This window comes from Saccostrea cucullata, unplaced genomic scaffold, assembly GCF_032062105.1.
Source record: "Saccostrea cucullata isolate Sc308-1 unplaced genomic scaffold, CSIRO_AGI_Scuc_v1 ctg3431, whole genome shotgun sequence".
Lineage (NCBI taxonomy): Eukaryota > Metazoa > Mollusca > Bivalvia > Ostreida > Ostreidae > Saccostrea > Saccostrea cuccullata.
The window spans coordinates 8,502-80,590 of NW_026938849.1; the positions used below are offsets into that span (position 1 = coordinate 8,502).

General features: G+C 33.6%; 5 protein-coding genes and 1 long non-coding RNA gene across 6 annotated transcripts; 4 read left to right on the top strand and 2 right to left on the bottom strand.

Moving 5' to 3' along the window:
• The first annotated feature begins 9,613 nt into the window (after positions 1–9,613).
• On the top strand, positions 9,614–16,570 carry LOC134251532 (uncharacterized). The gene is made up of 3 exons (XM_062733942.1): positions 9,614–9,704; positions 14,809–15,044; positions 15,904–16,570. Exons 2-3 carry the CDS (start codon positions 14,810–14,812, stop codon positions 16,098–16,100), a joined length of 432 nt encoding a protein of 143 aa, XP_062589926.1. The 5' UTR covers positions 9,614–9,704; position 14,809; the 3' UTR covers positions 16,101–16,570.
• Positions 9,794–10,916, bottom strand: LOC134251529 (uncharacterized). The gene is made up of 3 exons (XR_009988766.1): positions 10,856–10,916; positions 10,406–10,735; positions 9,794–10,212 (listed from the first exon to the last, which is right to left on the bottom strand). It is a non-coding gene; the product is annotated as an uncharacterized LOC134251529 (long non-coding RNA).
• A 1,270-nt stretch (positions 16,571–17,840) lies between the features above and the next one.
• On the bottom strand, positions 17,841–29,520 carry LOC134251530 (WD repeat domain phosphoinositide-interacting protein 3-like). The gene is made up of 7 exons (XM_062733941.1): positions 29,272–29,520; positions 25,360–25,454; positions 25,069–25,259; positions 23,310–23,395; positions 20,679–20,780; positions 20,056–20,177; positions 17,841–19,644 (listed from the first exon to the last, which is right to left on the bottom strand). The coding sequence occupies exons 1-7, from the start codon at positions 29,400–29,402 to the stop codon at positions 19,538–19,540; spliced, it is 834 nt and encodes a 277-aa protein (XP_062589925.1). The 5' UTR covers positions 29,403–29,520; the 3' UTR covers positions 17,841–19,537.
• Positions 29,521–29,753: 233 nt separating this feature from the next.
• LOC134251533 (enoyl-CoA hydratase, mitochondrial-like) lies at positions 29,754–36,816 on the top strand. Its single transcript, XM_062733943.1, is given in 9 exon segments — positions 29,754–29,862; positions 32,844–32,908; positions 32,910–33,045; positions 33,223–33,350; positions 33,728–33,827; positions 35,089–35,193; positions 35,514–35,633; positions 36,154–36,221; positions 36,314–36,816. Coding segments are annotated over 9 exon segments (897 nt in total). The 3' UTR covers positions 36,380–36,816.
• Positions 36,817–46,131: 9,315 nt separating this feature from the next.
• LOC134251527 (uncharacterized) lies at positions 46,132–47,417 on the top strand. The gene is made up of 2 exons (XM_062733939.1): positions 46,132–46,248; positions 46,551–47,417. The coding sequence occupies exons 1-2, from the start codon at positions 46,132–46,134 to the stop codon at positions 47,415–47,417; spliced, it is 984 nt and encodes a 327-aa protein (XP_062589923.1).
• A 21,917-nt stretch (positions 47,418–69,334) lies between these two features.
• On the top strand, positions 69,335–69,889 carry LOC134251528 (uncharacterized). The gene has a single exon (XM_062733940.1). It carries the CDS (start codon positions 69,335–69,337, stop codon positions 69,887–69,889), a length of 555 nt encoding a protein of 184 aa, XP_062589924.1.
• The last annotated feature ends 2,200 nt before the right edge of the window (positions 69,890–72,089 follow it).

A 72,089-nucleotide genomic window follows, 5' to 3' on the forward strand; every position in this document is an offset into this window, starting at 1 on the left:
ACTAATCCAGAAAATGTAGATCAGATTAAGCATCCTAAGCAAGTCTAGTAGTAGGCATTCTAAGATGTATCATCCATGCAAGTTTAGTCATTATAGGGTTCATAGTAATGTGGAAATGAAACCTGCACCACAAAATTTAACATGTTCACTCATCAAAAAAATGTAGGTCAGAGTCACCATCCGAAGCAAGTCTGGTTATATTTATCCTAAGATGTATCTTCCTTGCAAGTTTGGTCATTATAGGGTTCATTAAGTAACTTGGAAATGAAAACTGCACCAAAAGTTTTAACCTGTTCACTCATCCAGAAAATGTAGGTCAGATTCAGCATCCGAAGCATGTCTGGTAGTATGCATCCTTAAGTGTATAATCCATGCTAGTTTGGTCATTATAGTTCTCATGGTGACTTGGAAATGAGACCTGCACCAAAGACATTAACCTGTTCACTCATGCAGAAAATGTAGGACAGATTCAGCATCCAAAGCAAGCCTGGTAGTGTGCATCCTTGGATGTATAATCCATTCAAGTTTTGTCAACATAGGGCTTATAGTTACTTGGAAATGAGCTAGACCTATATATACACCAAAAACTACACAAAAAATGTTAACCTGCTCCTAAAAACATTAACATGGTCATTCCTTTGCTGAAATTGCAGCATATCTGAAACCTCATCTGGTACAATGAAACACACTAGAAGCATGTTCCATGCATGTATGATCAATATAGGGCATAGAACTATACTTACAAAGAAAAAAGTTCCAAAAATCTTAACCATTTGTTTTACCGGCTCTGCTTAATTACCCTTCCTCAATAAAACTCAGTTTGTGGCCGTTAAATCATCATTAATGGTGGCAAATACCAAATTAGAAGATGTTTATTCCCTAAATTATCCCACACTCCCATTTCCAACTATCTGATGCATTGATGTCCCTTAGACAGGCATACCCAACAAACTAGACAGTGACCTGATGTTTATACACGTATGTACTAGTATTTCATTGTGAAATAAAATTGTATACCTGGTATTTTGATTTTTAAAATATTGTCTTATAGATTTAAATTACTACATGTTAGGATGAAGTGATCACAAATTAACTGGATACATTTTACCATGGTTTCAAGTTGATTGAGAATTGAACTGTTTCCATCTTCGCTAGCCAAGGGTTTCTGATACGCTTCTCTCCTCATAAACCCTTGGCCTACGGTGACCTATTCTTCGAACTATGATCAAAAGACGGGATTGTTTTCCGTCACGTGATCTCGAGTCTATCAGGTACGCACATATTAAAATCAAAAGACGGGATTCATCGCCAGAAATAAAGACACGTGTTAAAAAAAATTAAATCAAAGTTTTTCAAGAATAATTAAGAAGCAATAATTGAGTTATGTTTATTCATTATTTATAGAACAAATCTAAAGCTTCAACATAGATTCTTAATCACATATTTAGAAGATACTGGATGACACCATGGCTATTCATAGAATTGAATGTTATCTTACGGATAGTTGTTTTCTTGCGTTTTTCATTTCCGAGATTAATGAGTAAAGATGTTTCCCGAACGCAAATATCGTCATTTACAAAAAACAATTGCTGATTGGTCGACCTGGGTGTACTGAAATCCAATCAGAACTCTGGTAAAAAATCCCGATTTCTACGAACACCATAGGCCAAGGGTTTAGGAGGAGAGTAGCGTATCAGAAACCCTTGGCTAGTGAAGATGAACTGTTTCAGAAACTTAAAATTCTTGTTGAACATTCAAAATAGTGTTATAATCAAATCATCCATCCAGTCTCTGAAGCAAGTCTATGAGTAATGAATGTCCATCCTTACATGTAGATGCATTAACTAGAGGCAAGTTTAGTCACCATATTAAAGCTATAATAGTTATTTGGGAATGGACTTTCTTTAAAGATTTTAACTTAATCACATAGGTCAATCAGGTTCCCTATCTGGAGCAAGCCTGATTGTGTACATCCCTATTAGCATCACTCAAGCATGCTTTTTTAAACAAGAGGCCCATGGGCCACATCGCTCACCTGAGCACTGTAGCTAGGAAAAAGCAGAATTGGTTTATACTTGAAAAGCTTAAATCCAAAAGTAGTCCCATGACCAATCCTGGCTTTGCTATTCTTGAGAAGATTTTTAAAGAATTTTCCTATACATTTCTATGTAAAACTTTGGTCGGCCGTTTTGGCCCCTCCCTACCCCTGGGGGTCATAATTTGAACAAACTTGAATCTACACTACCTGAGGATGCTTCCATATAAATTTGATCAATTATGGCTTTGTTGTTCTTGAGGAGAAAATTTTTAAAGAAATTTCCTATATATTTCTATCTAAAACTTTGGTCGGCCGTTTTGGCCCCTCCCTACCCCTGGGGGTCATGATTTGAACAAACTTGAATCTACACTACTTGAGGATGCTTCCATATAAATTTGATCAATTATGGCTTTGTTGTTCTTGAAGAGAAAATTTTTAAAGAAATTTCCTATATATTTCTATCTAAAACTTTGGTCGGCCATTTTGGCCCCACCCTACCCCTGGGGGTCATGATTTGAACAAACTTGAATCTACACTACCTGAAAATGCTTCCATATAAATATGATCAATTATGGCCTTGCTATTCTTGAGAAGAAGATTTTTAAAGAATTTTCCTATACATTTCTATGTAAAACTTTGGTCGGCCATTTTAGCCCCACCCTACCCACGGGGGTCATGATTTGAACAAACTTGAATCTACACTACCTGAGGATGCTTCCATATAAATATGATCAATTATGGCTTTGTTTTTCTTGAGGAGAAGATTTTTAAAGAAATTTCCTATAGGTATTTTTATGTAAAACTTTGGTCGGCCATTTTGGCCCCACCCTACCCCTGGGGGTCATGATTTGAACAAATTTGAATCTACACTACCTGAGGATGCTTCCATATAAATATGATCAATTATGGCCTTGCTATTCTTGAGAAGAAGATTTTTAAAGAAATTTCCTATAGGTATTTTTATGTAAAACTTTGGTCAGCCATTTTGGCCCCACCCTACCCCTGGGGGTCATGATTTGAACAAAGTTGAATCTACACTACCTGAGGATGCTTCCATATAAATATGATCAATTATGGCCTTGCTATTCTTGAGAAGAAGATTTTTAAAGAATTTTCCTATATATTTCTATGTAAAACTTTGGTCGGCCATTTTGGCCCCTCCCTACCCCCAGGGGTCATGATTTGAACAAACTTGAATCTACACTACCTGAGGATGCTTCCATATAAATATGATCAATTATGGCTTTGTTGTTCTTGAGGAGAAGATTTTTAAAGAAATTTCCTATATATTTTTATGTAAAACTTTGGTCGGCCATTTTGGCCCCACCCTACCCCTGGGGGTCATGATTTAAACAAACTTGAATCTACACTACCTGAGGATGCTTCCATATAAATATGATCAATTATGGCTTTGTTGTTCTAGAGAAGAAGATTTTTAAAGAATTTTCCTATATATTTCTATGTAAAACTTAGGTCGGCCATTTTGGCCCCGCCCTACCCCCGGGGGTCATGATTTGAACAAACTTGAATCTACACTACCTGAGGATGTTTCCCCATAAGTTTCATCTTTCCTGGCACTGTGGTTCTTGAGAAGAAGATTTTTAAAAGATGCTACCAAATTTTCATTAATTCCCAATTACCTCCCCTTGAATGAGGGCGTGGCCCTTCATTTGAACAAACTTGAATCCCCTTCACCCAAGGATACTTTGTGGCAAGTTTGGTTGAAATTGGCTCAGCGGTTCTTGAGAAGAAGTCGAAAATGTGAAAAGTTTACAGACAGACAGACGGACGGACAGACGGACGCCGGACAAAATGTGATCAGAAAAGCTCACTTGAGCCTTAGGCTCAGGTGAGCTAAAAACTGCATGGGCCGGCCTGTTTTTCTTTACAAGATAAAAATATAAAAAATTTATGACCACGACAGACAATGGACAAATTTTGATCAGAAAAGCTCACTTGAAGGCTCAGGTGAGCTAAAAAGTGAATCCATATAACTTAATTGGGAATTTTAGCAAATTATTGCCTTAATTACTAGTATTCAGTTCTGTTATGTCTCTTGAGAATTATATTTTTTCTTTTATGGTATCATATGTAAAACTTTTATCCCCTATTATGGTCCTACCCAACCTCTAGATCTATGATTTGAAGAATTTAAAATTTATAATACCCCTTGAAGCTTTCAAAATTTGCTGTTTTCAGTTAGGTTGGTTCTTAACGTTTTAAAAGTTTTCCCAAAATGTTTCATTAATCTTCACATTTAAGCATTAGTAAGTCTTAATTAAAGAATCCTAATTTTGTTTTAAAAGAATTTGATAATAATAATTTAATGTATTGCTTTACTGCACACATAATAAACTATTACTCAGTAAGAAAATGTTATTGCTTAAAAGTGTTCAAAGATGAGCAAAGGAGCAAATGTTTTTTTTTATATTCAGCTTAAGGTTGACTTTTTGAAATCCCTGACTAAAAATATTAATTAGTAGTATATACTTGCAATTTCATTCCAATATTAAAACCATGTTTGTGGAAAAAAAACTCAATTAATAGCTAAATTAATCTATTTTGGATAAATCAGAGAAAGAAATTATGACCATAGTGTACTCTTTGTTATCTTCATATGGCTGTAAGAAAGCCCCCCTATTAATTTTGCTGATATATATTATATTATATTATACTTCATGTAAAATTGGTTGAATCTGATTGGTCGAGAAACATTTGTATAAAAACACTACTACCGCTGAATAATGAAGCCACACCCTCCAGCGTAGCAACAGTCAGCATTGCTTGACGACGGGTGGTATTCCAAAAAATAGCGACTGCGTAGAATTTATGCGCGCACGGTTCACTGTTATATGTATTTGTATAAAACATTCAGTATAATATAATAAATATTACATGTAGTTGAGTGTAACATTGAAAATTTTCACCCCTCGAAAACCATTGTCAACCTCGGCTGCGCCTCGGTTGACAATGGTTTTCTTGGGGTGAAAATTTTCAATGTTACACTCAACTACATGCAATATTTATATAATATTATATTATAGACACATACTATTAATAGTTCTGAAACATGTAGCAATAGTAATACATTATATTTTGCTACTATATGTTTTACTCCCTCAGTTAAAACGCTTGATGACCTTTTCTGTATTTTTAGTTGGTTGATATTGCCCCCGCCACGGTTAAATGATTTCATATGGGTCTGACCTTCATATTCCAAGTAACTGCCAAGAACAATTAAAACAGTGACGATTTTGTTCACTTTGTAACTGCCATGTAATCTTACCTGCTGAGGACTGCAGAGAAACATTTCTCCTGGGATCGCTGCTCGAATGAAGAGAGCATTTCCCATTTCACCTCATCGTCCAGGACATCTGATGAATAAGGAAAAATCATTTAAACATTGGCAAACTCTCTTGTGTTCACAGTATACTGATAAACTCAGTCTCACAAGTTTAGAACCAAAAAAGCTATCAAACTTGCACTTTTACTTTAGAACAATACAAAATGCATTTATTTCAAGACAACTCACCTGGAGTAAAATTTAAAAAAAATCCATGTCACAAAGGATTCGAAAGAAACTTCTCACACGCACATTCAGCGGGGCTACATTCAAACGACAGAACAACAAAAAATTCCCACCAAAATGAACACGTGACCGAAGATCAAACGATGAAAGTGCACCCAATGAAAAGCAAGGTACGTCAATTGATATATTCTATTTATAGCATCAAGGTGACCAGACCTAATTGTGAGTAATGCTCTCTTTCACACTCGAAAGAGGGTCCACCTTACTTAAATTTCTTTATTTAGTTTGAATCACATTTTATTTTTAGCACATCTGATACGATTTTTTTAAGTAATAGCAGGGACCTATTTACTATAATTTAGTATATAGGTCCCTGGTAATAGTATTATTTTATTTATTCAATTTACATTGACATTCTTACAAATTATCTTAATCCCTTTCTGCAAATATATACATTATTTATTGAAAATTGAATTGGGGTGTTTTTGTTGGTTTATAGTCCCCCCCCCCCCCCCACTTTCAATTTGCTAACGACGCCTTAATACACGGTGTAGTACCTAAACGGTTGCTATCAGAAAAATTGCGCCTTCGTTACTGCTATCTGAAAATTGAGCGGTTGCTAGTGGAAAAAAAATGGACGAAATTGTAAGTATTTTTCTTCGCTGGCTCAACAAAATGGTCAATAATTCAATTATTAAAATTTAGCCGCTTGGTATTTCACCCTTACGGAACGTTACATACATTTTGAAACTAACATGTATATTTAGAATTTTAATGAATTGAAGGATTGCTGATATATAAGACGAAAACTGTCGAAAGTGTTGGACACATTTACATGCACGTAAGAAATATATTAAAATTGCGTCAAAACTTTTAGATATTTGATAAAAATGAATCGACAGTTCGTTGTGTATTTGTAAATATTATTGGTTATTTTATATCATTGTCCACTTTCATGGGTTTCTTACAAGCTAGAGCGTTTTTATCAGGAGAATCTTGTGTTACGGCTACTATTAGACAAGGGCACCAGTTACTATTTGAATAGGTTTAAGTTTTCAAATTTCATGAAATCATATCTTCAATTTACATATGTTATGCAATTATAGTTCCTTAAGAGAACTATATATATACCGTATATTCTTTCTTAATGATTGACTTGTCGTGTATGTTACTTTCGATCATATAATGACAAATTAATCGTATATTTATATGTACAATGTATGTATGTTGTAGTGGAGTTTGTATGTACCGGTATACATATGTACCCTGTACACATGGGCTTTGGAACAGGGAGAGGCTAAGCCTTCCCATTTTTTTTTTTGCAAAGATACAGACATAATATAGGCACTGAAAACTTGGGCTAATCTTTTTTTCATTGGACCTGGTTTAGCCCCCCCCCCCCCCCCCATCTTTCAATTTGCTTCCGACGTCTATGGCACATGCACACACACACAACTGTTTTGTGTTAGCCATTAAATCATGTGACCATTCAATTTATTATATTCCAGCTATGTTATTATGCCAGATTGATTAAATTTACGATTTGGAATTTAAAAAAATCATAATTATCGATTCACAAACCACGAGAGATTATTTGTCTCAAATATTTACGCAACCCACCTCTACAAATCCAAACATAAACCTACAAATTAGCAATCTCTATATCTGATTTTTAAAAAAAATATGAATTGAAAAATGAATAAAGCTCACATAAAGTTATAAAGTTTTGCTGTCCAACGTCGATAATTACTCAAGTACAAATTTTAATGAGAATATATTAAGTCAATTTACAAGAAATTCGACAGTAAAAAGAAGTGGAAAACATTAATGTAAAAACCACGCTTTCTTTCCTGGCGGGGGGGAGAGGCTTGTCTTTTCTTACCTATATAATTTAAAGAACTCTTAAAAGCCTAATGGGGCGAGGGGGGTGGGGGTGGGGGTGATGTTTTGAATATTGCATGTTAGTCGTTCAATGAACCAATGCATCACCGTACTTCGAAAAAGAAATATGGAATTAGAAATATTTGACAAAGCTTATACTTTAACTTTACTAGATATTATACATGTTTAAGTATACATGTAGGCTACAAAAATCCCCAAAAACTCTACTTAAGAAAGGTTTTAAAGAAATGATTGTGATTGATTGTAAATATATATCATATGCTATTTCAAATTGATTTACGGGTCATTTCGTGAAGCTTTCTTTTTATTTGTTTAGCAATTTTTTTTCGAAAATCAGCTCTACTTTGCAAAAAATTAAATTCGATGACGCGCTCCCTCCACATTTTGTTCCAAGCATAACCTTTACTTTCTAAAATGTTCATTGAAAGGCCTGTTGATTTTCTGCCAAGCATAACTTTTACTATATTGAAAATTTTCATTGAAGTCCCCCTTTTTTATTGCAGTATAGTCAAAGAAGGGTAGGCGGTAGCGCGTGAGAAAAAATGATACTGAAAGAAGTTTGACAATTTTCCTTTTTTTCCATGTCAGCCTTTTTAAAACTAGATTTGAATTTTTCTGCCCCCTCCCCTTTTCAAAATCGAAGTTACACCCCTGAGTTAAGATGGTAAAAGTCAACTACATATATAGACATCTTATTTCACATGCAAATTGTGATATTTAAAATGTATATTTTAGACATTTGCTGCCATAAGTTTGTTTCATATCTCTGTTAATAAGGAAAATTTTCAAATAGCAGCCGATGCGATGTTTTCAGTTATTATTCCGGTGCAATATATGCTAAGACCCTGATAGCAACCGTAACTTTAAAAAATCGTGTTTTATCCAAAAATTTCTTTTAAAATACACTATTCAATTTTTTAAAATTATTTCCAGTATTATTATAGATTGACGCATCTTCAAATACCAATTAAAATACCCACAATCTGAATAATAGATGATATAAAAAAGCATGAAAACTGGGTATTTATTGACTTAAGATTTGGTACAGGCTTCGGAAATTTTACTAATTCTAAATTATTAGAGGGCTATTCTGCAAATTACACATGACAACATCTATAGAAATACCTTACTTGTTCCGTGCACCCGGACTTTTCAGAGACTATCTTGATTTGGGGTCATAATTTCACTGTTTTACAACTTGTTCTAAGAGTTTTCAACAAATTTATTTCTGCTAGCAGCCGTACAATTTTCGAATAGCAACATTGAACGCGGTTTTGTTCCGATAGCAGCCGTTAAGGTACTACACCGTGTAATATGTTAATTATTTTGATTCTTATTATACCCCCCGCTTGAAAAGTGGGAGGGTATATAGTAATCGGTATTTCCGTCCGTCCGTCTGTCCGTCCGTCTGTTACGCTTTGGGGTACCCATCTCTTATCCGCAACTCCTCGTATACCACTGAGTGAAATTTAATGAAACTTTCACAGAATCTTTATTACATATTGCCATTGTGCACGTCCTATTTTACTTTTTGATCCGACACATATTTTGGGTTTCCTGGCCACAACAAAACATGGACTTTTCCATTATAATCATATGGGAGGCGGGGGGTATCATTTAGTGAGCTCATTGCTCACAGTACCTCTAGTTTAATTTTGAAATCCTGTTTCAATATGTCTATAGATTACGATATTCCAGATTAATATATTTTAGGTCTATTTTCACTCTTTATTTTTAATTGCTTTTGGTCAATACGATGATTTAGCCACCCTTGAAGACGATGGAGTACAACAAAATTCCGTGTTCGATTAAATTAAAATACTTCAAGGGTAGTTAATTCATCGCATCGTATGACAAAACATGATTTGGAAAGGTCTTATACACTAATGCAAATGTCAAATTTGAATATCATACTTTAATTTAATTCATTCACCAAAATTATATTTTTTGAAAAGTTGGTCAAACTTCTGTTCAGGGTCAAGTCGTATCTTTTATGACCAAGATTACTGTATGTTTTCGTGACAGGCAGAATGACAAACGAATGATATTAAACGTTCCCACGTTTCCGCAAAAAGCGGGGAGCAAATATGTCTACATGTACATAGAAAAAAATTCCGATATGGATCGGGTTCGATATCATTGTTATTTGGACAAAATTTTACTTTCGTTTTCAAAAGTTCCAGTAAGTTAGACTAACTGGAGGCCTCCTGACTGGCGTGAGAATAAGGCAGACAGGTAACTTATTGCAGAAACTTAACTTAAAAGAAATAGATTCAGAGGAGACGAAGAACTTTATTTATTAATTTAACGATTTCATACCTGTCAACATGGCCAAAATTTTTCGGGGGAGAAAACGCGCGACGACCTTTGGCAAATACAAAAAGTCGCGCATTTCACCGATTTATAGAACAAAAATAAACAACTTACTACAAGATAAAACTATATTAGTAATATTAACATTATCATTAAATCATAATTTTTTTGTTTATTCATACATTGTTTAGAAACTTGTACAATGTGATTTAATTTTGAAATTATAATAATTTATATTCACTGTCTATTCTGTCTGTCTATAAGAGCATCATTTATATACTATTCATGGCAAATGGTGTAGTTTAACTTGGCAATTAGAAAAATTAATAAGGTTCTGCAGACAGTCTGAGTTTCCAGCTTGCAATAGGTGTATGAATGGATTGTTCTCACTAAGTCTAAGAAATATGAGTTGTATCCTGGATTTAAAGATCTGAAAATGAAATAATTGTCAAAACTTCATGCTTATATTATTAAAATAATGTGTAATCTAGTATGAATGAAATACATGAACCCTGTATTTTTTCTTTTAATCTCATAACATATATCAGAATTTTTAAATATAATACTTTATTTTAGTAATGTTTTAATGTGCTAATTTTATATTCTTATTTAAAAATTATTACCCTGTTTAGCTTTGTAAATTTAAAGAAGTCATCTAAAGACACTGTCTTGTTGCTCTGTAGTTTCAGGGGCTGTTATATGCTGGTGTTGATGCAGGATTTATTAAGACATTGAATCTCAAAATCTATGGGGGAAATCTCCAGACTCTTCATTTATTAGCTTTCATGAAACTGTTTCCCTCTCCTTGTTAAAATAATAAACGAGTACTGTAGCTACATCTTTCCTGATCACTGTATTGTTTGTGGAGATATCGTTTTGTCTTAGGTATGTACTTGTTAACTTATTTGCAGCAAAGTATTAAGTACTTCCATATCGTTATTTACCGTCATGTTCTGTAAAAAAAAATTCACATCTGGCATATCTGTCTTTGAAAATATACACTTTTATTGAGAATAAGGAGCAATTACAACTGCAATTACATCTGCTAGCACAGTTGACACCTTGTTGATTACCTGTTATCAGTGGCAATAAACAGATTAGCTACCGATAAACACTGCATGGACTCCATTTTTGTGTTGACTAGTCGGTATTTTACGAACCCAAGTAGGTAAAAAATCCGGATTTTTTCAAAATCGGTAGAAACAACAGTTAAAGAAAAATTCGGTAGACAGTCGGTAGGGATGGTTAAAAATCGGTAGACTCCCGATAAATTCGGGAGAGTTGACAGGTATGCGATTTTCAAATATTGGCTTCCTAAGCCAAGTTACTAGCAGTTTCTATAGTGTATATATAGCACAGCTCATGCACTTTTTGCTCGCATGAATTTTTCAACCCATAGTACAGAATAATAACACAAGGTATTTAACTCCGAATTACACTCAGTATACCCTTCCTGATAAATGCGGCTATATCCTGTTATTTGCAACGCGTTGCATATAAGTTTTTACCACAGAAAATAATTGAAATAACGTATACCGATCCTTATCAAATTAAATTCATTCAAGTATATTTGAGGTTCATTGAGAAAATAAAGCAAATGATAAGGAAATGTTTTTAAGGCGTCTAAGAATAATTAAAATTACAAGTATGGAGCAGATTTATCATATTAATTCTCTGATTCTGGAAAACGTTGCACGCATCACTCCATAGTAAAAGTATCGATTTCTCCATAGAGCGTTGCAAATAACAGGAGTATATATAGGGCGACGAATTTTATTTTCCTGATATTGAAACTATATAAGAGTACATAAAGGGGAAGTTCCCCCGGGAAGAGGGTTTTCTTGGGGGGTTTATATCAGAAAAATGGGGCTTGGCTTTTTGGGGGGGGAATCAAGATAAAAATATAGACATTTTACGGAATAAAGCGCTATTTTATTTTGCATACGTTGCACGCAGCGCTCCATAGTAAAATGTTCGATTTCTCCATAGAGCGTTGCAAATAACAGGAGTATATATAGGGCGACGGATTTTATTTACCTGCTATTAAAACTAATTAAGAGTACATAAAGGGGAAGTTTCCCCGGGAAGAGGGATTTCTTGGGGGTTAATATCAGAAAAATGGGGCTTGGCTTTTTTGGGGGGAATCAGATAAAAATATAGACATTTTACGGAATAAAGCGCTATTTTATTTTGCATGCGTTGCACGCAACGCTCCATAGTAAAATGATCGATTTCTCCATAGAGCGTTGCAAATAACAGGAGTATATAGGGCGACGAATTTTATTTACCTGATATTGAAACTATATTATGTACATAAATGGGAAGTTTCCCCGGGAAGAGGGATTTCTTGGGGGGTTTATATCAGAAAAAATGGGGCTTGGCTTTTTTGGGGGGAATCAAGATAAAAATATAGACATTTTACGGAATAAAACGCTATTTTATTTTGCATGCGTTGCACGCAACGCTCCATAGTAAAATGACCGATTTCTCCATAGAGCGTTGCAAATAACAGGAGTATATATAGGGTGACGAATTTTTTTTCCTGCTATTGAAACTATATTAGTGTACATAAAGGGGAAGTTTCCCCGGGAAGAGGGTTTTCTTGGGGGGTTAATATCAGAAAAAATGGGGCTAGGTTATTTTGGGGGGATCAAGCTAAAATGAAAACATTTTACGGAATAAAGCGCTATATTTTATTTTGCATGCGTTGCACGCATCACTCCATAGTAAAATGATCGATTTCTCCATAGAGCGTTGCAAATAACAGGAGTATAAGGTGACGAATTTCATTGTTATGTTGTTTAAACTTCTGTTATAAAAGAACTATTTTCCTGGAAGATGGTTTTGATAGTCGAATATTTAAAAAAAAATGTTTTATTCAATTCACGTGTTCATTATTTCAACTGAATAATTCAGTTGAAATAATGAACAAAAAAAAGTATTTTCTTGCAAGAAATTTGGTTAAATCGTAAAAAGGATAATAAAGGATATTTATTGAAATAAAATGTGATAGCTATCGCAACGAATGCAGTCATATTTGTTTTTTTTTTTTTTTTTTTTTTTACATATAGATGAAAGTAAAGAGAACAATTTCTATGAATGTTAACAAAATAGTCAAGGGAAATTACATGCGATATAGAAATAGTTATTTATCAAGTATATCATATGTCCTTCATGTGGCTTTTTCTGTAGAACCAAAAAAGATTATTTAATACAAAATATAAAAATTAATATCGAAATAAACAACAATTTCCATATTGTGTTAAAAAAAATTAAAGTGATGAAAAAATATTTATACGTGTTTCATCATGAATATTAACAAAATACTTAATTTTATTCAGTCGGGGTAATTCCTCTAGGAGTTTATCAACATTGATACCATACGATTTTCTCTGCTAACTTTCGTTTTGGTGTGAGTGTGTTATTTTGTGTTTTCCTGGTACTTTTTCTTTGCAAACTACATTTTAAGGTTTTGTTTTATTGAATTCAAGTTTGTTTGTGTTTGTTTTTTTTAAGGATGGTTTTATAAATCATGCGGCTTATTCCGTAAAAGCGTAAAGAACGATAATTTGCGTTTTCGTGGTACTTTTTCTTTCATAAGTATAATTGCATTTAAGGGTTTTGATTTCTTTTGTGTGGGTTTGTATTTAAGGAGTTATAATATCATGCGGCTTATTCCGTAAAAGCGTAAAATACGATAATATGCGACTTCCTGGTACTTTTTATTGGCTAACTACATTTCTTTTGCATTTGTTTTTGTGAGTGAGTGTGTTTCTTATTATGATAGTTTAAAATCATGCTGCTTATTCCGTAAAAGCGTAAAGATCGAGAATTTGCCATTTTCTGATAATGTTGCACTACCATTCATCTTTTCAAATACAGTTGAAGTACCCCAAAACTTATAAGCAACGCGTTGCAGATAACAGGATATAGCCATAAATGCTTTATTTACACTTTCAGTGTCAAAATCTCTACTTGCATGGTAATATTTGGTTAAAAAATCTGTTTCTAAAATTACACCTGAAAAATAGACCAATCCACACTTTACAAAAGTTTTTTCCCTTTGCGGGGTCAACCAAAAGGTCAAAAGGGAAAGATACAACATTTCTCCTCTTTATGCTACCAAACATTTGGATGGGCTATGATGAATCCTGACTGTGTTTTGATTTAAATTGTTTTCTTTGGATGTGTGGGTAGCCTTAACATGGGACAATCAGTATACACTATGCAACAATTTTTCCCAGTCAAATGACAGAGTTACAAACCTGAAAACTACAAAGGCTGCTGTAAGGATTCTATGGGTTTATCCCCTAAAATGGCGGCCAAGGGATGTAACTTTTGAAAAGTGTGGATTTAACTATTATCGTAGAGGACGATGGTTATAACATGTTTGTTCGTGCATTTCCTCTGAGAGTAAATATGAGTGCGATTCTGGGGTGGGGGTACTCTGTATGTGTAATTCAGTTGGATACCTTGTGTTATTACATGTTTCAAACTTAGCACATGGGTTGAAAAAATTAATTACAGGGATTAAGTACCTGTGATTTATACCCTGAGGTTTGTCACAATTTTTTTTTTGTCTTCCTTAACTTTGACTATCTCAGTGCTTTGAAATGCATAATACAAACTTATAATTAGTATGTTTGGAGGTTTGCATGTAATATTCCAAATGGGATATAAAAAAGCAATGGTACATTTGATTGGCATTTGGCAGGAATCTTGGAGCACATGTAAAGTGGAAATTTTATCTGTCAAATGAAATTTTAGAAACCTTTTATATATTTGGTTTCTGTAAAATAGGAAAGGGAAGTTTGAGGATCAACTCTTTGTAATTCATTAATTGTTGTGGTTTTACTGCTGTTGAAACATTGAATGTACACTGTATATGCAATGTAATTAAAACCAGACTTCATAGATCCATGCCGTATACAGTGCAGATCTAAGAAGTCTCATTTTTGGGGGGACACACTCTACTGTTGGAAACTTGGAAATATGAATACATTTGTATAACCCTGTTACATTTCAGAATGGGTGGATCTGATGACACAGAATGGAGGTTTGGGACTTGTTTTCAATCATTTTGTCAAAATTATGAGCTGGATCAGAAGTGGCAGTCAGCCAAAGACTACAGCTATGAAAATCCTGGATCCACCCTCTTCATCATAGCAGTCATAGCCATGTGTAGCTTTCCTATCTTCTGCTTTATAGCATTTGTCATAGGATCACTCATCATTGGATTCACAGTTTTTCTATTTGTTGAAGGTAATATATGTGTAACAGAAAAGAATACATGTGTAACAGGAAAGGATAAAATGTATGACTGGACTAGGAGGTTGAACCTGAGACCCAAGTTTAACTAGTCACATGCTTTATTTACTGAGCTACCCAAGTCAATTTCTAAGGCCCAATCCAGGCCTGCATTGGAACTCTTGTAATTTATTTGGTTAAGAAGTTTTGTAATGTACAGTATATTTTATTTGAATCTACTTGTATTAGGAATCATTATAGATACTCATATGCAGATCTAGGTGGGGGGTTGGGGGCAGGCCCCCGCCCCCCCTGGAATTAGCAAGGTTATTAAATTTCTGTACTAAAGCGAGAAAAAAGTTACCTTGGACCCCTCTCGGAAAATGCAGACCCCCCCCCCCTTGTAAATGCGAATTTGTGTTAAATTTGTATGAAAAGTCAAAGGTTTGTTGAAGCAATAGAAGTCATCGACATAGAAATAGGTTTTTGAAGTTTGGGCGATTTTAGTTTTTTTTTTTTTTTTTTTTTTTTTGCTTTTCAAGAAATTTCTGGGTTTGGATTTTTGTGGGGACTGTGGTGGACCCCCCCCCCCTGGAAAAAATTTTCTGGATCTGTGCCTGGATACTGATTATTCAAAGGGTGTAAAAGTGACTCACTTGTTGAAGATTTAAACTTTGCAGAAAATTAAGATTACCTGTACATCTAGCCTGGGGCCATAAAACTTAGACAAGTTCACTTTTGATCTCAGTCTTACTTTTCCATTATTTATTCTTTTGGAAAAAGTGAGACTGAGATCAAGAGTCTGAGTGAGCTTGTCTAAGTTTTATGGCCCCCAGGTCAGATTTTTTACATTAAAATATTCTTTTCTCCACAGGTACAGTCCTTACAGTGGCCACCTTTCTTTTGGGAGGAGCTCTGTTTTTTGCCAGCCTCTTCTCGGTGGGCTTCAGTCTGTTTGCCGTTTTAGCCATCTATGCCTTTTCCACTGCTCAGAAAATCATGGGCAGAATTTCACCAAAGGGTTCCACATCTGCTGGGGTGGAATGTGATTCAACTCAGAAAGATAAATAGAGAATGTGTCAATCTGTACTGTGCAAAAGACTTTTTGAATGATTTTCTTTCAGAAATGAAGATAATGAAATGGATTTCTTAAAGAAACGGTGCTGTATAATTATAATATTTATTTTGTATTATGTTCTTCAAATATTGAATGCAATTGCTTGTGTGTTGTTTTTTTCATCCATTTGTACTTCGATTCCTATAATGTTTATTAGAAGTACATGTAGTAAAAAGCAATGCAACTGCAATATTGCCTGTATATATTTGACGACCTAGAATCAATTTTCATTACAATTTGAGATTGTCAATGTTTGCAGGTGTAAATATTCCAATGAAAGTTCAGATCTGTACAGATTCATGTTTTAATGATTCTTGACATTGTTATTTTTTGTTATTTAAAATATTGAGCATAATTATTAAGTTTTATGAACTGTTTTAATGTATATAGTTTTTATATAAAAATAAATTGATTTAGTATTGTACATCTTTACTTTTTCATGTGACTATTGTTTCTGTGGAATTAAGTTTATTTGTGGGTATCAATTTTTGTGGATAAGCAAATTTTGTTGATTCATTGGGACATAATTATGCCCCCCTTCGAAGAAGGGAGGGCATATTGCTTTGCTGCTGTATGTCGGTCGGTCTGTCGGTCCTCTTAGTTTCCGTTCATTTTCTTCGCAACTATTGCACATACTGAAATGAAATTTGGTATACAGGTATATCTCATGAATATGTTTTGGGTATGATCACACCATTTTTGACAGAGTTACGCCCCTTGGACTTAGAAAAATTCCAATCATTTGCGGTTTCCGTTCATTTTCTTTGCAACCATTGCACATACTGAAATGAAATTTTATATACAGATATATCACATGAAAATCTAGGTCAAGTTCTATTATGGGTACGATCGCACCATATTTGACAGAGTTATGCCCCTTGGACTTAGAAAAATTCCAATCATTAGCAGTTTTTGTTCATTTTCTTTGCAACTGTCGCACATACTGAAATAAAATTTAGTATACAGATTCATCATATGAATATCTAGGTCAAATTCAGTTTTGGGTACAATCGTGCCATTTTTGACAGAGTTATGCTCTTTTGGACTTGGAAAAATTCGAATTTGGGGGGAGGGGGGCATGTTTTACAAACATCTCTTGTTTAGTAGGTAAATATACACAGAAAATTTGTTGACAAGATATTGAATTTGTGGATAATGGTGACATAAGAAATTCACAGACATTGCCCCCCCCCCAAAAAAAACCATTGATGAATTGCAGGCCAGTATTTTTAGAAATGCTGATTAACCAGCTTTCACAATTGCGATGGGTGGAGGATATAAAGGCAGACTGTACAGAACCTAGCAATATGATGTTTTTCAGATAGAATATTTGGCCATTATTTACACCCTGAATTGTTTAAAGATTTTTTTCTGTTTGTCTGGTCATGACTATATAGAGCCACCGTGGGTGTGAACAGTCAAAAGGGGATGCTTACTCCTCCATGGCACCTGATCCTACCTTCCTACCTCTAATGTTTTTGGAGTCCATGTTTGCTCTGCTCCCGATTTGCATTATTTCAAAGGATTTTTGAGTTTGATTTCTGTTTGTATCTCCATAATATTGATTGCAAATCACAAACACAAAACAGCTGTAACTGAAATACTCCCCTTACCAAGCTACTAATACAAATGCCAGAAGAGCATTTCCATAACTTCATAACACCCACTTTGCCTTATAATAAGACTACAAATCATTAAAATGTATATTTCTTTAATTAAAACATCTCTGTATCATTTATAGACAAAAAATAGTTACAAGCTTTACAAGCATTTCAATGAGTGGATTTAAAGTAGGTCAAAATCCTTATACCTATCCGTTCCATACAAACAGTGGGTCTCTGCCCCTTGGGGCACCAGCTCTATCATTTTGAGGACTGGTCAGATGTACTTGGACATTAACTTATCGAATACATTCAACTCAGGAAAAAAAAGTTTGCTTTTGTACCCTTAAATTTCCACATGAATGGTGACTGGAAATAAAACCAAACAGCAAATGAACAAGTCAATTAATGTAATCATGTTTTCACAAAAAATACCTTTCATTAAAAATATGAATTTTGACAGACTAAATATAGCAGCCTTACTTTTAGAAAAATTAGACGAATGAATGGGAAAACAATTTGAGTACATAAAACAGAAACAACCTTGAAATACACCTTATTCTTTTAAAATGTTTAACAATGTTGGCAAAAAAAACTGTATTAGATTTAAAGTTTACACATGTACATATAGAGCATATACCAGTACATAATTGAACAAAACACTGTCTCAGAAAGAAGAATATTTAATAAATGCAAGGTGAATCAATTATTTGTACTTTGGTAAGAAAGAAAACACTCTTGAACTCAATAAATGATTACAAATATTGCACAAGTACAGTTTATGTGTTTAGTAAAACAATAAATCAAGAAATGTACAACAATTCTGTCATCTTGAATGCTTAGGAATGTGTTTTGTTTCTTGTTTATTATAGATAAAAAAAATCTTCATGAAATAGTTGACCACTGTAAGTATATATTTCAAACTCTTGTATATACATGTCATTATAAAGCTACAAGTTGTACAGAAATAAAAAAAAAAAATAGCTTCTTGTTCACATCAAATCATATGAGCTAACAAAATGCCAAAATCAACAAAAATTCTTCATTGCATGAATATGAAAATTAAGAGGTAACCACTGTTTTTGTCCAGTATTTACAAAACTTTGTGAATTTATCAATCAAAAGAAATAAAAATAAAACAAAGCATTTGAATACCCTTTTCTTCTTCATAACAAATCAAATGGATTAAAAAGTACTATCTTTGAACTTTAAATTGTAAAATACACTGTATGAAGAAATAATTTTCTCTTCAAATTATACAGTGTACTTTATTTGTCGAACATATTCAAGCAGCATCCAAATGATTGTTACAAGATTGTACAGCTACAAAAAAAATTACCTTGGGCGTATGATGTCAAATGATGATGTCACATTGCACTGTTCACACCCATACATGTACATTTAAATACCTATTAGTTTTGGCATCAATAAATGGTTAGAAAAGAATTATAAAAGCATAAGCAAATACCCATTTTTCTCAATATAAAAATAAACTGTGAAATGTGTCTTGAAAATATAGATTTTCCTTGATAAAATTTACATTTCATTTCAAAATCATTTTCACTTCTTGCAATTATCACAAAGAAAAAGAATAGTGAAAAAATTGTTTTGGAAATATCCCATATTTTGTTTCATTGTTGAAATTTTTAAACTACCAAGCCAAACACTAGCTTTTCAATAAAATAAACTTAGACTGATACAATATATTGCAAGAAATGGCAATGCACTACATTTGGTGAGGGGAGAAATGGCTGTTTTGACTGAGCTACGTTGTAGCTATATTAGATGGTTTATGATCTGTCATCTGTCATTTCCAGGAACTGGGCATACACATCTCTCGTACACTCTCCTTTCTGGTTGAACACAAACTTGTAATAACTTCCATCAGCACAAACAACTGAAAAGAAGAGACAGTTTTATGTTAAATCTAGTTTATCTTTCATCTGTTAAAAAAAGTTCACTGAATCAGCAGAAGGAATAGAATACATGTAAAAAAAAATCTTTCAACATTTGTTTCAGACCTACATATATAATTTTCAAAACAAGTTTCAGTTTATTTCCTTCCAATAATTTCACTAGATTCTTATTTCTATGTTTTATTAATTGACTTCTCCGTATACATATGTGGTAGACTATATCGTCAAATTCATTTCTGAAATGAATTTTTTTTATGGATGAAAAGGAATGAAATGACAGTGAAGTGCTAAATTAAAATGCATAAGGCTAAAATGAATTTTATTCTTGTAAAAAAAATTAATGTTTAAAAAAATATTTGAATTAAGTTTTTCAAGAAAATTCATTGAAGTACCTATGACAGAGTTGGGGTCTGCCCCAAAGGCACAGATACAGCGTGCCCCTCCAGGAACCTGAAACTTGGAGAAACTCCATGTAGAGCTGAAGTACTTGGGAAGAAAACTGGCAGAGCCTATCCTGTTAAATATAACAGCAATATCTTAGTACAAAATATTGAATATCTGTCAAGATTATTCAAGTTTTAAATTAAATAATTATGCATGTACACCCAAACTACAGTAAGTTCTGTTACTTTTGATTTTACCAAATCTGATCTGATTATCCCTATTACTAAGCTAGAATTTTTTAAAAAGTTAATACAGTCAATCTCAATTTTCTTGAACTTGTTTTGACCTTGATGTTCAAGAATTCAAGATATCGAGGGTAAAATATCTCAATAATAAGTTGTTGAGTCTTCCAGATAATTTCTCGATATCCATTGGATTCCAGATATTGATGTTCAAGATACTGAAGTTCAACTGTATATGCAAACAAACCGGGACCATTTCTTTTGTACAAGTATTTGATAAATTATTGATGCATTTACATTTCTGAACATGACACGGGTTTTTCATTTTGAGACCAATATTTTTTATTTTGTATACAGAATAACATCCATTGCAGCTAATATTATCTTACCCAAGTTGTTTGTTCTTTTTTGGATCCTCTGTTGAAAAGATATGCACTGTTCCATGATCACTGGCTACACATAAGAGACTGGAATCTTGATTGAAGTTAATACTGCAATAAGGGAAGAGAAATATGTACCTTGTCCGAAATGAACAAAATTCTGATATTTAATCAAATAGGATGATACATTGTAGTTGAATCATTATCATTTCTCTATACAAGAGGCCCATGGGCCTTATAGGTCACCTGAGTATCACGTAACAACTTTCCAACAATTGAATTTGGTTCATGTTTTAAACCAGAGGCCATGAAATTCACAATTTTAAAAGAGGCACCATTGCTTATCATAATTATAAACTTAGCATGCTTACTCTATTTACTTAATACCAAGAGGCAGATCAGAGTAACAAAGAGAAAATGCACTTCCACTTTATAACTAGTTGTGCACCCCACCCCAAAGGAAGCACTGACCCTGGAGCCACATATTTCAAAATTTTGGAAATTTATCATAGATTTTATTTCATCATAAATGATTTATTAATGCAAAAGAGCAGATTTCAAAGCATTAATTTATTTTCAGACTATATAACCCCCCCCCTTTGATACCCCTGACCCAGGGGGCATGAAATTAACTATTTTGCTAAATGCACCTTTCTTCCTCATAAATATATAAACTTGGATCATAGACATAATACCCAGTAGCAAAGGACAAGACTTTCAAAGAATTAATGTATTTTTCACTACATAATCAAAAGAGCCCCCCCCCTCCTCCTTACACCGAATGGCAAAACCCCTGACACAGGGGCCATGAAATTCACAAATTTGGTTGAGGCATTATAATGTAATACTAAATTACTAGCAGTTTATTTAATACCCAGGAGCAGAGAAGAAGATTTTCAAAGATATAATGCATTTTCATTATATAATCAATAGAGCCCCACCCTAACACCAGAACCCATGACCCTTGGGCCATAAAATTCACAATTGTGAAAGAGTCACTCTTACTCATCATAACTATGTACTTATTTTAGTTAGTTTATTTAATACCCAGGAGCAGAGAAGAAGATTTTCAAAGAATGCATTTTCACTATATAATCAATAGAGCCCTGCCCTTACACCAGAACCCTAGCTGCACCCTGGAGCTCACATATTTCAAAATATATTGATAGAAATTTACAGTGCCACCCATTTGAAAAAACTGTATATTTATTGCACAAAAAAGTGCGCTTTATTTTAATTAATTCTTCCAAATTCTTACCTCAATTGCAAATAAGGAAAGATTTCAAAAAATTTCTTTATCTTCTATATATAGTACTCTCGTAGTTGACATCCGAACGAAGCATATTGGACCGAATTATCTTTGAAACCAAAATGGCAGTATAAATAAGCGAAATGTTCGATGATTACAATATCAAGGTCAGGAGGACTATTAACAACAATTATGAGGAATGTTTGGTTGTGGAAAAAGCAAAAGAATATGTTAGGAACACACGGTTAGAAATATTTTGAGATTACAGTTTGAAAAACATGGAGAAATAAATCGAGAACCGAGCGCACTTTTTTGTGCGCAATAAATATAGTTTTTTCGATGGGTGGCACTGTAGCTCTCCGGTCTATCAATATATTTTTTTCGGAGAGCTACAGACCTGCAGCTAACCAGAACCCCTGACCCTGGGGCCATAAAATTTATAATTTTAGAAGAGTCTCTCATACTCATCATAACTATGTACTTAGTTAGTTTATTTAATACCCAGGAGCAGAGAAGAAGATTTTCAAAGAAACAATGCATTTTCACTATATAATCAACAGAGCCCCACCCTAACACCAGAACCCCTGACCCTGGGGCCATAATAATGAATTTTCACTATATAATCAATAGAGCCCTGCCCTTACACCAGAACCCCTAACCCTGGGGCCATAAAATTCATAATTTTAGAAGAGTCTCTCATACTCATCATAACTATGTACTTAGTTAGTTTATTTAATACCCAGGAGCAGAGAAGAAGATTTTTAAAGAATAAACACATTTTCACTATATAATCAATAGAGCCCCACCCTAGCACTAGAACCCCTGACCCTGGGGCCATGAATTTCACAATTTTGGTAGAGGACTCAATGCTGATTACAATCATACCATTGACTGCTTGATGTCCAGGAGTAAAGAAGAAGATTTTTAAAGATTGCACTAATTTTAGTGGTTTTTGGCCCACCCCTCAGGCCCCAGGGGGGCAGGGACCATGAAATTCAAAATTTTTGTTCCCCATCACCCATAGATGCTATATGCCAAATTTGGTTGAAATTGGTTCAGCGGTTTCAGAGAAGAAGCTGAAAATGTTCAAATGTTAACGCACGATGCAAGATGAACGACGACGGACAAAAAGGGATAGCAATAGGTCACCTGAGTTTACTCAGGTGACCGAAAAATACAGTTAAAGGGCCAATTTTGCAAAATATTTGCCCCACAATCAAAATTGTACATGTATGCTTTTTTAATAATGAGCTAGATTTGTTTTGAAAATTGTCAGCAGTAAAGCAAAATATTACATGAGTAAACAGAGGGAAGTTAACCTTAAATACCAGTCACTTCCTGATATAAATAATACTTTTATCTTGACCAATAAGACTTTATTGTAAACCTACCAGTAGATATGAGCACTGTTAGCACCTCTCCTTAGTTCATGTAACTGGAGTCCTGAATGAGTATCAAAGACACGAATAAGAGTTCCCTGAAATCAAACGATAGCAATAATTGTAAAACTGTGTATTTGTATGAATCAATCTTTGACATTAAACATCTTTAATAACTTGACCTCCTTTCAATAAGGCAAGTACAAGTTTGATAAACTGTAAAAAGTTTGAGCTGATGGAAATGACTTCTTCCACAAGTAAACCCATTTTTTACCACTGCAATGCTAAAAGTAAAATCCTGATGTGAAATCAAGAAAGGTTACTGAATATTTTCTTTCTTAAAATATTTTCATACATACATGTATATAAAAAAAAACTGAACAAGAGGCCAGGGGCCACATCGCTCACCTGAGCAACTGGCTAGGTAAAAGCAAAAACCAATCATGGCTTTGCTGTTCTTGAGAAGAAGAATTTTAAAGATTTTCCCCATGTATTCCTATGTTAAACTTTGATACCCCATTGTGGCCCCACCCTACCCCCGGGGGTCATGATTTGAACAAACTTGAATCATCGCAACCTGAGGATGGTTCCACATGAGTTTCATCTTTCCTGGCCCATTGGTTCTGGAGAAGATTTTTAAAGATTTTTCCTATGTATTCCTATGTTAAACTTTGATACCCTATTGTGGCCCCACCCTACCCCCGAGGGTCATGATTTGAACAAACTTGAACCTTCGCTACCTGAGGATGATTCCACATGAGTTTCATCATTCCTGATCCAATGATTCTGGAGAAGAAGATTTTAAACAAAAAAATTCCAATATATTCCTGTGTAAAACTTTGATCAGCCATTGTGGCCCCGCCCTACCCCCGGGGGTCATGATTTGAACAAACTTGAATCTACACTACTTGAGGATGCTTTCACATGAGTTTCATCTTTTCAGGCCAAGTGGTTCTGGAGAAGAAGATTTTTAAAGATTTTTCCTATATATTCCTATGTAAACCTTTGATCAGCCATTGTGGCCCCGCCCTACCCCCGGGGGGTCATGATTTGAACAAACTTGAATCTACACTACCTGAGAATGCTTCCACATGAGTTTCATCTTTCCTGGCCCAATGGTTCAAGAGAAGAAGATTTTTGAAATATGCCATTAATTTTTCATTAATTCATAATTATCTCCCCTTGGAAGGGGGCTTGGCCCTTCATTTGAACAAACTTGAATCTCCTTTACCCAAGGATACTTTGTGGCAAGTTTGGTTGAAATTGACCCAGTGGTTCTTGAGAAGAAGATGAAAATGTGAAAAGTTAACGACAACGATGACAACATCGACTAAAACGACAACAACTACAGACAACGGACAAATCTTGATCAGAAAAGCTCACTTGAACCTTCGGCTCAGGTGAGCTAAAAATGGAAGGATTTTAAAAAACAAGTTTAGAGATGTTTGTGAAACACTTAAGCCCCCCTCTCCCATGGAAATACATGAGAAAAAAATGAGAGGGAAATGAAAATTACCAAAATTTTTCTAAGTCAAGGGGGCATAACTCTCTTAAAAATTGCTAAATTGTACCCAATGGAGAACTTGATATAGATATTCTATAATAAATCTGTATACCAAATTTCATTTCAGTATGAGCCACCTCTGCAAAGGAAAAGAACAGAACTTGGTGGACCGACAGACCGACTGACCTGGCTTCCAACCAACCAACAGACAGCAGCAAAGCAATATGCCCACCTTTCTTCGAAGGAGGGCAAAAAAATTTGTTTTACCTTTTCTGAGCTTGTTGCTAGCCTGGTTCCCTGAAGGTTCATGGCTATACAACTGAGCGGGGCCTCATGAGCTGGAATATCGGTGGCCGATTTTTCTGTGTTGGCCAAATCTACAATTTGGACATGGCCCGTTTTTCTCCCAGGAAAAGTCAGCAAGGAGTTGTTACTATTTGGGCACAATACACAAAGTCCTGAAGTTTATATCAACAAAGAGTTAATAATTTTAAAAAAAAAGAAAACACTTGCCAAAACAAGAATTGAGAAATATGGAAAATAAAATACAATCCATACCTTTAGGATTAGGGCATGTCTCAAAGACATGAAGCTGTTGTGGATTCTGGGTAAATGTGTACACTTTGATTAATGTATCTAATACCACCACAATCCTGTAGTCAACAAAAACAATTTTATTCAGATAATTTTGTAGTTTAAGGTCTATGTATAATATGAATTAATTGATCATCTAGGTGAATGGACTTTCTAATGGATAAAAATAAATCAAGATTCAATGAAGTTCTCGTACATAAACATTTTTAAGGTAGAGAGAAGGGCAATACAATAAGAACAGGAAATATTCTAAATTTATCTATATAAATAGAACATACCTTTACCTGTTTGAAATCCATATTACAGTCATATAGATATAAAACAAAATTGAAAATGTTAAATTGACACATTGTGCATTTATTGCATTTCTTCAAAGTAATCTCCCTTATGTTTCATTCAGAGATGAAGTCGTTTGATTCAAAAAACATCTTTTTGTAAGTTTTTTTGTGGTATACCCCTTAAATTGAAAAATAGCTGATCCTAGTGCTGACCGCAATTGAAAAAGAGAGCTTCTTTTAGTTTTGCAAACAAGAAAAAGTCATATGGAGAGAGATCAGGTGAATATGCAGGATGTGGAAGTTCAACAACTTTGTGACGCTGTAAATAGTCTCAAGTAACTTTTGCTATTTGGGCAGGAGCATTGTCATGCAGAAGTTTAATGCCTCTCAAACCGGTATTAGGTCATCTTTTTTTGTAAAAATGATAAAGTCTCGGTAGTATACTTGAAGAATACATATTTGATCACATTCTGCCCGAGAATGTGTGGGACTGCATGAAATTGGACTACCAAGCCATTTGAGTTGAAAAATATTGCATATAAGCTTTTTAGAAGTTTGAGTTCTTTCTGCAATTGTTGGCCTCTTCATATTCTTTCCAAAATTACACTTTTTTTTTGGTAAGAAAATGGACCCAAAATCACCTGTGTAAAATAGTGGAATTTTAAACATTTTCAAAAGTTTTTGGCTCTTTTGCAAATGATCCCTCTTCTGAGCTTTGGTGTGTTAAATTCACCTTGCACAAATATTATGGTACTTTAATTTAGCTTTTTTAAAAACACTGTATTTCCTACGCATCTTGCTATTTCTTTGATGGTAAGTCATGCATTTGTCTTAAGAATATCACAGATTTTGGAAACATTTTTTTGAATCTTGGTGGTCTTTCTGAATGTTTGTCATCGGAAATGTTTCACTCTTAAAGAAGCATTATATATAAAGAAAATGTTTGTGTATCAGTTTATGAAACAATTTCTTCATATATTTAATTCCGTTCTATACCAATGGCACAATGAGCAAGAATATATTATTTCAATGACTGCACATACCCATAATTGAAGTTGGGGGGTCAGTTGCAAATGTAAGTCTGTGTTTCAGAGTGCACAGACCAAAGCCAAGTAACACAATGTCAATAAAAGATATATTCATTCATGGATGACCAGATCAAGTGATCTAATTTTTATTGAAAACCATAAGACAAAATATTGAACACCCCTCAAAAAATAATGTTTTTTATCTTTATTTACTAGTCATATAGATATAATAGATAAAATTGAAACTATATACTAAACTAAACTAAGTGACACATTTCATCTAACCTGTATATTTGTCAACATTATGTAAATAAAATTAATTAGAAAACTTTGATATAGCCCAAATATAAAACGGTACAATGGCTCAAGTTTATTTGTATGTCATTGATGTGATCACAAAATGGAATGTGAAATGTCAAACCTAGACAGGATGTCCGATTACATAGTGTACGAAACATGGAAATCAGAGGGTAAAAAGGGAACAAAAGTAAACATCAGAATTCACAGTGTGTCGGATTACACAGGTATCGGATAGACAGTTTTCACTGTATTTGGATTACCCTATACATTTTTTCCACTTGTGTATGTAATATTTTCAAAAGATAGTATTATATATAAAGAAAATGTTTGTGTACAGTTTATGAATTTAATTAAGATGTATCTTTACAATATGGTATAATATGATTCACTTAATGTACTGCAGAAGTACTTTTTACCCCCACCAACCAAAGCCAAGTAATTGCACCTAAATAACATCTCGATGTGATGAATCCCACCATCAGCGATTACATAAAAAATTTTCTTGGAATAGGAAATTTGTCCTAGTAAGTCCTACTTAATATAAATAATAGAAAAGTTTGATATAACCCAAATATAAAATGGTACAATGGCTCAAGTTAAATTGTTTGTAATTAATGAAAAAAGGGGTGGTGTCGAACCTTGTCGCTCTTTTTCTTTCAGAGGATCTGAATTGTACACCGAAACCCTGTTTCCATTCCACAAAAAGCATCCTGTAAATACAAAAATCTCATTTAAAGTTTAAAATAAAAACTGTTAACATAAAACCTTTTAAAAAACAACTGTTAACAGTAAAACCAAATCTCAATGGGACTAAGAAGAAACTTCTAGATATCAGTGTCTGAAAAACTGAAATTAAAAGAAATTTAGAAAGTGTGGTTTTTTTCTAGATTACTATGATTCACATATTGAAGTTCAATTTATTAATCTTTCAGCAATGAAAACGAAAGAATCTCAAGGTTTTCAGATTTTGATGAAATGGATGAAGACTGACCTGAAAAGTTAAGAATCTTAATCCTGAGGGACAGAAAGTCATCAACACTGGCATGATTGGGAGAATTTTAACTACTATAAAATATTTTAGTAATCATAAATAATGGGATAATTAAATGCCATGAGATGCAGTTTAAAGAAGTGCTATAAATAGTAACATGCAAAAAGGAATGACGAATCCATCTATAACAGATGCCCAATGCTCCAGATTCAATGAAATGATAGATACATTGACAGCACAGTTGTGGAAAACTTTTTCAGACATCCAGTCAATTGGACTGGCAAGAAGACAGTCAACTGGACTGGCAAGAAGATGAAAAACCTGGTAAGCCAGTCCAAAGTGATTTTAGCCAGGCCAAAATCTTAAGTCATAAAAATACCTCCCAGAAAGAGGGGAAAAATTTAAATTTATTTGCTTCATTTCCCTGTACACATATTTTTACTTCATAACAGTCTCCATTTCTAAATCTTCGTCTGTTTTCAGTTTCTGCATTTATAACACAGTTTCTAAATTTACCACTTTTGAATAAGTGACTGTGCTAATTCAGCATAATACATAGAATTTTGATGAAACATTTACGTATCTGGGAATTTATATTATCAACCTAGAAAATGTGTCTAAAAAATTTGAATAAATTCATTATACTGTGCATCGATAATAATGATATCAACACGATCAATGAAAAACCGAAATCCGGGATCATCGGGATAGATTTAGGGATTACCCCTGCTGTGTGTTTAAATTCATTTTGTAAAGATTTTCCATATTTATCTTTGTCTTCATCATCCTGTTACCTAATATTTTTACCTGGTTTCACTCCAGTGGTTGATCTAATGGGCCAAGAGGCCATGCTAACTTTGCTTTCATTAGCCTCAATCTTTTGCAAAGAAAGTGCACTTTACATGAATATTAACATGATAATCAGGCCAGAAGTGTGCTGATAATAAAAAGAAAAACAAAATCAAAACTTAACGAAATAATAAGGGTCGATCATTTGGACTTGCATCGATAGCATTTTGACCAGTCACATGCATTTTTAATAAATTTTGTTAGCATGGACGACAGTTTTCAACAACTCTGGACAGGTTTAGTATATACTCTGAAAGTAACTGTCTATGTTTTTGAATAACTTTTATCATTTTTTAAAATTAAAAACCTGAGTGTCTTTTCTGTTGAACATAGTACACGCTAAGTAAACGTTCTTCATACCTTTAAATGAATAATTTACTTCAAATTCTTCCAAATAATATATAAGTATATGACACTGTATCATGAGTGTTTAAAGCTCTTCAAACTTTTGTAAACAAAAAGCGACCAAGGTGCAGTGAAGGGGATATAATTACCTTGATCTTGGTTCCAGCCCGCATACAGCAAGCCGTTACCATACGAGTTACCGAGGGATAAATCCATAATACACGTGTTCCAACTATCGATACGTATTTGCTTTCATTTTCATGTGGAATGTGACAGTATTTTCTGCTACTGAACAACACACCCCCAAATAACACGACAAAACGTTTAAGAGATGTTGGATCAATCTGTATCGAAAAGATGCTTATGCTGATTCGGCTAAATAAGGAGAAGTAAATTAGAAATATATTTGCTTAAATAAAATATTAATTCTGATAATTTTATTAAATTAAGATGTTGAATTTATGTCATTAATAACTTTTTATTTTAAGATACAATTTTAAAAAATAAACTTTTTTGTGATCTATTTTTCTCTCACGATTTTTTCGTAACTTAGTAAGACCATTCAAAATGGCTTGCTTGAAAACAGGTGCACGGCTATGCAGACAATTTTTATTCAGTGGACAATCTTCTTTAAAGTTTTCTGCAGTCCCCTTGTCTTCTAGATGGATGTCAACAGGTATGTAACATGTAGCAAACTTTAATCTATGTTGTCATATCTTCCTTTGAAGTAAATATCAATGTTACAGGTAGCAGCTCAAAGGTCGTTAGCATTCCGAATTTCCTTTTTCAAAAAAAATCTCATATCCTTTTTACAGCTGCATTGCATATTTCTCCATCATGACCCCTGAGCAGATAGAAAAACATGATGATTATGGTTATTTCTTCTGCCTGTCAACTAACTGTTTGCAAGTGTATATATATATACCGGTGTCTCATTATATCGTGGTACTTAAAAAAATTCTTTTGCGTAAAAAAGTATAATTTCAATTTTTTAATTTAACTTATATTAAATGATATTTATAATTCTAACTATGGCCCAACTTTTTAGTGCAAAATTATTTTCCAATCTTGCATCGTTTAATTTGAGGTCTATTTTTAAAATAGGCAGTCTTATTTATCTTCTAAATTGGAGAGTCCCATTGTATCGCGGCATGGGTAAACATGGAAACTTGTAGATGACATGGACCTCAAGGGGGAAATTTCAGCATAAATTTTTATTTTTGAATTTAGATTGTAATTCTAAGTGAAAAAATAAACAATTGTACAAACTAAAGACTTTTAAAGGATGAACTTTATTATAATTTTTATTTGGTTATAAATTTAATGGTCTAAATATAATAAAAACGGGAGTGGAAATCTGTCATAAATTACGTTTTATTTGAATATTTTTTTTTCAAACAGATGTTCCATACTTCTTAATCATCAAAAAAGTAAACATCCAGACAACATACAGATTGTCCATCAATAAAAAGAATATAGGCTATGTATCCGAGAGAATTTTTGCGATATACCGCGGTACAATGAAACCCGCGATATAATGAGAATCGGGTATATATAGAAAAGGAGAAAATGGATATGGATGGACTGGGAACTCGAACCAGGTGAACCTGTTATACTACTAGGCAGATGCTCTACCGACTGAGATACCCAGGCCAATATTCACGGCCCAAATCATAAAATTCTTCCCTTCTTCAATTGTTTTGCTGCCATTGGGACATAACCCACTTTCTTATTAGTTAATATTATGATGATGCAACTGTTAGGGCGAGCACAGATACTTATATCAGATTCCATTTGATCGGGCTTGTCAAACTGCATGTGACATTCAGTGTTTTACCAAATCGTCAAGCCTGAACAGGGCTGATGAAATGAAGAATTGTTTTACTGACTATTTTTCTCCAACAAATTCATTAAATCATGGCAAGTTTATTACTGTAAATCACTTTTTATTCACAGAGAAGTTTATTTCTCGTGTAATTACGTGAGACATGTTGTGTGTAGCTATGCGAAAATTAAATTCTCGCGCATAATAGTATTCCTTAAGATTATATAGAACAATAACCTAGTGATTGGAACGATCTCTCTCTTGTCGCCGACAGTCGATTGTCGGTCGTTATTTGTAAGCTCTTCGATGCTACTAATCGATTATAAAATAAATGTCGCCGACATGCTAACAAAAAATAAAATTGTCATACTTTAATTTTATTACCAAATCCAAGTGCAAAGAGCATAAAAGTAGTGATAAACTTTTTTACAGGAAAATATGAATATCTCAGTAGAAAAGAAAGGAGAGAAAAACAATGTTGGATTTATTACTTTTACCGCCATGATTAAATATGGGGTTGAAGCAGATAATACCCATTGAAACGCTAATATTGCAAGGTTTTATTTTTAGGTACTGAGGAAAACATAATTATCCGTTTTCGTCCGTCGTCGTCCGTCGTGTGTCGTGTGTTGTGTGTCAATCTTTAAACGTAATTATTATCATAAATACAAGTCTATGGGTAACTTCTGCATAATTACTTTTAAAATTTGCAATTTTATTATTTTAACTAATTAAAATTAATTTTAAGAAAAATATACATGTATTAAATGAAAGGCGGGACTAATATATAGTAAAATACCTATTGCAATGACTTTATTAAAAAAAAAATTAAAATAAATTCCCATTCTGTTTCAATAGTCTTATATAGTCCTATATTATTTAAAGTAAACAAAATATTATTTTCCACTTGTTATAAAAGAAATTTCAATTAACATTTTTGAATATTTTATGTAAGTAAATGTTTTTTTGTGTGTGTGTAAAAGTCTGACAGAAATATAGTGAAATTACATAAGTTTAAACTTTTCTATATTGATTTTATTAAATAAACAAAATGCATCGATTATAATCAATTATTAATCGATTATGCCCAGCCGATTATTACCGATAAAGTGAAAATACATGAATTTTTTTTCCGATCTCCCCATCACTACAATAACCACAATTCGTGAAAATTATTTATCGCTTATCAAGAGTCAATGACTATATCGCGAAAATAAGGTGTCCTTGAAAATCTTCTTCTCTCTACAGTATTATTCTAACTTTTTTTTTTGTTATTCTCAAGAGAATGTTGCTTTATCTTTTGTGTATGAAGCAATGCATTATATAGGTCCAAAATCCTGGGGGAAAATTTTATGGATAGTGAATGAGCAGAAGTCCAAATTATCTCTTTGCCCAGGCATTGTCGTTAATAGCTGAAAATCTGAACTTGCTATCTAGCCCCTGGCATGTAAACCAGGGTGGTTAATGGCACCAAATCTCTACAAAAAGTGAGTGGCCCCAGCAAATGTGGTGTGGTTGGCTTTATTGATTATAACCCTGAAAATCATTAATCAGGTGCTCCTTCTGAGCTAAAGTGTTAAATTAATACTAGTCTAGTACCAAGGACCTTCTAAAATTATGGAGAGAGGAATGTGTTAGGTGCCCAGATAGCTTAGTTGGTAGAGCACCTAAATCTTTGAAAATGCAGGTAGGCCCAGTTTGAAATCCTATATAGTTATGGAGCATTGCACCCCCCCCACACACACACACATTACACTTGCTTTATACACAGTTAATTAATTCTCTTGAAATCATGGTCCTTTGTGTTTGACATTTTTTGCTCTTTTTTACAGGAAAATATGAATATATCATAGTAGAAAAGAAAGGAGAGAAGAACAATGTTGGTTTATTCAACTTAATCGTAACCAAAAGCACTCAATGCACTTTGTGCAGGCCTCATGTCTGAGCTTGATCAAGCTGTGAAGGGATTTGAAGCTGATAATGATGTTGGGGCTATTGTATTAAAACAGGTAATCAGTGAAAGAGCCTTTGCAGGTCTAGGAATCTTTACAACAACATTTTAAATAACAACTGTGAGAAATTTAAACTTTAAAAATTGATTTATATATAATGTCATGTATATGTGCTGCTAGGTAACATTACATAAAAATAAAAATTGTAGTCTGTGCTTTAATATACATATATATTTTATGGTTTGAATTTTTAATTTAGCTGGAGCTGATATTAAAGAAATGCAGACAAAAGAATTTTCAGAAGTTTGGAGAGGAAATTTCTTGAGTGAATGGGATGCCTTGTCAAGATGCTCCAAACCAGTGATTGCAGCTGTTAATGGATTTGCTGTAAGTTAAAAGACCTTATCATTCACTGTATATATTCCACATGTTCTATGTAAACATGATAAGTGTGATAAACAAAACATTGAACAGAGTCAAAAATTAGCATTGAAGCCAATCACCCATTTAGTTTGCAGATGATACATTGTAAATGCAAAAAATATGTTGAAATCAGCATACTGATTAAGGAAGCAAATACAAATGTATAGAAAACATTTCTGCTTGTTTAGGACAGGCTATTAAATCTATATACATTGGGCTTTGTTTTGTGACAATTAGTGTAAAATATTTCATGATTAAGGAATATTTTAACACTATCAATTGAGAGTCTCTCTTACTCTATTTCTATATTACATTTCTCAATGAAGATTTTTTTTTTGCAGTTAGGAGGTGGTTGTGAGGTAGCCATGATGTGTGATATAATCTATGCCGGTGACAAAGCACAGTTTGGACAACCAGAAATCACACTGGGCACCATACCAGGTAAGCTGATAAAGAATAAAGCAAAGCCCTTGGTTCCAGTCAAATAAAGTATAAATGTGAAGTACATGTATTATTAAAAATCATGATTTTTTACATCAAAGCTTACTGAATATTTACACTGTAGATGCACAAAAGTATTTGTTAGTATTTGATCAACATGAATAAGTTTTTAACCCCAAGTATTTTTTGAAGATCTTTGCCCTTCTAGTCTCTGACAAAGAAAGTTTATACAATATGTTAATGCATACATGTTAACTCTCCCGATTTATATAGGCGGGAGTCTACCGCTTTTTCACTCCATCTCCCGCCTACCGATTTAATTCAGAAATCTACCGCTTTTCTACAAAAGCTGCGTCTAAAGTATTTTTGGTTCGCTTGGGTATCCATTTTTGAAGCCACTCTCATAAAATCTCGCTAGATATCGCGTGATTCGACTCAGAATCATACAAACGCTTTTTTTGTACATAGATTTCAAGCACGGATTTGACAACGACAACAACATAATACTACCAGTGATTACATTGGTTACGATAAATTAATCAACATCCCTGCCATGAAAAAGGAGATACAGCTTTTAAAAGTTAGATGAAAGCATTTGAAATCGTCATGAAAAGCACAGAAACTCACAACTTTATCAATAAAGTCAATAAAAATCACTCGATTGACCAAGCCATGTGGCACATCTCTACTTTCGTTTTCGATCATCGCGGGAAATCTGATTTATATAACGAAAGATACGAACTTGTTTTAGATCAAGATTAAACCATGCCATCATTTGATTTGTTTGAAAACTGAATGAACATTCCAAATTATTGCTTCTAGGCTATTTCAGCAAAGATCACTCTTCAAAAGGCCAAGTAAAGCAGCCAATCCAAGCAAAACAATGAGCATAAAAAATAGGTGTTTCTGTCTTCTTCTTTGCTGTTGATATTTAATTTTAATTAGTGTAGGAACCTGATTTCATTTAAGGCTTATAATATACATGTATATTACATGAAAGATATCGATAATCCAAGCGTTAAACAACACACGCACAATGCTACCGCTTTTGAGGTCTGAATCTCCCTCTTTTTCATCACAATAGGTTAACATGTATGGTTAATGTGTCAATTGAATTCTTTCCAGACAGTAGTTTATGTCTCATGACAGCTAGGCAATTGTCCACAAAAATCGCACATAAATACCATTTAAATTAAGGGGTTCAGTTTATAAACAAAGTCTTGCATAAATGTAACTGGTTATAGTGTGATTTTTAAAATAGGAGCTGGAGGGACCCAGAGACTGTGTAAAGCTATCGGGAAATCTAAGGCTATGGAGATGGTGTTAACAGCTGATAGGATGTCTGCAGTAGAAGCCGAGAAAGCAGGTAAAAACATATGTATAAGTGTGACAATAAAATGAGAAAGCAGGTACTAAAATCATATACATGTATATTAATGTGGAAATAAAAATTCACTGGATAAGTATGCAACTTTTTCAGCCTCCTTCTCTTCAAGTGTCCCTTTAGTTTCACATTATATATTGGAATAAAACAATCATTGATGAATAGAAAAAGATGTTCTGAATTTAAGTTCGACACATGGTAAATTAAACTAGAAATTAACAAATTGTGGAATACGAAATCTTGATGAAGAAATTAAAATTGGCTGTTGATTTTTGTTCTGATTAGTGTTGATTTTTCCATAGGACTGGTTAGTAAAGTTGTCCCTGCAGCAGAACTGGTCAATGAGGCTGTTAAAACAGCTGAGAAAATTAGCAGCTTCTCTAAAATAGCCTCAGGAATGTGCAAGGAAGCAGTCAATGCAGGTATATATTCATGTAATGAAAAAAAGTTAACTTAGTGTGCATGAGTTTCCTTACTCAATATGTTGAGATGTACATTCTCATTCAAGTAGTATCATGCTCATTATAATCAAAACAAAATCTCCATTGTCTTTGATGAAGGCCCCTTTAGCTTTTATCCCTTTTAAAAAGAGGAGGGGTTATATTTTAATTGGGATGTCCATCTGAATGTACATTTATACACATTGGATGCCCATCTTTTATCCCAATTTCTTTAATATTGAAAATAAAATATAATGAAGCTCTAACAAAATCTTTATGCAATTTGATTTTGTACCTCACATTTCTCTCTTGCAAGGCAGTGCCCTAGCTGTTTAGAGATGCCATGGTTTCATTTTTCATTGGAATTTTGTGAATGATAACTGTTCATTATGTTCACATTTCATTGGTCAACTGCTTCAGTAAGATCCTTACTATAGGTTCATTATGTTATATATTTCATTTAAGTTTATTAAAAATTTCTGATTTTCTTATTCTTTGACAGCATATGAAATGTCTCTGAAAGAAGGACTTCATTTTGAAAAGCGGCTTTTCCATGCTTCATTTGCTTCAGTAAGTATTTGTACTTTAATAAATGGCAATTGACTCTTTGTAGTAAAATTTTGTTTACATTTTCATACTTGAATATTTATGCTGCATTTTAGAATGATCGAAAGGAGGGTATGACGGCGTTTTCAGAGAAAAGACCACCCAAATTCACCGACAGTTAAACAGATTATTATGAAAAAAATTGAAGAGTGCCAGTTATCTTAACTAAGACTGTACATGTACTGTGAAAATATGGGACATACTGGGTAGTATGAACTATTACATGGACATTTAATAAAATTGAATGAAGTCTAAAAATGAACTGATATACTACAAATTATGTTATGTGTGAATTCCAGATAGCCAGTGCAGGTGTTACAAAGGTTATTTTCGCCCATTTGCACTTGCAAACAATTTTTCGCCCAGTTTTAAATTTGCATAGTCATAGTTCTGTTTGAGAAATAATGCAGTGTTCTTTGAAATGGCCCTATGTTAAATTTGCCCATCTACGAAGAGGGCAAAAGAGGTGGAAAATTTCACTATATAGAGTACATGCTTTTATATAGATTCATTATGATTGTGTATTGATTGTGATGAGAAACCATTAAATTATGAAGTGATTTAATACTTTTTTTTTTTTATAAAAGATGTGATTGAATTCTTTGGGACATAGTTACTTTTGCTACCCTCAACATATTTATTTGAATTAAAACTTTGTAATATATTGCATGAAATGGGCAACATTTTATTTTGAGTGTTGACAAATATCTATAGTTTATACCTATAATACTAGATTCACAGTGGATAGAATATTGTTTTGTCTCCAATACAGGAACATGTGGATATCAAGAATCTATGTTTTACAAGCTCAACTCAAAATTGTATAAGGGGTTATAATATCATACAATTATGGACTGAATGGAAGGGAGACATCAGAATGATCACTAATTACTAATCAGTGCATGAACAACACTAGGCATATCACATGTACAGATTTCTTGATCAGCAGCTGTTCCATTAATGGAAGTACAAAGATGAACATATCAATAATATAAAAAATAATCTTTTCAATCCTCCTTTAAATGATAATTTAAACATATATAAATATACACAATAAAATGTCTTTCTTTGGTTGTTAGTATGCGGGATATGTATTTTTTCTGCAACAGCTGCAACATTCATTCCTGTACTAACAACCAAAGAAAGCATTTTATTGTTTAAAGTAAAAGAATTCTGGTCTCCCACTTTCAATATCTTTGTGGCTGGGATGGAACTATTTATGACATATTGTAACTGTGTCTTGTCTAGTATCCATCACACAAAAGAAATCTGAATTATTGAATTAATAAGAGGTCCAAGGGTTTTACAGCCACCTGAGTTCAACAATTTAGAGGATCCATAAACTGATATATGTATGATTAGAAACAACAATGGTCTTTGATCTAATCTGTCCCCCATTCATCACTATGAAACTAAAACAAATATTTATTTATTTATTAACCTCAAATTATTACCTCTAACACTGGCCTCCATTGGCCTTTGAAGAACATTTAAAAAGTAAATTGATGTCTCATTCTTATTCATTTATTATTTACTAGTCTACCTATCATTAAACCTATGAAAGTACTTTTTTGTGTTACACAATAATAATAATTTTATTCTATCAACCTTTCAAGTACATTATTTACAGAGATCAATTATCAAAGACGAATGGCAAATTGGAAACTGCTAAGTAGAATTTAAATAATAGAGCCTTGGCCAGTACCAGAACACCTGACTTAATGGTCCAGATGCTCAAAATTCTGATAAAGATACCCTTGTTTATTAAATCTTTTACTCTGCTTGCCTTCAATATGTCCAGGGGCAGAGATTTTCAAAGAAATAATGCATTTTCAGCCAGGGTCATGAAATTTACTCTAGAAGAGACCCTCCTCCTCCTCATAGGCTATGCAATTAGTTGAAGATTTTCAAAGAATTCTTACAATTTTGTATATTATTAGGTAATCACACATTTTCACTATAATATTATGAATACAAAAATACCCACCAGAATCCCTAGGACCACAATAAGTTTTTAAAATTTTGTAAAAGCACTCTTGCTCATCAAAACTACTAACAAGGAATAGAAAAAAAATATTTTGAAAGAAATTTTGCATTTTCACGATATAATCAATAGAGCTCGATCCTTTTATAAGAACCCCTGACCCTGGGACCAGGAATTTCAAAATTTTGAAAGAGACGTTCTTGCTTATTATAATTATGCACTTCCTTTGTTAAAGAAAATATACCCAAGGAGCAGAGAAGAAGATTGTCAAATTTTAATGCAATTTTTTACCTTTTGACCATGACCTCGGTGTCTGACACAGTTTAATACACACACACAGACACACACACCCTCACACACAAACCCAAACTTTTATTTAGGCCATTTTTTCTGAGCGGTTAGTGTCGGACTTTCATACTTCACATATGTATTTGTTGTTACAAGACCTTCCATTGGTACAACTTTGACCTTGACCTTGGAGATTGACCCACTTTTAAAAACCTTGGCCATAACTTTTAAACGGTAAGGGTTAAGGCTAACATGCTTCATTTATGAAATCTTGTGACAAGACCTTTCATTTGGTACCAAATTAACTTTGACCCTTTGACCATGAACTTAAACCTACTATGGAAAACTTCTTAAACTTGTCCATAACTTTTGAACGGTAAGAGTTAAAGCTTTCATACTTCACGTATGTAATCCTTGTGCCAAGATCATTCTTTAGAAACCAACAACTTTGACCTTCATGCTGGAGTTTGGCCTACCTTTAAAAAGAACTTTAACCTTGGCCTTTTGAACAGGAAGTGCTAGGGCTTTCATATTTATACCCCCGCTTGAAAAGCGGGAGGGTATATAGTAATCGGTATGTCCGTCCGTCAGTCCGTCCATCCGTCTGTTACTTTGGGGTAACCATCTCTTATCCACAACTCCTCTCACTGAATGAAATTTAATAAAACTTTCACAGAATCTTTATTACATATTGCCATTGTGCACCCCCTATTTTACTTTTTGATCCGACATAGGCTATATTTTGGGTTTCCCACACCAAAACATGGATACAGCCATTATATTCATATGGGAGGCGGGCGGGGGGGGGTTATCATTTAGTGAGCTCATTGCTCACAGTACCTCTAGTTTCTTATTAAATGTACATGTATATTATTAATTCATTCCCTTTTTTATATGTAAATTTTATACTCATTCTGACAGGTCTCTTATTTGTCAAGAAATGTAATTTTCTGGGAATATGCAATTGTTTCGAGCTGCTTTTTATACCTTTAACGCTTCCATGCTTGAGAACTTTTTGTATTTTTTTTTTTTTTTTTTTTGGCGCTCATATTTGAGAAGATATAAAAATCTCGTTATAACGAAACAACTAACTCGTTATAACGAGATACTACTCCGTCTCTGAAAGTGTCCAAATGACGGGATATGTCGCGTTTACCAGCAAGACTTGAAAATAAACCCGATCTGCTGAGAAGGAAGATGAAACTGAAAAGCTGTGACATGTCATACATAAATCAGTGTTTGTACGAAGCAGCAAATCCAGATTCGATTTTTAACAAATGAATTAAAAATTCCAGCACAAAGCAATGGATAAAACTACTGTTTTAAGAATTTTGTAACAAGTCTTAACTACATGTATTTGTAAGGTTAGGGATCTACTCACTATGCATCAAGCATATACTGTAAACCAACTTTTATTTGAGTACGAGAAATTTTCGCGAGTTTCGCAAGAGCCTTGAAATGGCGAATATTTCTCGCCGCGAACCGATCCTTAAAGGCCCTTTGTCTAAATAACAGATGTAAAAAAAAGGCTTGATCGCGAAACAAAGTCGCCGCGAATAAAAGTTGGTTTACAGTATATAAACTTGCCCATGCAGGAAATCAATACTTTCAACTGGTTGTCGTGTCTATACATGCAGAGTTTAAATTAATCTACTAGTATCAATTGCAGGAAGTAAAAAATAAATCTCGTTCAAATCTCATTTGAAATCTCTTTCTGACGTTCCAAATTTTGTCAATATGTCAGTTATATCCAGGTTAGGTGATTTCATAGCTAATGTAAGTATATAAGATATTGAAATTAATTTTTTCTAAAACTCTTCCTCATGCAAGAATACGTGTAAATTTTACTGAGTGTTATGCCCTAAAAATAATGATCTTTACATGGCAAATGTGTTACGACTCGGATGTGACAATATGTTTTTAATATACATCCGGGTTTGTGCTTTTGTTAGATAATGTTTATATAACTAGTTTTTTTTTGTTCTAGTATTAATCTAAGTTTGTGATTGAATAAACCTATCGTTAATTTATCTAAAGATAGTTATAATTGATTATAGAAGATATATATAATTGATTTGAAGATAGGAACAATTAAAAAAAGAAGGCATGTTCAAATATTTGAATATACAATATGTTAATTTGGCCCTCCATATTTTATTTTTTCACATGTCTTAAGTCTTTGTATCCAAAAACAACTGAGCATACTAATCTCCTAGGATGCTCCAAGGATAAATAATATTTTCCACGACAAACCTAAATTTTACATTAGTCGTTCTCTTGAGTATTTGTAATAAAAAGATCTCACAAAGACTTAAATCTAATGAATGTAAAGGATGGCTTAGCTCTGTAAACGTTCATTTTTTTTTTTTTTTAGATTTGCAAACACATTCAATGTCCATTTTGCAACAGCGTTGTCATTCATAAGAAAATTAACTTTGGGGTCAGTTTTTGGACTTGCTTTACAGAAAAGCTACTGAACTTTCTTATTATAACATAAAAACCAACATTGACACTTGCGTAATAAAAAGACGGCGTATTTTTGCCTGATTTCATGTTTTATAATCGATGTTCATTTCCTGTAATTATAAGTGCAGTAATGTTTTGACAGCCATCATCCAAATCACCAGCTGTATCATACCTTCTTTTTTGTAATAATGTTAATCTTTTAATATGCCATTAGCACGTGTAGTGCAGTGCTTTCTCCTGGGAATTAAAGAAAATTGTATCCATCTAATATAGAAATATATTAAGTTGATGTTCATATTTCCTCGTTAGTACTCTTTCAAAAGTGATGATGAAACGTGCACTCTCTTACCAATATCTTTAAGGTAAATCTATGTTAGTGTTCCATATATGGCATTTATGAATATTTTGCTTTAAGAACATCGGAAATTGTTCATTGTCGCCACGGATTTTGATCGATCACTACAACTTGTACTTTGTAACAATCCTTTTTAGCTCAACTGAGCCAAAGGCTAAATTGAGCTTTTCTGAAAAAAGTCCCTTGTCCATCGTCGTTGTTGTCGTCTTTAACTTTTTACAATTTTAAAAATCTTAAAAACCAATGGTCCAGGAAATATAATATATTAGTATATGTGGAGGTATTCCTAGGAAGTGTAGGTTCAAGGTCGTTCAAATTATGACCTCCGGGGGAAGGGTGGGGCCACAATGAACGATCAAAGTTTTATATAGGAATATATAAAATACATTTTTTTAACAAGAAAGGAGGATTGATTATTTTTAATTTATATGAAATAATCTTCAGGTTGTGTAGATTAAAAATTTCAAAACTGGATCCAAAGGGGCTAGAGTGGGACCGCAATGGATGATCAGTTTAAAATATAGGAAACAATGTTCTCAATTTTTAGCTCTACTGGTCAGAGACCAGAAGAGCTTATGCGATAGTAATGCGTCCGGCGTCCGTCCGTCTGTCTGTCTGTCTGTCCGTCTGTCTGTCTGTCTGTCCGTCTGTCTGTAAACAATTTTTCAAAATGCTACTCCTCCTACAGTTTTGGTCTAATTTCAATATAACTTGGCACACAAGTAGACTACACTAAGATACATAATTCTGTGTATCGGTTTTTGATTTCGATGAACGGTGTTGCCGTGGTTACTAAAAATAGAAATTTCTGTGAAATTCTTTCAAAACGCTACTCCTCCTACAGTTTTGGTCTGATTTCAGTATAACTTGGCACACAAGTAGACTACACTAAGATACATGATTCTGTGTATCGGTTTTTGATTTTGATGAACGGTGTTGCCGTGGTTACTAAAAATAGAAATTTCTGTGAAATTCTTTCAAAATGCTACTCCACCTACAGTTTTGGTTTGATTTCATTATAACTTGGCACACAAGTAGACTACACTAAGATACATAATTCTGTGTATCAGTTTTTGATTTCGATGAACGGTGTTGCCGTGGTTACTAAAAATAGAAATTTCTGTGAAATTCTTTCAAAATGCTACTCCTCCTACAGTTTTGGTCTGATTTCAGTATTACTTGGCAAACAAGTAGAATACACTAAGATACATAATTCTGTGTATCGGTTTTTGATTTTGATGAACGGTGTTGCCGTGGTTACTAAAAATAGAAATTTCTGTGAAATTCTTTCAAAATGCTACTCCTCCTACAGTTTTGGTCTGATTTCAGTATTACTTGGCAAACAAGTAGAATACACTAAGATACATAATTCTGTGTATCGGTTTTTGATTTTGATGAACGGTGTTGCCGTGGTTACTAAAATAGAAATTTCTGTGAAATTCTTTCAAAATGCTACTCCTCCTACAGTTTTGGTCTGATTTCAGTATTACTTGGCAAACAAGTAGAATACACTAAGATACATAATTCTGTGTATCGGTTTTTGATTTTGATGAACGGTGTTGCCGTGGTTACAAAAAATAGAAATTTCTGTGAAATTCTTTCAAAATGCTACTCCTCCCACAGTTTTGGTCTGATTTCAGTATTACTTGGCAAACAAGTAGAATACACTAAGATACATAATTCTGTGTATCGGTTTTTGATTTTGATGAACGGTGTTGCCGTGGTTACTAAAAATAGAAATTTCTGTGAAATTCTTTCAAAATGCTACTCCTCCTACAGTTTTGGTTTGATTTCATTATAACTTGGCACACAAGTAGACTACACTAAGATACATAATTCTGTATATCAGTTTTTGATTTCGATTAACGGTGTTGCCGTGGTTACTAAAAATAGAAATTTCTGTGAAATTCTTTCAAAATGCTACTCCTCCTACAGTTTTGGTCTGATTTCAGTATTACTTGGCAAACAAGTAGAATACACTAAGATACATAATTCTGTGTATCGGTTTTTGATTTTGATGAACGGTGTTGCCGTGGTTACTAAAAATAGAAATTTCTGTGAAATTCTTTCAAAATGCTACTCCTCCTACAGTTTTGGTCTGATTTCAGTATTACTTGGCAAACAAGTAGAATACACTAAGATACATAATTCTGTGTATCGGTTTTTGATTTTGATGAACGGTGTTGCCGTGGTTACTAAAAATAGAAATTTCTGTGAAATTCTTTCAAAATGCTACTCCTCCTACAGTTTTGGTTTGATTTCATTATAACTTGGCAAACAAGTAGAATACACTAAGATACATAATTCTGTTTATCGGTTTTTGATTTCGATGAACGGTGTTGCCGTGGTTACTAAAAATAGAAATTTCTGTGAAATTCTTTCAAAATGCTACTGCTCCTACAGTTTTGGTTTGATTTCATTATAACTTGGCACACAAGTAGAATACACTAAGATACATAATTCTGTTTATCGGTTTTTGATTTCGATGAACGGTGTTGCCGTAGTTACTAAAAATAGAAATATCTGTAAAATTGTTTCAAAATGCTACTCCTCCTACAGTTTTGGTCTGATTTCAATATAACTTGGCACATAAGTAGAATACACTAAGATACATAATTCTGTATATCAAATTTTAATTTTGATGAACTGTGTTGCCGTGGTTACTAAAAATAGAAATGTCTGTAAAATTGTTTCAAAATGCTACTCCTCCTACAGTTTTGGTCTGATTTCAGTATAACTTGGCACACAAGTAGACTACACTAAGAACATAAAGAGACTTTATCAACGATCATTATTCTATTTAGTTTCAAATCCCAGCTGCTTAAGTACTTTTCTCTTCCTTTGCTATAAGTTCAAACCAGTAGAGCTTCAGTCTCGACAGAGACTTCTGTTTTTTTTAGAATTATGACCCTCTAGAGTAGGATGAGACCACAATGGATGATATCATTTTTAAATAGGAATCAAAAGGAAAAAATCATCGAAAATCTTCCTCTCAGGAACAACAAACCATGATTTTAGTCATATCAATATTAAAGCATTATCAGATGGTGTAGGTTCAAATTTGTTCAAGTCTTGATCCCTTGGAGTAGGCGGAAGCCACGATGGGGAATCAAAATTTACATAGAAATATATAGGAAAGATCATAAAAAATGTTTTCTCGAAATTAGCAAAGCTATGGTAATCATATTTAAATAGAAGCACAGAAACATTTCCAGGTAGTGTAGTGAAAATCTGTAGGAATATAATCTTTAAAAATTTTCTAAAGCTATTACTCGCAGTCAAAGAAATATTGAAGCACCCACACAAATCAAAAATTAAAGTTTATTTATAAATCCCCATCCCCCTAATAGGTTTGGACTACTTTTATATTGTTATAACTTTTCAATAATTTTCTGTATTTTCCTTGCCAATTGCAAAGTGCTCAGGTGGCCTTTAGCACATATCCTTGTAAAGACTTATCCTTTCAGATATTAAAACCATGTACTGTGAAATCACATATTTTTAAGGGGTCAAATTTTTGGGGTAACGTGAGGAAAATATATTGGTTCAAGAGGATTTGATTTCGTGGTTGAAGAACTGTACTGTATGTGAAAAGTCACATTTCGTGGTGGACATAAATTCGTGGTTCTCATCATACATTAACCCTTTTTAGCCAGTTTTTAAATAAAGCGCATCGTTTACACATATAGGCCTTTTTCTCCTACCAGAGACCATTTTGAATAATTTTTTAGCTCAATGTAGTGATAACGCTTACTTAAAAGTGAATATCTTTATAAAGTATCTAGGAATAAGCATGCGATTTTCGGTGATGACGATTTCTTAAATAATACTTCGATGTCCAAAACATAAATTCCTGTACTTTTATTATTAACACGCTCGTATGCATTAGAGGTATATTTAGGACAAAAATTTAAAGCAATATGAGCTGCATTTTTGAGAATTTTATTTTGCAGGTAAAATATGTTATTATGATTAATTTGTATTAAATCTAAACCCTTATGACCAATAAGCCAGAAATAAATTTTAAAAATGTTTCAGAAGAAGTGTTTCTGTATGACCTAATATACAGTATTATGTAAGAAATCATTATTGTACAGGAGACAATAATTCAATTTTGCTTCAATCAAAGCTTATAAAAAAATTTTCATCGCAAATATGAACTAAAGAAGTATAAAAATGTTTTATTTTTCTGTCATTGTAATAGTTAATGAAAAATTTTCAACAAAATTTTCCGATGTCATACATGCAGCCCATATTGCTTAAATTATTGTTAATATACATGAATTGATATATGTACGATATATAAAATACTGTATTAATTTTAGATGATGCAATTCAGACAAAATATACCAGCAACCGCCCAACACTTCTTAGAATGTGGCACTGACGGCTGTAAGATAAACTGTGAATTTTACTGCAACCACTGCCATCAACGGATGTGTATGCAATGCAGAGACCAGCATCTGAAAAGTCCACTTAATAAGAAACATGAGGTAGTCCTTTACCAACTACGCAAACGACAGATTCCTGTGGAAAAATGCAAGTTTCATCCGACGAAGGAAATAGATATTCTCTGCGCTGAATGCAATGTTCCTTTATGTTCCAAGTGTTCGACAATGGAAGATCATTGCGGTCATAAATTCATTGATCTAGAAACAATTTATTCAGAAAAATTTTCACTTTGCCAAAAGAGGGTTACCGAAATCTTTGAATATTTCCTTCCAACATCACAAAATTTACATAAGGAAATTAAGGAAGATGTCATAGACGTAAAGGTGATAATGGAGAGCATACGGACATCCATGGTTGAGGAAGCTGAGTCGCTCAAAAAGATGGTTGATGAAGTTGTATCAGAAAATATGGAAAAAGTGAATAAAATAGAACTGTCTTTGCTAGAAGTATTAAAGAACCAAGACAAAACGTATACGGATTACATAAGTATATCAATGGCCTTCTCACAGAGCTCCACGACTATCTATCCTCATCAGAACTCACAAAATTTATCACTACGCTATCTGAGAAAAACCTTAAATTTCAAGCCATACCAGAAACATAAAAACCAAACATCCCCGAATTTACTCCCGCACAATACACCAAAGAAGATGTCGCCAAATTATTAGGGAAGATAGTTATTTTAGACGGAAAAGAAGAGAAGAGAAATATTAAACCCATAAAGGTTGAACCTTCCTCTGAATTACAGAAAACTCCAAGTAAACAGTTACAATCAAACATACACCTGAAACCGAAAGTAAAACAAACTTTGTCACTTTCAGTCGCTACTGTCATCAAGGTCAGGGAGTTCCAAGTAACAGGTGCTGGTAGAACATTGCATATATCTCCTCAGCAATCAGGGAAACTATGGGTTAGTGATTTGTTTACTCTTGTTCAGACAGATCTACAGGGGAACTGTCTACAGAAGATAGAAACTAGTGGTGGAAGGGAAGGCTACCACTCGGTAACACAGGATGGGGATCTTATCTTTACAAACAAGGAGAAAAATGTTATCAAAAGGATTGCACAGGACAATAAAATAACTGAATTTTTTACCACAGAAGATTGGACACCACTCAGCATACATTCCTCTAAAATCAATGGGGACATACTGGTGGGAATGCAAAGAAATGAAGATGAAGTTAAAATCACAAGATATAACAAAGAAGGAAAAGAAATACAGCAGATACAGAAAGATAGTCATTCAAAAGGAATGTATAGTAGTCTCTGCTACATAACAGAAAACATCAATGGAGATATCTGTACCTCAGACATCCTTAAACACGCAGTGATAGTGGTGAATAAATCGGGACAATACAGATTCTCGTACACAGGTCAGAAGCCAGTGTACCAACCCTACGGAATCTGTACTGATGTACTTGGACATATCCTTGTGTGTGATGTGCATAGTAATGCAGTCCATCTCCTTGACCAGGATGGTCAGTTCATTTCTGTTCTTCTCTCAAAACAACAAGGAGTACATCTTCCCTGTAGTGTGTGTATAGATGATGAGAACAATCTCTATGTTGGTGAAAAAATTACTAACAATGTAAAGGTATTTACGTATCTCAAATAACTCTGTCAATAAACAATTACTATCGCATAAGCTTTTCTGGTCCTTGACCAGCAGAGCTAAAATTAGGAATATCGGGCAAATTTAAACAATTATTTCAGTATTGAGTTGCTTGATATGATACACCCTTATTATTACTTGAAAATTTATTACTAAACCTTAAGCTTGAACATGCAGTTTGGGGATTTAAAAAAAAAATTATGATAATATGTATACTAATATTTCACACTTATTTGCTTTATTAAAATCCTTTTTAAAACAAAACGAAATACTTTTTATACACTAGTATTCGTGTGAAGACAATAATACAATGCTACACGTTGGGTATACAGAAAACCGTAAAGATTAACCGGAAGTCTCTGTCGAGACTGTAGTTTTACTGGTTTGTTCTTAAAAAAGGAAGAGAAAAGAGTGGCAGTTGGGACTTGAAACTTTATAACAGCAATAAAAAGAATAATTATCATTGATGAAGCCTCTTTTTGTGGCAAAATTGCAATAAAGACTTCAACTGTAGGAGTACCTTTTCATAAAAATTTTACAAACCTTTCAATTTTAGTTACCATGCCAAAACCATTCATCAAAATCAAATAACAAAAAAGACAATTCTGATGTTTGTGTAATCTACTTGCATACCACATAATATCATAATCAGACTTAAACTGTATTTGGAGAAACATTTTTAAAGTATTTCACAGAAATTTTTATTTTTAGTAACCACAGCAACATAATTCATCGAAATTAAAAACCGATACACAGAATTATGTTTCTTGGTATAGTCTACTTGTGTGCCAAAAGTCTACTTGTGTGCCAAGTTATATAGAAATCAGACCAAAACTGTAGCATTTTAAAAAAGAATTTCACAGAATTAGTAGACAGGGCAATTTCACAGAATTAGTAGACAGGGCAACACCATTCATCAGAATTAAAAACCGATATACAAATTTATGTATCTTAATGTAATCTACTTGTGTGCCAACTTTTTAGCTCACCTGAGCCGAAGGCTCAAGTGAGCTTTTCAGATCAAAATTTGTCCGTCGTCTTGTTGTCGTTGTCGTCGTCGTAAACTTTTCACATTTTCTCATCTTCTTCTCAAGATCCACAGGGCCAATTTTAGCCAAACTTGCCACAAAGTATCCATGGGTGAAAGGAATTCAAATTTGTTCAAAGGAAGGGCCAAGCCCTTTTCCAAGGGGAGATAATTATGAATTAATGAAAAATTAATGGCATCCTTTAAAAATCATCTCCAGAACCATTGGGCCAGGAAAGATGAAACTCATGTGAAAACATCATCAGATAGTGTAGATTCAAGTTTGTTCACATCATGACCCCCGGTTTGGCAAGTTTAACATAGGAATTTATAGAAAAAAATCTTGAAAAATCTTCTCCAGAACCACTGGGTCAGGAAAAATGAACTCATGTGGGAGCATCCTCAAGTAGTGTAGATTCAAGTTTGTTCAAATCATGACCCCCGGGGGTAGGGCGGGGCCACAATGGCTGATCAAAGTTTAACATAGGAATATATAGAAATTTCTTTATAAAAAATCTTCTTCTCCAGAACTATTAGACCAGGAAAGATGAAACTCATGTGAAAGCATCCTCAGGTAGTGTAAATTCAAGTTTGTTCAAACCATGACCTCCAGGGGTAGGGTGGGGCCAAAGTGGCTGATCAAAGTTTTACATAGGTACATATATATAGGAAAAAAATCTTTAAAAATCTTCTCCAAAACCATTGGGCCAGCAAAGATGAAACTAATGTGGAAGCATCCTCAGGTAGTGTAGATTCAAGTTTCTTCAAATCACGACCCCCAAGGGTATAGCGGGGCCACAATAGCCGATCAAAGTTTTACATTAAATACATAAGAAAAATCATTTTAAAATGATCTCAAGATCAGCAAAGCTATAATTGGTGATATTAATATGAAAACATCCTCAGTTAGACTTAATTCAAGTTTGTTCATATCATGACCCCAAGGGGTAAGGTGTGGCCACAATTTTGCGAATTTAAAAAAAAGAAGAAATTTTATAGCAGAGAGTTATTACATCTTAAAGTCAGAACATGTTAGGAATATAAAGAAGTTAATTTATTTGAGTACACAGCAGATACTAGCATTGCATAAATTTACTTCCATCGCTCTTCTAACGTCCGGTACCGAACCCTGTAAAAATATTTCAACGATAGAAAAGTGTAGTTAGCAAAAGTACCATTCTCAAGCTAAAATAACACTGATGTATAAACTTTAAATCCTCAAAGTGATCGTCAACATTACTAAAGATGCATATAAACTGTCGCAATCAGATCAAAATAGTATAATGGAAGTACTATTAAAATATGATCGCAGTTTCAATTACATGTATATCAGAATTCGAATTTTTTTTTACTAAAATTCCGAAATAAGAATAAAGAGCTTAAATTATGTTTATGATATATACCTTTTATTTCACCGGACACAATTGAATTGAATTGAATTCATAGTAATGAAAAAGAGAAAGAGGGCAAATATTCACACAGCCGACAGTCACATGACGAAAGTGTTCTCGGTAATCTGTAGGAAACACAACCGAAAAAAATGCCTGGTCTTACTCTACAAGAAGGGTTGTCCCATGTCTGCAAAAACATGATAAAATTCAAAAGAATATGTAATTAATACCATTGAATATAAAATTATTAGATGATATTATTGAATTGTTCTAATGCAATTTCATGTAAGAAGAATGTTTGACAGATACAAAGAATTCACTGCGTGTTTGTCTCTAAATGTTATTTGTTTCATATTTGGGTAATCAGGGAAGAGGTCACAGTAATTCTAAAATTTACACTAAGTAAATCAGTGTATATGTATCAATGCTCATGTGAGCATCTGACCCATTCTTAAGTACTTCCTTTAACAAATGCATTATCAGTCTGAAACAACAGAATTTAATAAAGTGAATTATGTCTAGAAAGTTTTAGAAAGGTTTACGTATAAGTAAAAAGTATTGTACATTTACAGGACACAGCAATCATATGAAAAAATATGAATGGACTTCTACAAAAGCCATTTAAAATATATGAGGGATTTAAGGAACCCGAATTTTTATAATGTCTGTTTTACCCCTTATTTTTGACCCAGGGTGAAAATAAATTAATATTTAATATTATTGCACATATTCATAACATCACTAGCAATATTCGAAATTAAGAAAGGAACACTGCCTAAGATGTAAGAAGAGTAATCTGAGTTTGAGGAAAAAGATAAAGCGACAGATTGATGGACGAAAGGAAGAACGGACGAGGATAACTATTCCAGAACTTTCTTTAGAAATTGCAATTATAACAAGAGGCCCATGGGCCACATCGCTCACCTGAGCACTGTGGCTGGGGAAAAAGTAGAAATTGGTTTATTATTGAATAATTTATATTCAAAAGTAGCCATGACCAACCATGGCTTTGCTATTCTTGATGAGATGATTTTTAAAGAAATTTCCTATATATGTCTATGTGAAACTTTGATTGGCCATTGTGGCCTCGCCCTTCCCCCGGGGGTCATGATTTGAACAAACTTGAATCTACACTACCTGAGGATGCTTCCATATAAATATGATAATTATGGCTTTGTTATTCTTAAGAAGAAAATTTAAAAAGAATTTTCCAATATATTTCTATGTAAAACTTTGGTCGGCCATTTTGGCCCCACCCTACCCCCGGGGGTCATGATTTGAACAAACTTGAATCTACACTACCTGAGGATGCTTCCAAATAAATATGATCAATTATTGATTTGTTATTCTTCAGAAGAAGATTTTTAAAGAATTTTCTTACATATTTCTATGTAAAACTTTGGTTGGCCATTTTGACCCCGCCCTACCCCCTGGGGTCATGATTTGAACAAAGTTGAATCTAACTACCTGAGGATGCTTCCATATAAGATTATGGCTTTGTTATTCTTGAGAAGAAGATTTTTAAAGAATTTTCCTATATATTTCTATGTAAAACTTTGGTTGGCCATTGTGGCCCCGCCCTACCCCCGGGGGTCATGATTTGAACAAATCTGAATCTACACTACCTGAGGATGTTTCCATATAAATATGATCAATTATGGCTTTGTTATTCTTGTGAAAATGATTTTCAAAGAATTCTCCTATATATTTCTATGTAAAACTTTGGTCGACCATTGTGGCCCCGCCCTACCCCCGGGGATCATGATTTGAACAAACTTGAATTTACACTACCTGAGGATGTTTCCCCATAAGTTACATCTTTCCTGGCACAGTGGTTCTTGAGAAGAGGATTTTTAAAAGATACCACCAAATTTTCATTAATTCCCAATTATCTCCCCTTGAATGAGGGCGTGGCCCTTCATTTGAAGAGACTTGAATCCCCTTCACCCAAGGGTGCTTTGTGGCAAGTTTGGTTGAAATTGGCCCAGTGGTTCTTGAGAAGTCGAAAATGTGAAAAGTTTACAACAACGACGACGACGACAACGACAGACAACGGACAAAGCTCACTTGAGCCTTTGGCTCAGGTGAGCTAAAAAAGAAAAAGAAAAATATATTACGTATATATGACAAAATTTCATTGTGAGCTATTTGGAAAGCGGAAAAATGCATATATTTATCTTAGGAGTTAAAAAAATGACAAAGATAATGTCTTTTTAAAAACTGTCTCAAGAAAAATCGCTAAACTGGGATGACATCAATAAATTAAGCATTACGAAAACACGTTGGTAAACGAGGATTCCTTGTAATAAGTAGTATAACAACCGAGGAATAAAAGAAGAAAATTGCTTTAGGACCTTGCCTTCAGGTGGTTGAGGCTTGTAAGATTCTAATCATTATTGAATTGCTCTGATCTCGTGTATCTAGAGTTGACTTTGATATTGACTCTACCAGGTTCATTCATTGAATAACACAAAATGTCAGTTAAAATAAGAATAGTATGCAAAACATATCCTTACTTATTTCAATCCCTCAAGGCATTCCCTGTTACCCTTTAAACATGTATTATGTCTTTGTACCCATGAACAGAAAAACCTCAGCATACTCATCTATAGGGATGCCCCAAAGACAGAGATGAATATCACTTCCCATGACATATCTGACATTGTACAATCTTTCTTGGATTGTTTTCATGCGGTTTGGGAATAAAAAGATCTCACAATTAATGATGGAAAAGCTCTGATATCTTTTTCTTTGATTCCACCTATTTTTTTTTATTATTGGTCTTATTTTTCTCCTTTAAAATGGACACCCATGTTTTGTCATTTATCAAGCAAGATGATCAAATCATCTATTTTGTTAAAATTGTTTTTAAATAGACCGTTGCAATATTCAACGCGTGTTTTCATCTAGGCATTTGTAAGAAAATAAGCACTGTGGCAACGCACTTTGAAAAAATTACGCACTTTGAGAAAAATTTTCAAAGTGCGTTAAACACCCAATTTTATGTTAACGCCCCCAAAATCTACCCGATTCAAGATCAATAATTTACCGCCTGTCAATCATTAAAAGAACAATAGCTTCTGATTTGATTGACAGGCCAGCTACCCGTGCTATCAGATAGTCTGAGTTTGTATGTTTTGAAAACGATCGCCTGGTCACGCGTCAAACACTTTCATGTACCCGCCTTGTATACAAGGGGGTTAAAAATGAATCTTGGTAAAATTTTATTTCAAAAACAATTGAGAGTAGATGATTAAGACATGACTTCTTAAAATATTTGCTTTCAATCTCAACGGCTATATTGTATTCTTAGGCGATATGTCGTCCAAGATATCTGCTGTAGGTCCGTGCACAGGAACGCTATTTGCCGACAAATTCGAATATAATAAATAAGAAAAGATATTAAGCACAAACGGCATGGATAAAAATTTATTTATCCCATGTTTTATCTATGTATATATGAATACAGTGTACACCATGTTCCGTTGTAAAGTTCTGAAATGTCAGAAACATGAGTTTCGAGATTGTAACTTTTAGTTCGAATTTCCTAACGTCTGCCAATGCCCAATATTTGAAATAAAAAAGTGAATATATATTAAAAGTATAAAAGAAAAATCTGGCAAACAATAAAACATTTTAAAAACACGAACACCCGGAAATGGTGAATATTTTCGACACTATTGTTGGTCAGAACGTAAGCAAGATTCCTATCGCGGTGGGGACAAAATCAACGCACTTTGAAAAAATTTTTCAAAGTGCGTTAAATTTGGGACCAGCTCAACGCACTTTGAAAAAAATTTTTCAAAGTGCGTTAAGTGTCTACATCAATATAATTTACCATGGAGACAATTTAACGCACTTTGAAAAAAAATCATATTTTAGTGATGGAAAAATTTTATTTGTTATTTATCTTTCAAAAAACTTATGATTTGATTTACTCCCGTCGAAAAGAGGAGAAGACGGGTAGAAGACCCCTCAGTCCAAATCTTTATCTTTCCAATACATAGGTGTCGGTGACAAACGGGGGAGGGGAGCAATAAACCCAAAAAGGATAAGCCGCATTTCCAATGCTTATCTATCCAAAATAAGTGGGGAGGGGCTTAGCCCCCCTCCCCTGGCCCTTCGCCCGGTCTCGATGTCTATGCTATACGCAAAACATGAGGTTGAACACTTTCAATATTAAATGAGTTAACTTGAAACAGATGAAAACTAGAAATTTTCAAGTACAGTAAAACGTATCAGAGAGAAAGAATTTTCATAGTTTTGAACAATCAAATTGCCCCATTTTTATTAAGATAAATGCTAAGTTGTTTTAAGTTGTTCACTGTTAGCGCCCCTTTTGCATCTTCTTATTACAGACTAGAATTAAAAAAAAGAAACGAAATAATGATATTAAACAATCGTCACTCTATTTTTTCAATACCCTTTTCCCTTATATTTTATCAAAACCTCAAATATTCAAAACGTCAAAATCTCAGGTCCTGAAGTGACTTTATTATAAAAAAGTTACCCAGTCACGGCCAGTTGTTTATCACACTGTCTTTCTGACAAACTTTCTACTTATCAATATTTACATTTGCAAATGTTTTCCTTTATATAACACTACTGAAAGCAATGTGTATCTATAACTGTATAAATACTGGTATGGGGTCAAGAGGTCATAGATGTGCGCATGGATAAACGTTTGACGTAATTTCTCAGTGACGTCATAAAGGGTCGACGCGCGTTCACTTGATAACATATATGCCGTTGGGATTGAAAAATAATGCATTTCACACGTTAAAAGTCACAATCAGGCAAATATAAAGTATGAATAAGTCACAAATGTAAATATAAGTAATAAGGTATCATTTTAAAACATCTATCGGGCTATAAATACGGGTCGGTACGAGATTAAATTCATCATAAAGCCCTTCGGGCTTTATGGAATTTAATCTCGTGACCGACCCGTATTTATATCCCGATAGATGTTTAAAAATGATACCTTATTTCTTAAATAAATGCATATTTTTATTGATAAAGAGAAAGTATGTCAGAAAGACAATACCAATTATTTGTAAGGATATTGATCAAACTTTATTTTTTTTCAAAGTGCGTTAATATGGTCGATATTAACGCACTTTGAAATTTTTTTTGATTTTTTCAAAGTGCGTTAGCTTGGTCCCAATTTTAACGCACTATGAAAAATTTTTTCAAAGTGCGTAATTTTTCAAAATGCGTTGTAACAAAGCACCTATCTCATAGAAATAGTGTTACAGTTTTTCCTTTGAAAGAATTCTATAAAATGCTTTGATGATGATATGTTCAGTGTCTTAACAATGTCTTTCCATGTAAATCTAACATTTTCAGATATCATGTGTCACACTGTATCGATGTGATTTGGTGTCCTTTCAAATTTTAGTCGGCCAATTTGACTGTTATATTTTTTTTAACTCTCTTTTTTTCCCCTTTGAATTATTGAATCCATTTGAAAAGTATATATACATGTAGTGTTTATTTTTACCATATATAAAAATCATATCTTTAATATGAGTTCTTCGGCGATTTGTGTAAAAAGCACAATTTTCATCACATATGCTCTCATTTTCATTTTCTTGGGGGAGATCATTAATAAACTGTTTTCAGCTCAAGTGTAGTGTAGTGTAGTGACCATACTTATTTTAAACTGTTTTCAGCTCAGTGTAGTGACCATACTTATTTTAAAAGTAAAGGATGACTGAACTTAACGCTGTGTTTTGGGTCTTTTTCGGCCGCTTCTGTTTCATTAAATTTTCACTTAAGAAGTAAGATATCATTTTTAGAGTTTCATTGGGGTATGACATGAAGTCGGTCACGTGATCAAATTCTATAACGCCCGAAGGGCGTTATAGCAATGAACTTTATTCGGTAATAACCAATATTTGCCCCCCAAAATCAAACTTTAACGGAGAAATATTTAATTAAGTTCTTGAACAGGGGAATATATGCTGACTAGCTGACTTCAAAACACTGAATATTTTCATTAACAATGACGTCATATATTTGGAATTACGTCACGAAAGTGACGTAAATGTAGAATTTCCATGATTTGTACAGAAAAATGTATATTTTACGCCGATATTTTGAGTAAAAGTCATCGAGCGCAGATCTGATCAGGCTTAAATTTTGATATTATGTGTAGAATGATAATATCAATAAAATATGTAAATATTTTTCCTGAGCAAACCTGCGCTCTATAAATTTTAAAGCTAAAATTGTTGAAATTTTGTCCATTTTGTCTTCTTTCCAAAAAATGATATAAAATCGAACTAGTTTGTGACGTCATAAAAACAAAAATTGTCAATAAACTACTTTGAAACTATAATATGATCTGTTAATTTATATTTCTCATACAATTTATAAAATTCAGCACATTTCAAGAATTTTTAAAATTTCAAGAATTTTTAAAAAATTTTAAAATTTGATTTTTGTGGGGGGCAAAGATATGCAATATACCGCATATAGTTCTTTGATCTTAATATGGTCGATATTAACGCACTTTGAAAAGAAATTTTATTTTTTCAAAGTGCATTGATTTGGTCCCAAATTTAACGCACTTTGAAAAAATTTTTCAAAGTGCGTAATTTTTCAAAGTGCGTTGTAACAGTGCAGCCATCCTTTCTTTGCGAGGGTAAAAGAAAAACTCATGGTTTTTTTTTTGTGTTTAGGAGTTTTTAACAGAATTTGCCAACTGTATAAAATAAAATAAGAAACTTCTACGTTTATTATAATATACTGCATATTGCATTACTTACTGAACGACCCTTGTATTTCAAAATGCTAACTTGGGATCTGTTGAGATCTGATTTTTTTTTAATAGAATCAATTCGAATTTTGACTATCGATCTGAAGGAATATAAAATTTAACGTGCTAGCTAATTTTTACAGAATTACATGTACACTGTATATGCAAAATTCATTACCATAATTGCTATATGCTGTTGGGAAATATTATTTTAATCTTATGTTTAAGACTGTGCTTATAAGAGAATCTGCCTTCTTTCATATGATTTTCTTTCTTTCTTTTTTTTTTGACACACATTTTGTTATAATTTTTTTTAAAAATAGCATTCAGGTTAAGTAGCAGATGTATTGCATATTTGGAATGATCTTAGTCTATTGCTCCATGTTGTTCCGAATATTTGAGGAATGAATTTAATAGCAACCTAAGTTATACTGTATATTAACCTGGGTTAGGACATTTTACTTTTTACGACACGCGAAGCGATTTTTAAAAAAAAAAAAAAAAAAGTGTTCCATCTTAGGTTATACCAGTAAAACTTGGGTTGCTAAATTTAATTTTCAATCATTAAGTTTAGAAAACAAGACAATTTCTCCCTAATGAATGCCTTCAAATTGTTCATATTGTAATAATATTTAAGCATTGAATTCACATTTTGGGATGTCTTCGATCCTATAACACATCTGGCCGTACCGACAAATTGAATACCGTGCGGTAGCGTGGTATGATAATTTGTCGGCACGGCCAGTTGTGTTATAGGATCGAAGACATCGCAAAATGTGAATTCAATGCTTAAATATTAAAATATGAATTCAATGCTTAATTAAATGGAACTTCAACCGGGTTGATACGTTTGTGACGAAGGCAACCAAGGTTATACAATATATATTATTTTTTGATCCAATCAAATGACGCGTCACAACCACAATTAAATTATATTAAGGTCAAGATCTAGTAAATGAAAGGTGCCTAAAGATTTATCAAATTTGAGAAATAAATTCCTTTATTGATCCTTTACAACTTTAGCTTGGTCAAATAAGGTGTTTCGAGGCATAATTTGTAGGTAAACAAGATGAAAAACTGTATTTTAAACTGTCATTTTCAATGAAAAATTAAGAAAACCAGTCATGAATATGGAGTTTTTTTCATATTCGACAAAGGAAATGTATCCAGATTGCCTACAGTCTCTCAGAAAACGGTAATTAGTATGTTCATGTCCTCTTCTTTAAATCAATATCAAATTTAATATAGGTATCCGGTTTACTTTTCATATGATTTCAAATTGAATGTCATGAAAATACCCTATTTTCTACATACCGGTAATTCTGCTAAAGCCGTAAAGTACGGGAAAAAGAAAGTTGAAATTGATTATGACGTCATAATGGATCTAGCACCAAAAAAACTAGTCTAAAGTTATTTACTAGATCTTGACCTTAAAAAAAATGATAAAGCAATACTTACACAGAGAAATCTATGACACCTGTATGGAGGACGTGGTGCAGCAGGTCCGTAGACGGTAGGCACAATAACAGGTCTATGAGGCGATACTACAGAAACATTTCTTCTTAATATTCTAAACATGTACAACTTTGGGTATTCATTGTAATAATTAATTTAAAAATATTTCTTTTAAAACCATGTAAAAATTTCTCTCTCTATATATGACTTCTTTATATAATGAACATATAACCATCTCGGTCGAAGAAGAGGAGGTGCTTGAAAATCAATTGCAGGATCTGATGACCACCTCCACTGAAATGCTGCACGCACAGAATTTAAGAAGACCAATATTTAATAAATCTGGTCAAATTAGAAAGTTTAATTACATATAGCTTTTCGTCTCTTTAATAAAACATCTACAGTCTTTTGTTCTGTATGGAAGGTTTAGAGAGTCAGGAAGTTTCATTCAAAACAAACTTTTATAAATTAACAAAACGTTAACACGGAAGTTTTCCGTCATATAGAACTTATGCAAAAAAATCAAAATTGGAGCTTCAGAAATTAAAGATTCATTTTGCTTCGGCACATTTTTGACGTGAACCTCAAACCAAATTATAGTTACTAGTACACGACACCTACAAGTACATGCGTATTTAAAAACGATATAATAAATTACATAGGCCGGAATTGCTTGTAATTCCATGGTATATCATGGCATGATAGAAATCATATTATTATTTATAGCCACCCATCCCCGCTATACCTCCATCTAGAACACTTATTATTTTTAGATTAGAAAATAAAAAGTAATGACAGAATCAGAACAATAAACAAATTTAAAGTTTATATTTTATCTCAAGAAAAAAAGGGAATAAAACTAACTCTAAATATGTAAAATTGAAATCTAAAAAATTAGTTTAAAATAGAAGCAATGTAAGCCTTACAAAAAATCTAAAAAGAAGAAAACATCACCTACGTGCATGACATATGGCAAAGGACAGAAAACAAGCCACAAGTACCCAGCTCTGGTAGTTCATAGTGGTTAATCTCTAGAACAAATTTTCTCGCAAAGTAACAAATTCTAAGTAACAAAAACTTTTTTCTTTCCCATTTTTATAGAAGGACATATCTGAAAAAAATCCAAACCTATTTACCGAGTGATTGATGAAAATGAATAACAAATAAACTGGCAGTATACTGCATAACAGGGGCGGGCCTTATTAGTTTAGGAAATGTTTACTGTGGCATCACACAAAAATATGAATTCCTTGAATACATTGTGATTCTTTTCTACTCTTTTTTTTCTTGTTTTTTTTTTTATTATGTTTGTATATTTAGTTTTATATCTATATAGTGTATGTGTTCACCTTGACCTTGTAAGGAGAGGGCTAAAATAGGCTTTTTAATTAGGGGAGAAATTGTCTTGTTTTCCAAAATTAATGATTGCAAATTAAATTATAAGAAATGAAAAGGTTGGAGCAGTTTACGTTTTTTTTTCAAATTAAATTATAAGAAATGAAATAGCAACCCAAGTTATACTAGTATAACCTTGGTTGGAGCAGTTTACGTTTTTTTTTTCAAACCGCTTCGCGGTTTATAAAGCGCAAACTGTCTCAACCCCGGTTATACAGTATAATTGAGTTGCTATTTATGTCATTCCTCAAATAAACAACTCACTGATCGCAATGCACATGCCGACAGGACGTCAACATGGTAAAAGTTGTCAGCGAGCCGTGGATCAAGTATTTTTTGAAGATAGAAAATGCATTATATATTGACTCGATTGTTATCCTCTTGTCACTTAAACAGGAAAAAATTGAAGAACAACATAATTCTTTTCCAGCAAAGAGAGGGGACTGTTTGTATGCCTTTGTATGTCCAATTTTTCTATAAATTACAGTATCCATAACTGTTTAGACCGTGCATTTGTACATTTTTTCGATTGTATGTCACAAACAGTTCTGCATACAGGTACGAGGGTCGTTCAACAAATAATGCATCATACTTTTTATTATGTTCCCCAAACGAAGTTGGGGAACATATTGTTTTTACTCTGTTTCTTATTATTATTATTCTTATTATTTTTCTTCCTGGGAAAATTTTGTCCGCGAGTGATCTTGTAAACTACACATCAGACTAAGGTGAAATGTTTTTAGGGTCAGTAGACATGTAGTGTAGATTTGCGGAACGAAGGTCATTTTGCGCGCACGTGCTTGCAAGAGCGCGCAAGTGCAACATGATAAATGACCGATTTAATTGATATAGATATAACTTTTTAAATTTTCGATGAAATGCTTTAGAACTCATAATATAAGGATACATTAGTAGCATAGACAATATGACATGGTCAAAATAGCAAGATCTCACGCGCATGCACGTGCGCTGCACTCTGATTGGCTGAAACAAAAATCTCAATATCTTTTTTGTTTTTTGACGAAATGCTTTGAAATTTTGAACATAGCCATGCATTAGGATATCCTACAATATGATGTGTAGCAATTATCATGAAAACACGTGCATGCACGTGCGCTGCAATCTGATTGGCTTAAACTTTAAATAGCCATAACTCCCTTGGTTTTCAACCAAACAGAATGGGATTTGGAAAATAGATAGATATAATTAACTACTACAAGAAGGTATGGTCAACATGCATGTTTTTAGGGTCAGTAGACATGTAATGTAGATTTGCGGAACGAAGGTCATTTTGCGCGCACGTGCTTGCAAGAGCGCGCACGTGCAACATGATAAATGACCGATTTAATTGATATAGATATAACTTTTTAAATTTTCGATGAAATGCTTTAGAACTCATAATATAAGGATACATTAGTAGCATAGGCAATATGACATGGTCAAAATAGCAAGATCTCACGCGCATGCACGTGCGCTGCACTCTGATTGGCTGAAACAAAAATCTCAATATCTTTTTTGTTTTTTGACGAAATGCTTTGAAATTTTGAACATAGCCATGCATTAGGATATCCTACAATATGATGTGTAGCAATTATCATGAAAACACGTGCATGCACGTGCGCTGCAATCTGATTGGCTTAAACTTTAAATAGCCATAACTCCCTTGGTTTTCAACCAAACAGAATGGGATTTGGAAAATAGATAGATATAATTAACTACTACAAGAAGGTATGGTCAACATGCACATGGATACACGTGCGTGTTTGTGCGCTGCAATCTGATTGGCTGAAACTTTAAACAGCTATAACTCCCTTGGTTTCCAACCAAACAAGATGGGATTTGGAACATAGATAGATATAATGGACTACTACAAGAAAGGTATGGTCACCATGCACATGCATACACGTGCATGTACGTGCGCTGCAATCTGATTGGCTGAAACTTTTAACAGGTATAACGCCCTTAGTTTTCAACCATATGGGGTGGGATTTAGAACATAGATAGATGTAATGGACTTCTACAAGAAGGTATGGTCACCGTGCTCATGTATGCACGTGCGTGCACGTGAAATGAACAAAATCAAAAATACACTTGAATGAGCGTATTTTTTAACACTTTTGGATTAAATACTTTAATTTTTAGTATATTAAAATATATGGATTGTGTAGACAAAATGATATGGTCAATACGCACAGGCATTCGCATGCGCACGCATGCAATGGTAAAATTTGAATGAACTTCGAACACTTCCGGGTAAATGTTGTTAAAGTCTCAAATACATAAAGTTTGTTTTATTTAATGAAGCTTACAGGTAATATGGCACAAAAAGAGAGTTGGGGAGCGTTTGGGGAACATCTGTAACGGTCCCCGTTACAATTAGCACTAGTTATACATGTGTTAAATGAAGCAATTGCTTTTATTTTTCCAGAGTCCGGAGGAACTATATAAGAACTCACAGTTACCGAAAACCGCATACATACTAAATATTTTTACTTTTAAAGTAAGCGTCTTACTATTCTGAGCTGAAAACTGTTTAAAAAACGGTCTTAGCAAAGAAAATAAAAATGATGGCGTATTTAAAAACTATTTCGTTATACAATGTAAAAATCTTCCAAGAACCAGTATGAAGATGTGGTTTGGTATCTGGAAAAACAATCATTTCACATTATACAGTGTTCAGTTGGATTAATAAATCTAAAAATGGAAATGTTCTAAAAGATTGCTGTTGAACTGATTTGTTCAAAATATATTGACATTGAAAATTTCGATGCGGTGAGCAAATTATCTCTGTAAATGCCAGATTATCATTGATGAATTGCAACTTTGCAAAATTGTAGTCGATGACTTCTTATGCTTCAAACCTTTGACTTTTCAGTCCAATTAAACACAAATTCGCATTTACGAGGGGAGTCTGCGTTTTCCGAGGGGGTCTAAGGTAACTTTTTTTGTTGCTTTAGTATATAAATTTAATAACCTTGCAAGATCCGCACATGGTGCTCCTTGTCATGATTTGAAATGATGACTTCAAACTAGACCGTTGATATTCTTGTTTTATCAATTTGTTAAATTTGTGGAAAGCTTACCTCGTTTTAGAAGTTGTTCTTATGTTGAGTATGCTCTTGCAGATCGAATTAGCTGAGAGACGTAAACCCAATATGCAATACATAAGTAAGTAAAGTTGACGATGGAAAAATTGACGTCATCATGTTTATAATAAAGCTTAGAGGGATATATCTAGTCGACATGGATGGAAGTAATTATTATTAATGAAGTTTTTTCTTCTCATGTATAAGATTTTAGATAAATCTTACTTCAGATGAATACAAAAATAGGTCTGCTAATAAGGAGGCGTATTTGATACCCACGGGAATTCAATAGATTATATACTAGAAGACCTCATCTCCAAAAACTAAATAAATATTTCAATCAGATACTCGAGCATCCTTTGGATATCAACTACTGTGTTTAATTAAGTAGTTTGTATAATTTAATTTTTAACAAAATAATCTTGAAAATGGCCTGTGAAAAGGTGAGTATATTTATGAGTTCCGTTTTTGTTGATTGCTTTAGAAGCCCAGAGTTAAATTCACTGGGGGGGGGGGGTAGTTGTACATATACGGGGGTTGTTGAATAAATAATGCAACATATCATCTAAAAATAAGAAAAGTACGTAATACATATATTCTTAATAGTTTCAATCCCTCAAGGCATTCCCTGTTACCCTTTACAAATGTCTTAGGTCTTTGTGCTCTTGGACAGAAAACATCAGCATGCTCATCCTTAAGGACGCCCCAAAGACACGTGAACTGATATAAATAATTTCCCAAGACATTTCTGACAATGTACAATCTTCCTTCGATTGTTTTCGTGTGTTTTGGGAATAAAAGATCTCACAAAGGCTTAGATCTAGTTAATATGAGCGATGGAAAAAAATCTTTTTACTTTCTGTTTTTTGAAATCTTATTCAATTAATTATCTAAGCTTATATGCAGCTGTGTTGTCAGGCACAGGAAAAATACACTGATCACCGAAATTTGGACTAGCGTTGCAGGAAATCTGTTTAACTTTACTTTGTGCAATTTGAACATAAAAATTACCATTGCTAGTCCCTATTTTGGGTGTTTGTGCATGTTCTATAATGGACTTCTCTATTAACACGAAACTTTTAAAACACGTTTGGCGCCCTTGGTTCTCTTTATCACAATAAAATGACATTTTTCCTTTGATTCCACATTTTTAATTATTAATTTTAGTTTTCGACTATAAAAAAAAGTGCACCTATGGGTTTTTTTTTTGTTATCACGCAAGTTTATCAAATCTTCTTTTTTGTAAAAACATTTGTTTTTAACGCGAGTTTCCTCTTTAAAGCATTTGTAAGAAAATGGGGCACATTGCCGCACATATTTGATAGAAATATAGTTATATTTTTTTTCCTTTGTCAGACTTCTACAAAATGCTGTGGTGCATGATTAAATGTTTAGTATATAAACGAAGTCTTTCCATGTAAATTTAGCATTTTCAGATATCATATGGCACTAAGCTGCTGGCTGTCTTATCTGGAATTCCATACAAATCTTAAAAAGTGGATACTGAGAAAATGTTGCCTTCTTATTATCGCAAAGAAAAGAAAGCGTTCCAATCTGCCGTATACATGTTTTCTCCTTACATCGCTGCTACAAATAAGAATAGAGATGTAAACAAAAAATCAAAGAAAGGGGATGCTTGTACAGCTTACATAGCTTCTGATTTCGCTAAAGCTAAGTGAGATTTCTCTTCTTTTTTTCAAGCTAACAATTAAAAGGACGCTTTGCATTTTAATATATTTCAATAAGAGCTCATCCTTGTCTTTGATATTCTGTCACGTTGTAAATTTCGAATATACCGGATGTCAGTAAATACAAAATTAACAGCCAATTCTTTTAGATTTGTATCCTGAAGTATCCTGAAGTGTTCTGATCATGTTTTTTTAAAAAAAACAATTATTACGTTAACAGGGAATACTTTGAGGGATTAAAATATAGAAAAACTGCTTAAATTGCATCGTCTCAAGCCAAGGTTCGGACTCCCAAGGGAGAGAGGATCGTACATTTTGGCCGTTGTTTGCAACGATGAATGGGAGAGGATCGTACATTTTGCAACGATGCTGCTTTTGGCGTTTTGTCTTATGCATTTTGGATTACTTAATAGACCCTTGTATTTCCACGTTTCTATTCTGCTAAGTATCTTTTTTGACGAATATAATTTAAAGTTTTGAGAAAAAAACATCTTATTTCTTCATATTTGGATTTAGAAACGGATTAGGTGATATACCTTGTACATTGTATGATTAATACGTTGATGAGAAAAACAGCTTTAATCATCGATCACTGACAGGGCGTAAATCCAGTAGAATCAGTCATTAAATAAATCATGAAAAATAAAAACAAAACACAAAAACAAAACAAAACAAAACAAAAAATAAATTAAAAAACCCAATAAATTTCACTCTAATTCGAATGTGATTTAAATTGCATAAATTATTCCACGTTTCCAGCTGTCATTTATGTCCCTGGCATACCTAAACAAAGATAGCTGCACGAGATTCATATTCTTATTTGGCCTCCTTTTCTCTCTTGACCTTTCACTTGGCGAAATTTACATTCAGATTGAAATCAACTCACCCACTTTCAAAGACTTATCACAGATGCAACAAATAGAAATGTAAATATTCACGAATAATCTTTTAATTTTTTAAATACCGGGGTACTTTTTATTACCCCAGTACATATATGCGTGTCCTTTTAACATATACTCAGTATTGAGAATATTATACATTAATATAATTTCATTTCTATTTGTTCTCTGTGATAACTCTTTGAAAGCTAAGTGAGTTGATTTCTTGATAATTCAACCGGAATGTTAATTTCGCCAAACGACAGGTCAGAAGCTAAGAAGGCCTAAAATGGATGTAGATTTCGTGCGTCTGTCTTTGTGTTTGACGTCAGTGGGCGGGGACTTTTGAAATTGACAAAGGGGGCCTCGTGTAATTTAAGGTATCCAATCCACAATAACTTCAGATTCAATGAATTTGAAAGCACAACAGAAATATACTGGCTGAATACTCAGGATATGTAGACATAATGTTCATGTTTTTATGTACCAATATGTAAGAGTGGAATGTGTACTACTTTTTTACCTTGTCCTGTCATGGAAGAGTTACCCCCCCCCCCCTTTGCTTTTAATGAATAAAAATCAATTCAAGGGAAAAAAAAATCTGGTGAAAAAAAAAACGTTAATTCTTGTCCCCATAGACCTAAATGTATTCTTCATTAATTAATTACTGCCCAGATAAACCCTTTTCTACTCTAAACTGCTTTGAATTAATTTCAGCTAACATAGAAAATGTTAGAACATGTCAAGTGCTATATTTGATCAAGCCTACACTAAACAGGATGGAATAATAATTGGGGGAAAATAACGCCAAAAAAGGTAGAAAGGATTTTGAAAGTCATTTGAATCACTGTGGAATTGATAACTGACCAGGGAAGATGCACAACCCATAGGTCGAGTAGGACCAGGCTCACATAATTTTCAGGACTGCAGGCCCACACGTAGCTTTCAGGGCTGCTCTCCTGTAAAATCCGAATCTCCTTTGAGTATCTATAGAGAGAGAGAGAGAGAGAGAGACGTGAGTTTCGACCAAACTTAAAGAGAATGCTTTTCATTTTATCTTTTTGCTTTAGTTGGGTGTTGTTTAAAATATATAGCCTGGATCTATTTTCCATTTAATGAGAGTATGAACATGCAAAATTTCTCTCGCATTTGCTGTGAGTGTAATACTGATACTTATCATAACAGTATCATGGTAATATGGGGGAACAAGCCCTGAAGCGAACGACCAGGTAGAAGTAATTACACCGGGGATCAAACGTTGGCTATTTTGGTGGCACGGCATCCAGCAGCCGGATAGGTACCTATCAGGAAGCGAACATGGTTGGGCATATGAAACCTAATATGCCCCTAATTAGGATCAAGGTTCTTCTCTTGGAATAGGGTATAAATAGCTAATATGGAACGCCGTCACTGCCTTATAGCAGAACACTACAATTGCATTGAGTCAACTTTCCATTATATAAATGGTGCCTGTTTTGGAGGGTAACAGTTGAAATTGACACCCCAAGGAAAACCATTGTCAACTGACCAATCGTTGAATGAATAGCAACGTTTACGCCAAATACATGTTTACATTTTACTTCGAATACGTAGTTCAAGTCAATCTAGGATCATGTCAATGGACTGCAAAAAAAATGTTCAGAATCTGACGAACAAAATACAAAGATAAGAAACTATGAAAGATGTTACGGGCGTTTTTAATTTGTTGTTAACCGAAAAAAAAAGTTTAATAAGATGTAGTTTGTATCTAGTTCAGAACACAGCGCGTCAAGGGTAAGGAAAACGAGCAGGCTGAGCAGCATCTCTTATGCATTTAAACGGACAAAACTTTGTTAACCAAAAAATATAGTCCCGGTTCCCGTGCAAAAATATTTGTCCAAGAAGAAATTTTAATTAATGACTGCAGAAAATTGTATTATAGAGAATACTTATTTAAGTTTGAATGAATGTAAGAGAGATCGATTGATTGAAGCACATTTCTACAGACATCAACAGCTGATTCTAGGGTGGTGAAAACTGAAACACAACATAACTTTTATGTTTACCATGCCTCCACGTGATAGTCACTTCCTAGCCATATTTCCGTGAATAATTTACACTATCTCGCTGTAGTCTCGCTAACTCTCACCAGAGCCACTGCCAAAGCTACTCTGAACTCATCGGGTTTTATAATTTGCAGAACACCGAAAAAGAAAAGGTTCCGAACACATTAGTAGGGGTGAATTTGTCGGCACGGCCAGGTGTGTTATAGGACCGAAGACAGCCAAAAATATGAATTCAATGCTTAAAAAAACCTTTTTACATCACGTAATAAAGCACTGACATAAAGGTAAGATGTATTCACCTTACATCATTATGACCTCGGCGTAAAAATAAAGATACATTCATATCACGTAATAATAGAAATATACACTTACAAAAGGGAATATTTACATTCCGTGTATTTTTCCTTATGAAATTCATTAGAAATCCACGACATTTTCACATAATGAACATCGGACTTCAACTTATAAAGTGCTGACATAATGGAAGAATATGTTTACTTCATATAATGCAGCATTGACATGACGTAAAGATATTTTAACAACATCCCATAAAAAGTTGACATAACGTAAAGATATGTTCACATCACGTAACGATAGATTGACATAATGAATGCATAGTTTTATGCTATAACGCAGTGATGGCGTTCCATAGCTGATGCAAATCCTGTTAGCAGTCCAAAACAAGTACACAGAATGAGATGGGATCGCGGATAAATTAATGTCCAGTTAGGAAAACAAAAGGGCAAGCGGTAAATCTAGTCTTCCCGACTTCCGACGTTCCCGGATTTTGGATTTTTTGGCGATTTTTTACCGGTGCACAGAATTTGTTCAAACTTTTCATGAACATTTTCTAGGTTTAATTGAATTCATTTATGCATAAAAACTTTAGGAAACATGCGTATTTATTACTGAATCAGCAGTATCACCGGCCAAAAAGCGGTAAATCTAGTACTCTGTTATAAATGTTAATACCAAAAACGGACACCGATGTTTTCGTAGAATCGCGATAAAAAACAACAAAATGAAGTATATATTTATTTTAAATAAAAGGAAAACCTCATTTACATGCCAGATAATTTGTACGCACAAAAACAATTTTTATACCCCCCGCTTGAAAAGCGGGAGGGTATATAGTAATCGTTAATTCCGTCCGTCCGTCCGTCCGTCTGTACGTCCGTCCGTCCGTCCGTCTGTCCATCCGTCCGTCCGTCTGTTACGCTTTGGGGTACCCATCTCTTATCCGTAACTCCTCTCATACCACTGAATGAAATTTGATGAAACTTTCACAGAATCTTTATTACATATTGCCATTGTGCACCTCCTATTTTACTTTTTGATCCGACACATATTTTAGGTTTCCCGGCCACAGGAAAACATGGACTTTTTCACCACTTATAACCATAGGGGAGGCGGGGGGTATCATTTAGTGAGCTCATCGCTCACAGTACCTCTAGTTTTAATTTAAAGTTATACTCATTAATTATCAATACATAACAATGAGCGGAGACGTGAGGCTTCGTAGATCATAATATTGATTTTATTTGGGAAGATATTTCTTCTTAAAAAAGATGGAATTGAATTAGTATTTCAGTGAAATTGGTGGAGTTAAAAAATATGAACATTTTAAATTTTATAAAATCCATAACATCAAAATGACTTTTAAAGTTAGGTTTCTTAAAAATTTCAGTCTGACATAGAATTTTTTTAACATATGTTAATGCAGTCGATAATTACTTATTATAAAACCTTTATTTAAGCAGTGTTAATCTGGTTAGCTTGGGTAAAATAATTAATTTCCTAATCACCTGATACAGTAAAAGTGAAAATAGTGTATTACTGGTAATCTGATCATGTTTTTGTCATTGTGTAGGTTTTCCTTCGATAAGTAGAATTTAGAGTAATTGGTTGAATTCTTAAGAACCTGACGGCCAAATACATAGGTGTATTAAGCAACTTACTCAGTTTGACATGAAGATAGTGCATAGGCTAGGAAGTAGACATAAGTATGCAGATACAATATGACTGTTAACAGAATTACCAATAGAAGTATGTAGGCAATGCAAAATGCCCAGTAACTACCAGTATATCTACCAATAACCTACAGAAATTGACGTTCAAATTATGAAAGAAGGGCAGCAAGATGATAGAGTGCAAGCTGTAAGTATTCATGTAAGTATTAAGTATATCAAAAGATGTACTTCAACATTAGGAGAATCTCCAAGGTGAAACAACATCTCACCCAGGAAGCGTGTGCAAAGGTCATTAATGCAACAGTCGTATCCCACCTTGACTATCACAATGCCCTTCTGCTTGGCATAACCGATCGAAACATGCACCGGTTACAGGTGGCTCAGAACAATGCTGCGCGTTGTCTCACAAGAACATGCTACAGACAACGTATCACGCCAGTACTTCAACAACTGCTTTGGCTGCCTGTGAAACAACGTGTTGTGTTCAAAGTGCTGACTACCATGCACAAGTCTCTACACTCCTCCTCAGCACCACCATATATGAGAGAGTTATGCCCAACTTACCAGCCACAAAGGACTTTTAAAAGAAGATCATCGTCAGACAAATGGAAACTAATAGTAGAGAAATCATCAAACAAATATGGTGCAAGAGCCATAAGCACATTAGGTGCACAACTGTGGAACAACCTGCCATTAGAACTACGAGAGCTTCGAGCACATGGAGCATTCCGCAAGAACCTAAAAACACTCTTGTTCAAGCGTGAATATAACCTATGAATGTAAAATTCCAGCGCAACATCAAGGACTCCATGTGTAATCTCTCGTAAACTCAACTTCAGAAGTACTATCCTGTGTATCAGTTTTTATTTTTTATTCTCCTTTATTTTGCCTTGTCAAAGTTAACCAATTTCATCTTACTACCATGTTTTATATAAGGTCTTTCTTTGATTTAACGATCATTTACTTTCCATAACAATTTTATATGTTTTTATTGATATATTTTTATTAAATGTTAGAAAAACCATTGTACAGCGCATAGAAACTATATGTGATTTTGCGCTTTATAATTTGATAAAATAATAATAATAATAAGTAATGTTACAGCTGAGACTATATCTGATGTTTTGTTTCGTATAAAAAGATACAGGTGTCCAGTTGAGCTGCACTCCGACCAAGGGTGACAGTATGAAAGTGCGTTATTTCTTGAGTTGTGTCGAATTTTACATATAAATAAGACGAGGACAGCTCCCCTATATCCCATTAAGATGTGATAAAGAGGATGAATAGGACCATGCAAGACATGCTGTCAAAGTACATAGAGAGTCATCAAAAAGACTGGCATCTACGTTTGGATTGCATTACCTTGGCATATAATTCAACGCTTCATAAAAGTACTAGGGTATCGACTTATATGATATTTGGAAGATCGATTGATTGTATATTGTTTAACGTCCCTCTCGAGATTTTTTTTTATTCATATGGAGACGCCACCACTTGCCGGTAGAGAGCTTCAAATTAAACCTATACCCAACACTCAGGGCCATTGAGCAGTGAGGGATCTTTTCCGTGCCAGCATCTACTGCAAATGGAAACATTTGAGACAGCTAGGTTTTGTGCGAAATTTGAAAGATAAATTGTGTCATGGTCATTACAATACACGTAGATCCTTACAGTAATCTTTAGAAAGGCAGTATGATTTGAAAGCTAAAAAAAGAGCTATGAGATGATAATAACGCCAAGAAAAAAAAAACCCAGGAAATATGTAGGAATTGAACGGCCCTTGGGTAATTACAAAAAAATATTAGTGTGGCACTCTTCAAAATCCAACTGAAAGAGGACTTACCTGTAGTTATCGTTCAGGGAGGGGATAATTTAAAAGAATACAAAGGGTGAAAGGAAATTAATTTGTTTAATGGAGAATTGCAGAATAAAAATTTGCCTAGAGAACTACCAAATTTAGAGGTTTTTAAAGATACCAATCATTTAGAAAGCAGATGAAAAAATACCTTAAATGATAAATACATAAAGTCATGTAGATCAAACTGGATTTATGAAAGGAAGATATATTGGAGAAAATATTAGACTGACTTATGGCATACTGGATTAAACAGAATGCAATCAAACACGTGGACTATTTTGAACAGGCATTTGACACCATCTCCTGAATATATATACTTGAAGCGCTTGATTATATTAACTTTGGAGCTTCAATAAAAATCTGGATAGAGACTTTTAGCAATATTAAATCTTTTTTAATACATACTGGTATAATATCTAATGTAGACAGGGAGATCCCGTATCATCCTATCTTTTTCTGATGTGTGCTGAAATGTTGGGTATTTTAATCCAGAAAACCCCCCACAAAAATAAGAAGAACAGAACGATAGATGGAGATGGAGAAGGGCGCAAAGTTCCTAAAAAGGAATACCATTCATGATCAATCTCAGATAAATCGCCTGAGAATATGAATGGAATGCTCAGAATTCAACTACTTCATGAATTAATCAGGTTTTAGAATTAATTTTTTCAAAGAGATATGCATTGGCATTAAAACGTTTTCAAATGTATGTCCTCAATCTAGGTTGAATCTAGACGAGAATAGCACAACTTCTGATCTTTTAAGGATTAAATTTTCTATTTATTCAAATAACCTCATTAATCTCAATTATTTACCAAAATTAAGTGATAGTGAGAGATAAATGCATTGAATCAATGGAAACCAATAAAATTAACGCCCATTGGCAGATTAACTATTATTTAAGACATTTGCAATCCCTAAATTAAATCATTTGATATTTACTTTACCTCATCCAACATAAGAAATTATGAACAAATTTGCTGATAAAATACATTTTTTTGGTGGAAAAAAATTCCATAAATTGAAAAGAAATACTATTATTTGAGACTGCAGAGATGGTAGATTTATTCTAATTTGTTACTGGAAGCACTAACATCAAGTTGGATAATCCATTTAGAT

What these genes read in the sequence shown, in the direction of transcription:
- LOC134251528 (XM_062733940.1), top strand. Translation starts at nt 69,335, where the DNA reads ATGTACTTCAACATTAGGAGAATCTCCAAGGTGAAACAACATCTCACC.
- LOC134251527 (XM_062733939.1), top strand. Translation starts at nt 46,132, where the DNA reads ATGGAGAGCATACGGACATCCATGGTTGAGGAAGCTGAGTCGCTCAAA. An exon ending in TAGAACTGTCTTTGCTAGAA is followed by an intron (nt 46,249 to 46,550) that starts GTATTAAAGAAC and finishes TCTGAATTACAG; the next exon opens with AAAACTCCAAGTAAACAGTT.
- LOC134251532 (XM_062733942.1), top strand. Translation starts at nt 14,810, where the DNA reads ATGGGTGGATCTGATGACACAGAATGGAGGTTTGGGACTTGTTTTCAA. An exon ending in AGTTTTTCTATTTGTTGAAG is followed by an intron (nt 15,045 to 15,903) that starts GTAATATATGTG and finishes TTTTCTCCACAG; the next exon opens with GTACAGTCCTTACAGTGGCC.
- LOC134251530 (XM_062733941.1), bottom strand. Translation starts at nt 29,402, where the DNA reads ATGGATTTATCCCTCGGTAACTCGTATGGTAACGGCTTGCTGTATGCG. An exon ending in GACATGCCCTAATCCTAAAG is followed by an intron (nt 25,260 to 25,359) that starts GTATGGATTGTA and finishes TATAAACTTCAG; the next exon opens with GACTTTGTGTATTGTGCCCA. An exon ending in TAGCAACAAGCTCAGAAAAG is followed by an intron (nt 23,396 to 25,068) that starts GTAAAACAAATT and finishes GTTTGATTTCAG; the next exon opens with GGAACTCTTATTCGTGTCTT.